This window comes from Camellia sinensis, chromosome 10 (genome assembly GCF_055761805.1).
Source record: "Camellia sinensis isolate YWXY chromosome 10, ASM5576180v1, whole genome shotgun sequence".
NCBI classification, from domain to species: domain Eukaryota; kingdom Viridiplantae; phylum Streptophyta; class Magnoliopsida; order Ericales; family Theaceae; genus Camellia; species Camellia sinensis.
The window spans coordinates 187,311,980-187,384,068 of record NC_138970.1 but is presented as its reverse complement, the minus strand read 5'-3'; positions in this window follow the sequence as shown (position 1 = coordinate 187,384,068).

Genomic DNA, 72,089 nt, shown 5'->3' with positions numbered 1-72,089 from the left:
AACCGTATGGCGCAAGAAATGGTAAGTGAACCCCGTATTTACATATCTGCCACTGTGCAGGAGAATCCGTATAGGTGTTCGAGTGTTCGAACCGTATTGCGCAAGAAATGATATGTAAACCGCGTATTTACATATCTGCCACTGTGCAGGAGAATCCGTATAGGTGTTCGAGTGTTCGAACCGTATTGCGCAAGAAATGGTATGTAAACCCCGTATTTACAAATCTGCCACTGTGCAGGAGAATCCGTATAGGTGTTCGAGAGTTCGAACCGTATTGCGCAAGAAATGGTACGTAAACCCCGTATTTACATATCTGCCACTGTGCAAGAGAGTCCGTATAGGTGTTCGAGTGTTCGAACCGTAATGCGCAAGAAATGATACGTAAACCCCGTATTTACATATCTGCCACTGCGCAGGAGAATCCGTATAGGTGTTCGAGTGTTCGAACCGTATTGCGCAAGAAATGGTACGGAAACCCCGTATTTACATATCTGCCAGTGTGCAGGACAATCCGTATAGGTGTCCGAGTGTTCGAACCGTATTGCGCAAGAAATGGTATGTAAACCCCGTATTTACATATCTGCCACTGTGCAGGAGAATCCGTATAGGTGTTCGAGTGTTCGAACCGTATGGCGCAAGAAATGGTATGTAAACCCCGTATTTACATATCTGCCACTGTGCAGGAGAATCCGTATAGGTGTTCGAGTGTTCGAACCGTATGGCGCAAGAAATGGTATGTAAACCCTGTATTTACATATCTGCCACTGTGCAGGAGAATCCGTATAGGTGTTCGAGTGTTCGAACCGTATTGCGCAAGAAATGGTATGTAAACCCCGTATTTACATATCTGCCACTGTGCAGTAGAATCCGTATAGGTGTTCGAGTGTTCGAACCGTAATGCGCAAGAAATGGTAAGTAAACCCCGTATTTACATATCTGCCACTGTGCAGGAGAATCCGTATAGGTGTTCGAGTGTTCGAACCGTATTGCGCAAGAAATGATATGTAAACCGCGTATTTACATATCTGCCACTGTGCAGGAGAATCCGTATAGGTGTTCGAGTGTTCGAACCGTATTGCGCAAGAAATGGTAGGTAAACCCCGTATTTACATATCTGCCACTGTGCAGGAGAATCCGTATAGGTGTTCGAGTGTTCGAACCGTATGGCGCAAGAAATGGTATGTAAACCCTGTATTTACATATCTGCCACTGTGCAGGAGAATCCGTATAGGTGTTCGAGTGTTCGAACCGTATTGCGCAAGAATTGGTATGTAAACCCCGTATTTACATATCTGCCACTGTGCAGTAGAATCCGTATAGGTGTTCGAGTGTTCGAACCGTAATGCGCAAGAAATGGTAAGTAAACCCCGTATTTACATATCTGCCACTGTGCAGGAGAATCCGTATAGGTGTTCGAGTGTTCGAACCGTATTGCGCAAGAAATGATATGTAAACCCCGTATTTACATATCTGCCACTGTGCAAGAGAATCCGTATAGGTGTTCGAGTGTTCGAACCGTATTGCGCAAGAAATGGTAGGTAAACCCCGTATTTACATATCCGCCACTGTGCAGGAGAATCCGTATAGGTGTTCGAGTGTTCGAACCGTATTGCGCAAGAAATGGTACGTAAACCCCGTATTTACATATCTGCCACTGTGCAAGAGAGTCCGTATAGGTGTTCGAGTGTTCGAACCGTAATGCGCAAGAAATGGTACGTAAACCCCGTATTTACATATCTGCCACTTTGCAGGAGAATCCGTATAGGTGTTCGAGTGTTCGAACCGTAATGCGCAAGAAATGGTACGTAAACCCCGTATTTACATATCTGCCACTGTGCAGGAAAATCCGTATAGGTGTTCGAGTGTTCGAACCGTATTGCGCAAGAAATGTTACGGAAACCCCGTATTTACATATCTGGCAGTGTGCAGGACAATCCGTATAGGTGTTCGAGTGTTCGAACCGTATTGCGCAAGAAATGGTATGTAAACCCCGTATTTACATATCTGCCACTGTGCAGGAGAATCCGTATAGGTGTTCGAGTGTTCGAACCGTATGGCGCAAGAAATGGTATGTAAACCCCGTATTTACATATCTGCCACTGTACAGGAGAATCCGTCTAGGTGTTCGAGTGTTCGAACCGTATGGCGCAAGAAATGGTATGTAAACCCCGTATTTACATATCTGCCACTGTGCAGGAGAATCCGTATAGGTGTTCGAGTGTTCGAACCGTAATGCGCAAGAAATGGTACGTAAACCCCGTATTTACATATCTGCCACTGTGCAGGAGAATCCGTATAGGTGTTCGAGTGTTCGAACCGTATTGCGCAAGAAATGGTACGTAAACCCCGTATTTACATATCTGCCACTGTGCAGGAGAATCCGTATAGGTGTTCGAGTGTTCGAACCGTATTGCGCAAGAAATGGTATGTAAACCCCGTATTTACATATCTGCCACTGTGCAGGAGAATCCGTATAGGTGTTCGAGTGTTCGAACCGTATGGCGCAAGAAATGGTATGTAAACCCCGTATTTATATATCTGCCACTGTGCAGGACAATCCGTATAGGTGTTCGAGTGTTCGAACCGTAATGCGCAAGAAATGGTACGTAAACCCCGTATTTACATATCTGCCACTGTGCAGGAGAATCCGTATAGGTGTTCGAGTGTTCGAACCGTATTGCGCAAGAAATGGTATGTAAACCCCGTATTTACATATCTGCCACTGTGCAGGAGAATCCGTATAGGTGTTCGAGGGTTCGAACCGTATTGCGCAAGAAATGGTATGTAAACCCCGTATTTACATATCTGCCACTGTGCAGGAGAATCCGTATCGGTGTTCGAGTGTTCGAACCGTATTGCGCAAGAAATGGTATGTAAACCCCGTATTTACATATCTGCCACTGCGCAGGAGAATCCGTATAGGTGTTCGAGTGTTCGAACCGTATTGCGCAAGAAATGGTACGTAAACCCCGTATTTACATATCTGCCTCTGTGCACGAGAATCCGTATAGGTGTTCAAGTGTTCAAATCGTTTTGCGAAAGAAATGGTAAGTAAACCCCGTATTTACATATCTGCCACTGTGCAGGAGAATCCGTATATGTGTTCGAGTGTTCGAACCGTATTGCGCAAGAAATGGTATAAAAACCCCGTATTTACATATCTGCCACTGTGCAGGAGAATCCCTATAGGTGTTCGAGTGTTCGAACCGTATTGCTCAAGAAATGGTATGTAAACCCCGTATTTACATATCTGCCACTGTGCAGGAGAATCCGTATAGGTGTTCGAGTGTTCGAACCGTAATGCGCAAGAAATGGTAAGTAAACCCCGTATTTACATATCTGCCACTGTGCAGGAGAATCCGTATAGGTGTTCGAGTGTTCGAACCGTATTGCGAAAGAAATGGTATGTAAACCCCGTATTTACATATCTGCCACTGTGCAAGAGAGTCCGTATAGGTGTTCGAGTGTTCGAACCGTAATGCGCAAGAAATGGTATGTAAACCCCGTATTTACATATCTGCCACTGTGCAGGAGAATCCGTATAGGTGTTCTAGTGTTCGAACCGTATTGCGCAAGAAATGGTACGTAAACCCCGTATTTACATATCTGCCACTGTGCAAGAGAGTCCGTATAGGTGTTCGAGTGTTCGAACCGTAATGCGCAAGAAATGGTACGTAAACCCCGTATTTACATATCTGCCACTTTGCAGGAGAATCCGTATAGGTGTTCGAGTATTCGAACCGTAATGCGCAAGAAATGGTATGTAAACCCCGTATTTACATATCTGCCACTGTGCAGGAGAATCCGTATAGGTGTTCGAGTGTTCGAACCGTATTGCGCAAGAAATGGTACGGAAACCCCGTATTTATATATCTGCCAGTGTGCAGGACAATCCGTATAGGTGTTCGAGTGTTCGAACCGTATTGCGCAAGAAATGGTATGTAAACCCCGTATTTACATATCTGCCACTGTGCAGGAGAATCCGTATAGGTGTTCGAGTGTTCGAACCGTATGGCGCAAGAAATGGTATGTAAACCCCGTATTTACATATCTGCCACTGTGCAGGAGAATCCGTATAGGTGTTCGAGTGTTCGAACCGTATGGCGCAAGAAATGGTAAGTAAACCCCGTATTTACATATCTGCCACTGTGCAGGAGAATCCGTATAGGTGTTCGAGTGTTCGAACCGTATTGCGCAAGAAATGATATGTAAACCGCGTATTTACATATCTGCCACTGTGCAGGAGAATCCGTATAGGTGTTCGAGTGTTCGAACCGTATTGCGCAAGAAATGGTATGTAAACCCCGTATTTACAAATCTGCCACTGTGCAGGAGAATCCGTATAGGTGTTCGAGAGTTCGAACCGTATTGCGCAAGAAATGGTACGTAAACCCCGTATTTACATATCTGCCACTGTGCAAGAGAGTCCGTATAGGTGTTCGAGTGTTCGAACCGTAATGCGCAAGAAATGATACGTAAACCCCGTATTTACATATCTGCCACTGCGCAGGAGAATCCGTATAGGTGTTCGAGTGTTCGAACCGTATTGCGCAAGAAATGGTATAAAAACCCCGTATTTACATATCTGCCACTGTGCAGGAGAATCCGTATAGGTGTTCGAGTGTTCGAACCGTAATGCGCAAGAAATGGTACGTAAACCCCGTATTTACATATCTGCCACTGTGCTGGAGAATCCGTATAGGTGTTCGAGTGTTCGAACCGTATTGCGCAAGAAATGGTATGTAAACCCCGTATTTACATATCTGCCACTGTGCAGGAGAATCCGTATAGGTGTTCGAGTGTTCGAACCGTATTGCGCAAGAAATGGTATGTAAACCCCGTATTTACATATCTGCCACTGTGCAAGAGAGTCCGTATAGGTGTTCGAGTGTTCGAACCGTAATGCGCAAGAAATGGTACGTAAACCCCGCATTTACATATCTGCCACTTTGCAGGAGAATCCGTATAGGTGTTCGAGTGTTCGAACCGTAATGCGCAAGAAATGGTATGTAAACCCCGTATTTACATATCTGCCACTGTGCAGGAGAATCCGTATAGGTGTTCGAGTGTTCGAACCGTATTGCGCAAGAAATGGTACGGAAACCCCGTATTTACATATCTGCCAGTGTGCAGGACAATCCGTATAGGTGTCCGAGTGTTCGAACCGTATTGCGCAAGAAATGGTATGTAAACCCCGTATTTACATATCTGCCACTGTGCAGGAGAATCCGTATAGGTGTTCGAGTGTTCGAACCGTATGGCGCAAGAAATGGTATGTAAACCCCGTATTTACATATCTGCCACTGTGCAGGAGAATCCGTATAGGTGTTCGAGTGTTCGAACCGTATGGCGCAAGAAATGGTATGTAAACCCCGTATTTACATATCTGCCACTGTGCAGGAGAATCCGTATAGGTGTTCGAGTGTTCGAACCGTATTGCGCAAGAAATGGTATGTAAACCCCGTATTTACATATCTGCCACTGTGCAGGAGAATCCGTATAGCTGTTCGAGTGTTCGAACCGTATTGCGCAAGAAATGGTATGTAAACCCCGTATTTACATATCTGCCACTGTGCAGTAGAATCCGTATAGGTGTTCGAGTGTTCGAACCGTAATGCGCAAGAAATGGTAAGTAAACCCCGTATTTACATATCTGCCACTGTGCAGGAGAATCCGTATAGGTGTTCGAGTGTTCGAACCGTATTGCGCAAGAAATGATATGTAAACCCCGTATTTACATATCTGCCACTGTGCAGGAGAATCCGTATAGGTGTTCGAGTGTTCGAACCGTATTGCGAAAGAAATGGTATGTAAACCCCGTATTTACATATCTGCCACTGTGCAGGAGAATCCGTATAGGTGTTCGAGTGTTCGAACCGTATTGCGCAAGAAATGGTACGTAAACCCCGTATTTACATATCTGCCACTGTGCATGAGAGTCCGTATAGGTGTTCGAGTGTTCGAACCGTAATGCGCAAGAAATGGTACGTAAACCTCGTATTTACATATCTGCCACTTTGCAGGAGAATCCGTATAGGTGTTCGAGTGTTCGAACCGTAATGCGCAAGAAATGGTATGTAAACCCCGTATTTACATATCTGCCACTGTGCAGGACAATCTGTATAGGTGTTCGGGTGTTCGAACCGTATTGCGCAAGAAATGGTACGGAAACCCCGTATTTACATAGCTGCCAGTGTGCAGGACAATCCGTATAGGTGTTCGAGTGTCCGAACCGTATTGCGCAAGAAATGGTATGTAAACCCCGTATTTACATATCTGCCACTGTGCAGGAGAATCCGTATAGGTGTTCGAGTGTTCGAACCGTATGGCGCAAGAAATGGTATGTAAACCCCGTATTTACATATCTGCCACTGTGCAGGAGAATCCGTATAGGTGTTCGAGTGTTCGAACCGTATGGTGCAAGAAATGGTATGTAAACCCCGTATTTACATATCTGCCACTGTGCAGGAGAATCCGTATAGGTGTTCGAGTGTTCGAACCGTAATGCGCAAGAAATGGTACGTAAACCCCGTATTTACATATCTGCCACTGTGCAGGAGAATCTGTATAGGTGTTCGAGTGTTCGAACCGTATTGCGCAAGAAATGGTATGTAAACCCCGTATTTACATATCTGCCACTGTGCAGGAGAATCCGTATAGGTGTTCGAGTGTTAAAACCGTAATGCGCAAGAAATGGTAAGTAAACCCCGTATTTTCATATCTGCCACTGTGCAGGAGAATCCGTATAGGTGTTCGAGTGTTCGAACCGTATTGCGCAAGAAATGATATGTAAACCCCGGATTTACATATCTGCCACTGTGCAGGAGAATCCGTATAGGTATTCGAGTGTTCGAACCGTATTACGCAAGAAATGGTATGTAAACCCCGTATTTACATATCTGCCACTGTGCAGGAGAATCCGTATAGGTGTTCGAGTGTTCGAACCGTATTGCGCAAGAAATGGTATGTAAACCCCGTATTTACATATCTGCCACTGTGCAAGAGAGTCCGTATATGTGTTCGAGTGTTCGAACCGTAATGCGCAAGAAATGGTACGTAAACCCCGTATTTACATATCTGCCACTTTGCAGGAGAATCCGTATAGGTGTTCGAGTGTTCGAACCGTAATGCGCAAGAAATGGTATGTAAACCCCGTATTTACATATCTGCCACTGTGCAGGAGAATCCGTATAGGTGTTCGAGTGTTTGAACCGTATTGCGCAAGAAATGGTATGTAAACCCCGTATTTACATATCTGCCACTGTGCAGGAGAATCCGTATAGGTGTTCGAGTGTTCGAACGGTATTGCGCAAGAAATGGTATGTAAACCCCGTATTTATATATCTGCCACTGTGCAGGAGAATCCGTATAGGTGTTCGAGTGTTCGAACCGTAATGCGCAAGAAATGGTAAGTAAACCCCGTATTTACATATCTGCCACTGTGCAGGAGAATCCGTATAGGTGTTCGAGTGTTCGAACCGTATTGCGCAAGAAATGATATGTAAACCGCGTATTTACATATCTGCCACTGTGCAGGAGAATCCGTATAGGTGTTCGAGTGTTCGAACCGTATTACGCAAGAAATGGTATGTAAACCCCGTATTTACAAATCTGCCACTGTGCAGGAGAATCCGTATAGGTGTTCGAGAGTTCGAACCGTATTGCGCAAGAAATGGTACGTAAACCCCGTATTTACATATCTGCCACTGTGCAAGAGAGTCCGTATAGGTGTTCGAGTGTTCGAACCGTAATGCGCAAGAAATGATACGTAAACCCCGTATTTACATATCTGCCACTGCGCAGGAGAATCCGTATAGGTGTTCGAGTGTTCGAACCGTATTGCGCAAGAAATGGTACGTAAACCCCGTATTTACATATCTGCCTCTGTGCACGAGAATCCGTATAGGTGTTCGAGTGTTCGAATCGTATTGCGAAAGAAATGGTAAGTAAACCCCGTATTTACATATCTGCCACTGTGCAGGAGAATCCGTATAGGTGTTCGAGTGTTCGAACCGTAATGCGCAAGAAATGGTACGTAAACCCCGTATTTACATATCTGCCACTGTGCTGGAGAATCCGTATAGGTGTTCGAGTGTTCGAACCGTATTGCGCAAGAAATGGTATGTAAACCCCGTATTTACATATCTGCCACTGTGCAGGAGAATCCGTATAGGTGTTCGAGTGTTCGAACCGTATTGCGCAAGAAATGGTATGTAAACCCCGTATTTACATATCTGCCACTGTGCAAGAGAGTCCGTATAGGTGTTCGAGTGTTCGAACCGTAATGCGCAAGAAATGGTACGTAAACCCCGCATTTACATATCTGCCACTTTGCAGGAGAATCCGTATAGGTGTTCGAGTGTTCGAACCGTAATGCGCAAGAAATGGTATGTAAACCCCGTATTTACATATCTGCCACTGTGCAGGAGAATCCGTATAGGTGTTCGAGTGTTCGAACCGTATTGCGCAAGAAATGGTACGGAAACCCCGTATTTACATATCTGCCAGTGTGCAGGACAATCCGTATAGGTGTCCGAGTGTTCGACCCGTATTGCGCAAGAAATGGTATGTAAACCCCGTATTTACATATCTGCCACTGTGCAGGAGAATCCGTATAGGTGTTCGAGTGTTCGAACCGTATGGCGCAAGAAATGGTATGTAAACCCCGTATTTACATATCTGCCACTGTGCAGGAGAATCCGTATAGGTGTTCGAGTGTTCGAACCGTATGGCGCAAGAAATGGTATGTAAACCCCGTATTTACATATCTGCCACTGTGCAGGAGAATCCGTATAGGTGTTCGAGTGTTCGAACCGTATTGCGCAAGAAATGGTATGTAAACCCCGTATTTACATATCTGCCACTGTGCAGGAGAATCCGTATAGGTGTTCGAGTGTTCGAACCGTATTGCGCAAGAAATGGTATGTAAACCCCGTATTTACATATCTGCCACTGTGCAGTAGAATCCGTATAGGTGTTCGAGTGTTCGAACCGTAATGCGCAAGAAATGGTAAGTAAACCCCGTATTTACATATCTGCCACTGTGCAGGAGAATCCGTATAGGTGTTCGAGTGTTCGAACCGTATTGCGCAAGAAATGATATGTAAACCCCGTATTTACATATCTGCCACTGTGCAGGAGAATCCGTATAGGTGTTCGAGTGTTCGAACCGTATTGCGCAAGAAATGGTATGTAAACCCCGTATTTACATATCTGCCACTGTGCAGGAGAATCCGTATAGGTGTTCGAGTGTTCGAACCGTATTGCGCAAGAAATGGTACGTAAACCCCGTATTTACATATCTGCCACTGGGCAAGAGAGTCCGTATAGGTGTTCGAGTGTTCGAACCGTAATGCGCAAGAAATGGTACGTAAACCCCGTATTTACATATCTGCCACTTTGCAGGAGAATCCGTATAGGTGTTCGAGTGTTCGAACCGTAATGTGCAAGAAATGGTACGTAAACCCCGTATTTACATATCTGTCACTGTGCAGGACAATCCGTATAGGTGTTCGAGTGTTCGAACCGTATTGCGCAAGAAATGTTACGGAAACCCCGTATTTACATATCTGCCACTTTGCAGGAGAATCCGTATAGGTGTTCGAGTGTTCGAACCGTAATGTGCAAGAAATGGTACGTAAACCCCGTATTTACATATCTGTCACTGTGCAGGACAATCCGTATAGGTGTTCGAGTGTTCGAACCGTATGGCGCAAGAAATGGTATGTAAACCCCGTATTTACATATCTGCCACTGTGCAGGAGAATCCGTATAGGTGTTCGAGTGTTCGAACCGTAATGCGCAAGAAATGGTACGTAAACCCCGTATTTACATATCTGCCACTGTGCAGGAGAATCCGTATAGGTGTTCGAGTGTTCGAACCGTATTGCGCAAGAAATGGTACGGAAACCCCGTATTTACATATCTGCCAGTGTGCAGGACAATCCGTATAGGTGTCCGAGTCATCGAACCGTATTGCGCAAGAAATGGTATGTAAACCCCGTATTTACATATCTGCCACTGTGCAGGAGAATCCGTATAGGTGTTCGAGTGTTCGAACCGTATGGCGCAAGAAATGGTATGTAAACCCCGTATTTACATATCTGCCACTGTGCAGGAGAATCCGTATAGGTGTTCGAGTGTTCGAACCGTATGGCGCAAGAAATGGTATGTAAACCCCGTATTTACATATCTGCCACTGTGCAGGAGAATCCGTATAGGTGTTCGAGTGTTCGAACCGTAATGCGCAAGAAATGGTACGTAAACCCCGTATTTACATATCTGCCACTGTGCTGGAGAATCCGTATAGGTGTTCGAGTGTTCGAACCGTATTGCGCAAGAAATGGTATGTAAACCCCGTATTTACATATCTGCCACTGTGCAGGAGAATCCGTATTGGTGTTCGAGTGTTCGAACCGTATTGCGCAAGAAATGGTATGTAAACCCCGTATTTATATATCTGCCACTGTGCAGGAGAATCCGTATAGGTGTTCGAGTGTTCGAACCGTAATGCGCAAGAAATGGTAAGTAAACCCCGTATTTACATATCTGCCACTGTGCAGGAGAATCCGTATAGGTGTTCGAGTGTTCGAACCGTATTGCGCAAGAAATGATATGTAAACCCCGTATTTACATATCTGCCACTGTGCAGGAGAATCCGTATAGGTGTTCGAGTGTTCGAACCGTATTGCGCAAGAAATGGTATGTAAACCCCGTATTTACATATCTGCCACTGTGCAGGAGAATCCGTATAGGTGTTCGAGTGTTCGAACCGTATTGCGCAAGAAATGGTACGTAAACCCCGTATTTACATATCTGCCACTGTGCAAGAGAGTCCGTATAGGTGTTCGAGTGTTCGAACCGTAATGCGCAAGAAATGGTACGTAAACCCCGTATTTACATATCTGCCACTTTGCAGGAGAATCCGTATAGGTGTTCGAGTATTCGAACCGTAATGCGCAAGAAATGGTATGTAAACCCCGTATTTACATATCTGCCACTGTGCAGGAGAATCCGTATAGGTGTTCGAGTGTTCGAACCGTATTGCGCAAGAAATGGTACGGAAACCCCGTATTTATATATCTGCCAGTGTGCAGGACAATCCGTATAGGTGTTCGAGTGTTCGAACCGTATTGCGCAAGAAATGGTATGTAAACCCCGTATTTACATATCTGCCACTGTGCAGGAGAATCCGTATAGGTGTTCGAGTGTTCGAACCGTAATGCGCAAGAAATGGTACGTAAACCCCGTATTTACATATCTGCCACTGTGCAGGAGAATCCGTATAGGTGTTCGAGTGTTCGAACCGTATTGCGCAAGAAATGGTACGGAAACCCCGTATTTACATATCTGCCAGTGTGCAGGACAATCCGTATAGGTGTCCGAGTCATCGAACCGTATTGCGCAAGAAATGGTATGTAAACCCCGTATTTACATATCTGCCACTGTGCAGGAGAATCCGTATAGGTGTTCGAGTGTTCGAACCGTATGGCGCAAGAAATGGTATGTAAACCCCGTATTTACATATCTGCCACTGTGCAGGAGAATCCGTATAGGTGTTCGAGTGTTCGAACCGTATGGCGCAAGAAATGGTATGTAAACCCCGTATTTACATATCTGCCACTGTGCAGGAGAATCCGTATAGGTGTTCGAGTGTTCGAACCGTAATGCGCAAGAAATGGTACGTAAACCCCGTATTTACATATCTGCCACTGTGCTGGAGAATCCGTATAGGTGTTCGAGTGTTCGAACCGTATTGCGCAAGAAATGGTATGTAAACCCCGTATTTACATATCTGCCACTGTGCAGGAGAATCCGTATTGGTGTTCGAGTGTTCGAACCGTATTGCGCAAGAAATGGTATGTAAACCCCGTATTTATATATCTGCCACTGTGCAGGAGAATCCGTATAGGTGTTCGAGTGTTCGAACCGTAATGCGCAAGAAATGGTAAGTAAACCCCGTATTTACATATCTGCCACTGTGCAGGAGAATCCGTATAGGTGTTCGAGTGTTCGAACCGTATTGCGCAAGAAATGATATGTAAACCCCGTATTTACATATCTGCCACTGTGCAGGAGAATCCGTATAGGTGTTCGAGTGTTCGAACCGTATTGCGCAAGAAATGGTATGTAAACCCCGTATTTACATATCTGCCACTGTGCAGGAGAATCCGTATAGGTGTTCGAGTGTTCGAACCGTATTGCGCAAGAAATGGTACGTAAACCCCGTATTTACATATCTGCCACTGTGCAAGAGAGTCCGTATAGGTGTTCGAGTGTTCGAACCGTAATGCGCAAGAAATGGTACGTAAACCCCGTATTTACATATCTGCCACTTTGCAGGAGAATCCGTATAGGTGTTCGAGTATTCGAACCGTAATGCGCAAGAAATGGTATGTAAACCCCGTATTTACATATCTGCCACTGTGCAGGAGAATCCGTATAGGTGTTCGAGTGTTCGAACCGTATTGCGCAAGAAATGGTACGGAAACCCCGTATTTATATATCTGCCAGTGTGCAGGACAATCCGTATAGGTGTTCGAGTGTTCGAACCGTATTGCGCAAGAAATGGTATGTAAACCCCGTATTTACATATCTGCCACTGTGCAGGAGAATCCGTATAGGTGTTCGAGTGTTCGAACCGTATGGCGCAAGAAATGGTATGTAAACCCCGTATTTACATATCAGCCACTGTGCAGGAGAATCCGTATAGGTGTTCGAGTGTTCGAACCGTATGGCGCAAGAAATGGTATGTAAACGCCGTATTTATATATCTGCCACTGTGCAGGAGAATCCGTATAGGTGTTCGAGTGTTCGAACCGTAATGCGCAAGAAATGGTACGTAAACCCCGTATTTACATATCTGCCACTGTGCAGGAGAATCCGTATAGGTGTTCGAGTGTTCGAACCGTATTGCGCAAGAAATGGTATGTAAACCCCGTATTTACATATCTGCCACTGTGCAGGAGAATCCGTATAGGTGTTCGAGTGTTCGAACCGTATTGCGCAAGAAATGGTATGTAAACCCCGTATTTACATATCTGCCACTGTGCAGGAGAATCCGTATCGGTGTTCGAGTGTTCGAACCGTATTGCGCAAGAAATGGTATGTAAACCCCGTATTTACATATCTGCCACTGCGCAGGAGAATCCGTATAGGTGTTCGAGTGTTCGAACCGTATTGCGCAAGAAATGGTACGTAAACAACGTATTTACATATCTGCCTCTGTGCACGAGAATCCGTATAGGTGTTCGACTGTTCGAATCGTATTGCGAAAGAAATGGTATGTAAACCCCGTATTTACATATCTGCCACTGTGCAGGAGAATCCGTATAGGTGTTCGAGTGTTCGAACCGTATTGCGCAAGAAATGGTATAAAAATCCCGTATTTACATATCTGCCACTGTGCAAGAGAATCCGTATAGGTGTTCGAGTGTTCGAACCGTATTGCGCAAGAAATGGTATGTAAACCCCGTATTTACATATCTGCCACTGTGCAGGAGAATCCGTATAGGTGTTCGAGTGTTCGAACCGTAATGCGCAAGAAATGGTAAGTAAACCCCGTATTTACATATCTGCCACTGTGCAGGAGAATCCGTATAGGTGTTCGAGTGGTCGAACCGTATTGCGAAAGAAATGGTATGTAAACCCCGTATTTACATATCTGCCACTGTGCAGGAGAATCCGTATAGGTGTTCGAGTGTTCGAACCGTATTGCGCAAGAAATGGTACGTAAACCCCGTATTTACATATCTGCCACTGTGCAAGAGAGTCCGTATAGGTGTTCGAGTGTTCGAACCGTAATGCGCAAGAAATGGTACGTAAACCTCGTATTTACATATCTGCCACTTTGCAGGAGAATCCGTATAGGTGTTCGAGTGTTCGAACCGTAATGCGCAAGAAATGGTATGTAAACCCCGTATTTACATATCTGCCACTGTGCAGGACAATCTGTATAGGTGTTCGGGTGTTCGAACCGTATTGCGCAAGAAATGGTACGGAAACCCCGTATTTACATATCTGCCAGTGTGCAGGACAATCCGTATAGGTGTTCGAGTGTTCGAACCGTATTGCGCAAGAAAAGGTATGTAAACCCCGTATTTACATATCTGCCACTGTGCAGGAGAATCCGTATAGGTGTTCGAGTGTTCGAACCGTATGGCGCAAGAAATGGTATGTAAACCCCGTATTTACATATCTGCCACTGTGCAGGAGAATCCGTATAGGTGTTCGAGTGTTCGAACCGTATGGTGCAAGAAATGGTATGTAAACCCCGTATTTACATATCTGCCACTGTGCAGGAGAATCCGTATAGGTGTTCGAGTGTTCGAACCGTAATGCGCAAGAAATGGTACGTAAACCCCATATTTACATATCTGCCACTGTGCAGGAGAATCTGTATAGGTGTTCGAGTGTTCGAGCCGTATTGCGTAAGAAATGGTATGTAAACCCCGTATTTACATATCTGCCACTGTGCAGGAGAATCCGTATAGGTGTTCGAGTGTTAAAACCGTAATGCGCAAGAAATGGTAAGTAAACCCCGTATTTTCATATCTGCCACTGTGCAGGAGAATCCGTATAGGTGTTCGAGTGTTCGAACCGTATTGCGCAAGAAATGATATGTAAACCCCGGATTTACATATCTGCCACTGTGCAGGAGAATCCGTATAGGTATTCGAGTGTTCGAACCGTATTACGCAAGAAATGGTATGTAAACCCCGTATTTACATATCTGCCACTGTGCAGGAGAATCCGTATAGGTGTTCGAGTGTTCGAACCGTATTGCGCAAGAAATGGTATGTAAACCCCGTATTTACATATCTGCCACTGTGCAAGAGAGTCCGTATATGTGTTCGAGTGTTCGAACCGTAATGCGCAAGAAATGGTACGTAAACCCCGTATTTACATATCTGCCACTTTGCAGGAGAATCCGTATAGGTGTTCGAGTGTTCGAACCGTAATGCGCAAGAAATGGTATGTAAACCCCGTATTTACATATCTGCCACTGTGCAGGAGAATCCGTATAGGTGTTCGAGTGTTCGAACCGTATTGCGCAAGAAATGGTACGGAAACCCCGTATTTACATATCTGCCAGTGTGCAGGACAATCCGTATAGGTGTCCGAGTCTTCGAACCGTATTGCGCAAGAAATGGTATGTAAACCCCGTATTTACATATCTGCCACTGTGCAGGAGAATCCGTATAGGTGTTCGAGTGTTCGAACCGTATGGCGCAAGAAATGGTATGTAAACCCCGTATTTACATATCTGCCACTGTGCAGGAGAATCCGTATAGGTGTTCGAGTGTTCGAACCGTATGGCGCAAGAAATGGTATGTAAACCCCGTATTTACATATCTGCCACTGTGCAGGAGAATCCGTATAGGTGTTCGAGTGTTCGAACCGTAATGCGCAAGAAATGGTACGGAAACCCCGTATTTATATATCTGCCAGTGTGCAGGACAATCCGTATAGGTGTTCGAGTGTTCGAACCGTATTGCGCAAGAAATGGTATGTAAACCCCGTATTTATATATCTGCCACTGTGCAGGAGAATCCGTATAGGTGTTCGAGTGTTCGAACCGTAATGCGCAAGAAATGGTAAGTAAACCCCGTATTTACATATCTGCCACTGTGCAGGAGAATCCGTATAGGTGTTCGAGTGTTCGAACCGTATTGCGCAAGAAATGATATGTAAACCCCGTATTTACATATCTGCCACTGTGCAGGAGAATCCGTATAGGTGTTCGAGTGTTCGAACCGTATTGCGCAAGAAATGGTATGTAAACCCCGTATTTACATATCTGCCACTGTGCAGGAGAATCCGTATAGGTGTTCGAGTGTTCGAACCGTATTGCGCAAGAAATGGTACGTAAACCCCGTATTTACATATCTGCCACTGTGCAAGAGAGTCCGTATAGGTGTTCGAGTGTTCGAACCGTAATGCGCAAGAAATGGTACGTAAACCCCGTATTTACATATCTGCCACTTTGCAGGAGAATCCGTATAGGTGTTCGAGTATTCGAACCGTAATGCGCAAGAAATGGTATGTAAACCCCGTATTTACATATCTGCCACTGTGCAGGAGAATCCGTATAGGTGTTCGAGTGTTCGAACCGTATTGCGCAAGAAATGGTACGGAAACCCCGTATTTATATATCTGCCAGTGTGCAGGACAATCCGTATAGGTGTTCGAGTGTTCGAACCGTATTGCGCAAGAAATGGTATGTAAACCCCGTATTTACAAATCTGCCACGGTGCAGGAGAATCCGTATAGGTGTTCGAGTGTTCGAACCGTATGGCGCAAGAAATGGTATGTAAACCCCGTATTTACATATCTGCCACTGTGCAGGAGAATCCGTATAGGTGTTCGAGTGTTCGAACCGTATGGTGCAAGAAATGGTATGTAAACCCCGTATTTACATATCTGCCACTGTGCAGGAGAATCCGTATAGGTGTTCGAGTGTTCGAACCGTAATGCGCAAGAAATGGTACGTAAACCCCATATTTACATATCTGCCACTGTGCAGGAGAATCTGTATAGGTGTTCGAGTGTTCGAGCCGTATTGCGTAAGAAATGGTATGTAAACCCCGTATTTACATATCTGCCACTGTGCAGGAGAATCCGTATAGGTGTTCGAGTGTTAAAACCGTAATGCGCAAGAAATGGTAAGTAAACCCCGTATTTTCATATCTGCCACTGTGCAGGAGAATCCGTATAGGTGTTCGAGTGTTCGAACCGTATTGCGCAAGAAATGATATGTAAACCCCGGATTTACATATCTGCCACTGTGCAGGAGAATCCGTATAGGTATTCGAGTGTTCGAACCGTATTACGCAAGAAATGGTATGTAAACCCCGTATTTACATATCTGCCACTGTGCAGGAGAATCCGTATAGGTGTTCGAGTGTTCGAACCGTATTGCGCAAGAAATGGTATGTAAACCCCGTATTTACATATCTGCCACTGTGCAAGAGAGTCCGTATATGTGTTCGAGTGTTCGAACCGTAATGCGCAAGAAATGGTACGTAAACCCCGTATTTACATATCTGCCACTTTGCAGGAGAATCCGTATAGGTGTTCGAGTGTTCGAACCGTAATGCGCAAGAAATGGTATGTAAACCCCGTATTTACATATCTGCCACTGTGCAGGAGAATCCGTATAGGTGTTCGAGTGTTCGAACCGTATTGCGCAAGAAATGGTACGGAAACCCCGTATTTACATATCTGCCAGTGTGCAGGACAATCCGTATAGGTGTCCGAGTCTTCGAACCGTATTGCGCAAGAAATGGTATGTAAACCCCGTATTTACATATCTGCCACTGTGCAGGAGAATCCGTATAGGTGTTCGAGTGTTCGAACCGTATGGCGCAAGAAATGGTATGTAAACCCCGTATTTACATATCTGCCACTGTGCAGGAGAATCCGTATAGGTGTTCGAGTGTTCGAACCGTATGGCGCAAGAAATGGTATGTAAACCCCGTATTTACATATCTGCCACTGTGCAGGAGAATCCGTATAGGTGTTCGAGTGTTCGAACCGTAATGCGCAAGAAATGGTACGGAAACCCCGTATTTATATATCTGCCAGTGTGCAGGACAATCCGTATAGGTGTTCGAGTGTTCGAACCGTATTGCGCAAGAAATGGTATGTAAACCCCGTATTTATATATCTGCCACTGTGCAGGAGAATCCGTATAGGTGTTCGAGTGTTCGAACCGTAATGCGCAAGAAATGGTAAGTAAACCCCGTATTTACATATCTGCCACTGTGCAGGAGAATCCGTATAGGTGTTCGAGTGTTCGAACCGTATTGCGCAAGAAATGATATGTAAACCCCGTATTTACATATCTGCCACTGTGCAGGAGAATCCGTATAGGTGTTCGAGTGTTCGAACCGTATTGCGCAAGAAATGGTATGTAAACCCCGTATTTACATATCTGCCACTGTGCAGGAGAATCCGTATAGGTGTTCGAGTGTTCGAACCGTATTGCGCAAGAAATGGTACGTAAACCCCGTATTTACATATCTGCCACTGTGCAAGAGAGTCCGTATAGGTGTTCGAGTGTTCGAACCGTAATGCGCAAGAAATGGTACGTAAACCCCGTATTTACATATCTGCCACTTTGCAGGAGAATCCGTATAGGTGTTCGAGTATTCGAACCGTAATGCGCAAGAAATGGTATGTAAACCCCGTATTTACATATCTGCCACTGTGCAGGAGAATCCGTATAGGTGTTCGAGTGTTCGAACCGTATTGCGCAAGAAATGGTACGGAAACCCCGTATTTATATATCTGCCAGTGTGCAGGACAATCCGTATAGGTGTTCGAGTGTTCGAACCGTATTGCGCAAGAAATGGTATGTAAACCCCGTATTTACAAATCTGCCACGGTGCAGGAGAATCCGTATAGGTGTTCGAGTGTTCGAACCGTATGGCGCAAGAAATGGTATGTAAACCCCGTATTTACATATCTGCCACTGTGCAGGAGAATCCGTATAGGTGTTCGAGTGTTCGAACCGTATGGCGCAAGAAATGGTATGTAAACGCCGTATTTATATATCTGCCACTGTGCAGGAGAATCCGTATAGGTGTTCGAGTGTTCGAACCGTAATGCGCAAGAAATGGTACGTAAACCCCGTATTTACATATCTGCCACTGTGCAGGAGAATCCGTATAAGTGTTCGAGTGTTCGAACCGTATTGCGCAAGAAATGGTATGTAAACCCCGTATTTACATATCTGCCACTGTGCAGGAGAATCCGTATAGGTGTTCGAGTGTTCGAACCGTATTGCGCAAGAAATGGTATAAAAACCCCGTATTTACATATCTGCCACTGTGCAGGAGAATCCGTATAGGTGTTCGAGTGTTCGAACCGTATTGCGCAAGAAATGGTACGTAAACCCCGTATTTATATATCTGCCACTGTGCAGGAGAATCCGTATAGGTGTTCGAGTGTTCGAACCGTATTGCGCAAGAAATGGTATGTAAACCCCGTATTTACATATCTGCCACTGTGCAGGAGAATCCGTATCGGTGTTCGAGTGTTCGAACCGTATTGCGCAAGAAATGGTATGTAAACCCCGTATTTACATATCTGCCACTGCGCAGGAGAATCCGTATAGGTGTTCGAGTGTTCGAACCGTATTGCGCAAGAAATGGTACGTAAACCCCGTATTTACATATCTGCCTCTGTGCACGAGAATCCGTATAGGTGTTCGAGTGTTCGAATCGTATTGCGAAAGAAATGGTATGTAAACCCCGTATTTACATATCTGCCACTGTGCAGGAGAATCCGTATAGGTGTTCGAGTGTTCGAACCGTATTGCGCAAGAAATGGTATAAAAACCCCGTATTTACATATCTGCCACTGTGCAGGAGAATCCGTATAGGTGTTCGTGTGTTCGAACCGTATTGCGCAAGAAATGGTATGTAAACCCCGTATTTACATATCTGCCACTGTGCAGGAGAATCCGTATAGGTGTTCGAGTGTTCGAACCGTAATGCGCAAGAAATGGTAAGTAAACCCCGTATTTACATATCTGCCACTGTGCAGGAGAATCCGTATAGGTGTTCGAGTGTTCGAACCGTATTGCGAAAGAAATGGTATGTAAACCCCGTATTTACATATCTGCCACTGTGCAGGAGAATCCGTATAGGTGTTCGAGTGTTCGAACCGTATTGCGCAAGAAATGGTACGTAAACCCCGTATTTACATATCTGCCACTGTGCAAGAGAGTCCGTATAGGTGTTCGAGTGTTCGAACCGTAATGCGCAAGAAATGGTACGTAAACCTCGTATTTACATATCTGCCACTTTGCAGGAGAATCCGTATAGGTGTTCGAGTGTTCGAACCGTAATGCGCAAGAAATGGTATGTAAACCCCGTATTTACATATCTGCCACTGTGCAGGACAATCTGTATAGGTGTTCGGGTGTTCGAACCGTATTGCGCAAGAAATGGTACGGAAACCCTGTATTTACATATCTGCCAGTGTGCAGGACAATCCGTATAGGTGTTCGAGTGTTCGAACCGTATTGCGCAAGAAATGGTAGGTAAACCCCGTATTTACATATCTGCCACTGTGCAGGAGAATCCGGATAGGTGTTCGAGTGTTCGAACCGTATTGCGCAAGAAATGGTACGGAAACCCCGTATTTACATATCTGCCAGTGTGCAGGACAGTCCGTATAGGTGTTCGAGTGTTCGAACCGTATTGCGCAAGAAATGGTATGTAAACCCCGTATTTACATATCTGCCACTGTGCAGGAGAATCCGTATAGGTGTTCGAGTGTTCGAACCGTATGGCGCAAGAAATGGTATGTAAACCCCGTATTTACATATCTGCCACTGTGCAGGAGAATCCGTATAGGTGTTCGAGTGTTCGAACCGTATGGTGCAAGAAATGGTATGTAAACCCCGTATTTACATATCTGCCACTGTGCAGGAGAATCCGTATAGGTGTTCGAGTGTTCGAACCGTAATGCGCAAGAAATGGTACGTAAACCCCGTATTTACATATCTGCCACTGTGCAGGAGAATCTGTATAGGTGTTCGAGTGTTCGAACCGTATTGCGCAAGAAATGGTATGTAAACCCCGTATTTACATATCTGCCACTGTGCAGGAGATTCCGTATAGGTGTTCGAGTGTTAAAACCGTAATGCGCAAGAAATGGTAAGTAAACCCCGTATTTTCATATCTGCCACTGTGCAGGAGAATCCGTATAGGTGTTCGAGTGTTTGAACCGTATTGCGCAAGAAATGATATGTAAACCCCGGATTTACATATCTGCCACTGTGCAGGAGAATCCGTAGAGGTATTCGAGTGTTCGAACCGTATTACGCAAGAAATGGTATGTAAACCCCGTATTTACATATCTGCCACTGTGTAGGAGAATCCGTATAGGTGTTCGAGTGTTCGAACCGTATTGCGCAAGAAATGGTATGTAAACCCCGTATTTACATATCTGCCACTGTGCAAGAGAGTCCGTATATGTGTTCGAGTGTTCGAACCGTAATGCGCAAGAAATGGTACGTAAACCCCGTATTTACATATCTGCCACTTTGCAGGAGAATCCGTATAGGTGTTCGAGTGTTCGAACCGTAATGCGCAAGAAATGGTATGTAAACCCCGTATTTACATATCTGCCACTGTGCAGGAGAATCCGTATAGGTGTTCGAGTGTTCGAACCGTATTGCGCAAGAAATGGTACGGAAACCCCGTATTTACATATCTGCCAGTGTGCAGGACAATCCGTATAGGTGTCCGAGTCTTCGAACCGTATTGCGCAAGAAATGGTATGTAAACCCCGTATTTACATATCTGCCACTGTGCAGGAGAATCCGTATAGGTGTTCGAGTGTTCGAACCGTATGGCGCAAGAAATGGTATGTAAACCCCGTATTTACATATCTGCCACTGTGCAGGAGAATCCGTATAGGTGTTCGAGTGTTCGAACCGTATGGCACAAGAAATGGTATGTAAACCCCGTATTTACATATCTGCCACTGTGCAGGAGAATCCGTATAGGTGTTCGAGTGTTCGAACCGTAATGCGCAAGAAATGGTACGTAAACCCCGTATTTACATATCTGCCACTGTGCTGGAGAATCCGTATAGGTGTTCGAGTGTTCGAACCGTATTGCGCAAGAAATGGTATGTAAACCCCGTATTTACATATCTGCCACTGTGCAGGAGAATCCGTATAGGTGTTCGAGTGTTCGAACCGTATTGCGCAAGAAATGGTATGTAAACCCCGTATTTACATATCTGCCACTGTGCAGGAGAATCCGTATAGGTGTTCGAGTGTTCGAACCGTATTGCGCAAGAAATGGTATGTAAACCCCGTATTTATATATCTGCCACTGTGCAGGAGAATCCGTATAGGTGTTCGAGTGTTCGAACCGTAATGCGCAAGAAATGGTAAGTAAACCCCGTATTTACATATCTGCCACTGTGCAGGAGAATCCGTATAGGTGTTCGAGTGTTCGAACCGTATTGCGCAAGAAATGATATGTAAACCCCGTATTTACATATCTGCCAGTGTGCAGGACAATCCGTATAGGTGTTCGAGTGTTCGAACCGTATTGCGCAAGAAATGGTATGTAAACCCCGTATTTACATATCTGCCACTGTGCAGGAGAATCCGTATAGGTGTTCGAGTGTTCGAACCGTATGGCGCAAGAAATGGTATGTAAACCCCGTATTTACATATCTGCCACTGTGCAGGAGAATCCGTATAGGTGTTCGAGTGTTCGAACCGTATGGTGCAAGAAATGGTATGTAAACCCCGTATTTACATATCTGCCACTGTGCAGGAGAATCCGTATAGGTGTTCGAGTGTTCGAACCGTAATGCGCAAGAAATGGTACGTAAACCCCGTATTTACATATCTGCCACTGTGCAGGAGAATCTGTATAGGTGTTCGAGTGTTCGAACCGTATTGCGAAAGAAATGGTATGTAAACCCCGTATTTACATATCTGCCACTGTGCAGGAGAATCCGTATAGGTGTTCGGGTGTTAAAACCGTAATGCGCAAGAAATGGTAAGTAAACCCCGTATTTTCATATCTGCCACTGTGCAGGAGAATCCGTATAGGTGTTCGAGTGTTCGAACCGTATTGCGCAAGAAATGATATGTAAACCCCGGATTTACATATCTGCCACTGTGCAGGAGAATCCGTATAGGTATTCGAGTGTTCGAACCGTATTACGCAAGAAATGGTATGTAAACCCCGTATTTACATATCTGCCACTGTGCAGGAGAATCCGTATAGGTGTTCGAGTGTTCGAACCGTATTGCGCAAGAAATGGTATGTAAACCCCGTATTTACATATCTGCCACTGTGCAAGAGAGTCCGTATATGTGTTCGAGTGTTCGAACCGTAATGCGCAAGAAATGGTACGTAAACCCCGTATTTACATATCTGCCACTTTGCAGGAGAATCCGTATAGGTGTTCGAGTGTTCGAACCGTAATGCGCAAGAAATGGTATGTAAACCCCGTATTTACATATCTGCCACTGTGCAGGAGAATCCGTATAGGTGTTCGAGTGTTCGAACCGTATTGCGCAAGAAATGGTACGGAAACCCCGTATTTACATATCTGCCAGTGTGCAGGACAATCCGTATAGGTGTCCGAGTCTTCGAACCGTATTGCGCAAGAAATGGTATGTAAACCCCGTATTTACATATCTGCCACTGTGCAGGAGAATCCGTATAGGTGTTCGAGTGTTCGAACCGTATGGCGCAAGAAATGGTATGTAAACCCCGTATTTACATATCTGCCACTGTGCAGGAGAATCCGTATAGGTGTTCGAGTGTTCGAACCGTATGGCGCAAGAAATGGTATGTAAACCCCGTATTTACATATCTGCCACTGTGCAGGAGAATCCGTATAGGTGTTCGAGTGTTCGAACCGTAATGCGCAAGAAATGGTACGTAAACCCCGTATTTACATATCTGCCACTGTGCTGGAGAATCCGTATAGGTGTTCGAGTGTTCGAACCGTATTGCGCAAGAAATGGTATGTAAACCCCGTATTTACATATCTGCCACTGTGCAGGAGAATCCGTATAGGTGTTCGAGTGTTCGAACCGTATTGCGCAAGAAATGGTATGTAAACCCCGTATTTATATATCTGCCACAGTGCAGGAGAATCCGTATAGGTGTTCGAGTGTTCGAACCGTAATGCGCAAGAAATGGTAAGTAAACGCCGTATTTACATATCTGCCACTGTGCAGGAGAATCCGTATAGGTGTTCGAGTGTTCGAACCGTATTGCGCAAGAAATGATATGTAAACCCCGTATTTACATATCTGCCACTGTGCAGGAGAATCCGTATAGGTGTTCGAGTGTTCGAACCGTATTGCGCAAGAAATGGTATGTAAACCCCGTATTTACATATCTGCCACTGTGCAGGAGAATCCGTATAGGTGTTCGAGTGTTCGAACCGTATTGCGCAAGAAATGGTACGTAAACCCCGTATTTACATATCTGCCACTGTGCAAGAGAGTCCGTATAGGTGTTCGAGTGTTCGAACCGTAATGCGCAACAAATGGTACGTAAACCCCGTATTTACATATCTGCCACTTTGCAGGAGAATCCGTATAGGTGTTCGAGTATTCGAACCGTAATGCGCAAGAAATGGTATGTAAACGCCGTATTTACATATCTGCCACTGTGTAGGAGAATCCGTATAGGTGTTCGAGTGTTCGAACCGTATTGCGCAAGAAATGATATGTAAACCCCGTATTTACATATCTGCCACTGTGCAGGAGAATCCGTATAGGTGTTCGAGTGTTCGAACCGTATTGCGCAAGAAATGGTATGTAAACCCCGTATTTACATATCTGCCACTGTGCAGGAGAATCCGTATAGGTGTTCGAGTGTTCGAACCGTATTGCGCAAGAAATGGTACGTAAACCCCGTATTTACATATCTGCCACTGTGCAAGAGAGTCCGTATAGGTGTTCGAGTGTTCGAACCGTAATGCGCAACAAATGGTACGTAAACCCCGTATTTACATATCTGCCACTTTGCAGGAGAATCCGTATAGGTGTTCGAGTATTCGAACCGTAATGCGCAAGAAATGGTATGTAAACCCCGTATTTACATATCTGCCACTGTGCAGGAGAATCCGTATAGGTGTTCCAGTGTTCGAACCGTATTGCGCAAGAAATGGTACGGAAACCCCGTATTTACATATCTGCCAGTGGGCAGGACAATCCGTATAGGTGTTCGAGTGTTCGAACCGTATTGCGCAAGAAATGGTATGTAAACCCCATATTTACATATCTGCCACTATGCAGGAGAATCCGTATTGGTGTTCGAGTGTTCGAACCGTATGGCGCAAGAAATGGTATGTAAACCCCGTATTTACATATCTGCCACTGTGTAGGAGAATCCGTATAGGTGTTCGAGTGTTCGAACCGTATGGCGCAAGAAATGGTATGTAAACCCCGTATTTATATATCTGCCACTGTGCAGGAGAATCCGTATAGGTGTTCGAGTGTTCGAACCGTATGGCGCAAGAAATGGTATGTAAACCCCGTATTTACATATCTGTCACTGTGCAGGAGAATCCGTATAGGTGCTCGAGTGTTCGAACCGTATGGCGCAAGAAATGGTATGTAAACCCCGTATTTACATATCTGCCACTGTGCAGGAGAATCCGTATAGGTGTTCGAGTGTTCGAACCGTAATGCGCAAGAAATGGTACGTAAACCCCGTATTTACATATCTGCCACTGTGCTGGAGAATCCGTATAGGTGTTCGAGTGTTCGAACCGTATTGCGCAAGAAATGGTATGTAAACCCCGTATTTACATATCTGCCACTGTGCAGGAGAATCCGTATAGGTGTTCGAGTGTTCGAACCGTATTGCGCAAGAAATGGTATGTAAACCCCGTATTTACATATCTGCCACTGTGCAGGAGAATCCGTATAGGTGTTCGAGTGTTCGAACCGTATTGCGCAAGAAATGGTATGTAAACCCCGTATTTATATATCTGCCACTGTGCAGGAGAATCCGTATAGGTGTTCGAGTGTTCGAACCGTAATGCGCAAGAAATGGTAAGTAAACCTCGTATTTACATATCTGCCACTGTGCAGGAGAATCCGTATAGGTGTTCAAGTGTTCGAACCGTATTGCGCAAGAAATGATATGTAAACCCCGTATTTACATATCTGCCACTGTGCAGGAGAATCCGTATAGGTGTTCGAGTGTTCGAACCGTATTGCGCAAGAAATGGTATGTAAACCCCGTATTTACATATCTGCCACTGTGCAGGAGAATCCGTATAGGTGTTCGAGTGTTCGAACCGTATTGCGCAAGAAATGGTACGTAAACCCCGTATTTACATATCTGCCACTGTGCAAGAGAGTCCGTATAGGTGTTCGAGTGTTCGAACCGTAATGCGCAAGAAATGGTACGTAAACCCCGTATTTACATATCTGCCACTTTGCAGGAGAATCCGTATAGGTGTTCGAGTATTCGAACCGTAATGCGCAAGAAATGGTATGTAAACCCCGTATTTACATATCTGCCACTGTGCAGGAGAATCCGTATAGGTGTTCGAGTGTTCGAACCGTATTGCGCAAGAAATGGTATGTAAACCCCGTATTTACATATCTGCCACTGTGCAAGAGAGTCCGTATATGTGTTCGAGTGTTCGAACCGTAATGCGCAAGAAATGGTACGTAAACCCCGTATTTACATATCTGCCACTTTGCAGGAGAATCCGTATAGGTGTTCGAGTGTTCGAACCGTAATGCGCAAGAAATGGTATGTAAACCCCGTATTTACATATCTGCCACTGTGCAGGAGAATCCGTATAGGTGTTCGAGTGTTCGAACCGTATTGCGCAAGAAATGGTACGGAAACCCCGTATTTACATATCTGCCAGTGTGCAGGACAATCCGTATAGGTGTCCGAGTCTTCGAACCGTATTGCGCAAGAAATGGTATGTAAACCCCGTATTTACATATCTGCCACTGTGCAGGAGAATCCGTATAGGTGTTCGAGTGTTCGAACCGTATGGCGCAAGAAATGGTATGTAAACCCCGTATTTACATATCTGCCACTGTGCAGGAGAATCCGTATAGGTGTTCGAGTGTTCGAACCGTATGGCGCAAGAAATGGTATGTAAACCCCGTATTTACATATCTGCCACTGTGCAGGAGAATCCGTATAGGTGTTCGAGTGTTCGAACCGTAATGCGCAAGAAATGGTACGTAAACCCCGTATTTACATATCTGCCACTGTGCTGGAGAATCCGTATAGGTGTTCGAGTGTTCGAACCGTATTGCGCAAGAAATGGTATGTAAACCCCGTATTTACATATCTGCCACTGTGCAGGAGAATCCGTATAGGTGTTCGAGTGTTCGAACCGTATTGCGCAAGAAATGGTATGTAAACCCCGTATTTATATATCTGCCACAGTGCAGGAGAATCCGTATAGGTGTTCGAGTGTTCGAACCGTAATGCGCAAGAAATGGTAAGTAAACGCCGTATTTACATATCTGCCACTGTGCAGGAGAATCCGTATAGGTGTTCGAGTGTTCGAACCGTATTGCGCAAGAAATGATATGTAAACCCCGTATTTACATATCTGCCACTGTGCAGGAGAATCCGTATAGGTGTTCGAGTGTTCGAACCGTATTGCGCAAGAAATGGTATGTAAACCCCGTATTTACATATCTGCCACTGTGCAGGAGAATCCGTATAGGTGTTCGAGTGTTCGAACCGTATTGCGCAAGAAATGGTACGTAAACCCCGTATTTACATATCTGCCACTGTGCAAGAGAGTCCGTATAGGTGTTCGAGTGTTCGAACCGTAATGCGCAACAAATGGTACGTAAACCCCGTATTTACATATCTGCCACTTTGCAGGAGAATCCGTATAGGTGTTCGAGTATTCGAACCGTAATGCGCAAGAAATGGTATGTAAACGCCGTATTTACATATCTGCCACTGTGTAGGAGAATCCGTATAGGTGTTCGAGTGTTCGAACCGTATTGCGCAAGAAATGATATGTAAACCCCGTATTTACATATCTGCCACTGTGCAGGAGAATCCGTATAGGTGTTCGAGTGTTCGAACCGTATTGCGCAAGAAATGGTATGTAAACCCCGTATTTACATATCTGCCACTGTGCAGGAGAATCCGTATAGGTGTTCGAGTGTTCGAACCGTATTGCGCAAGAAATGGTACGTAAACCCCGTATTTACATATCTGCCACTGTGCAAGAGAGTCCGTATAGGTGTTCGAGTGTTCGAACCGTAATGCGCAACAAATGGTACGTAAACCCCGTATTTACATATCTGCCACTTTGCAGGAGAATCCGTATAGGTGTTCGAGTATTCGAACCGTAATGCGCAAGAAATGGTATGTAAACCCCGTATTTACATATCTGCCACTGTGCAGGAGAATCCGTATAGGTGTTCCAGTGTTCGAACCGTATTGCGCAAGAAATGGTACGGAAACCCCGTATTTACATATCTGCCAGTGGGCAGGACAATCCGTATAGGTGTTCGAGTGTTCGAACCGTATTGCGCAAGAAATGGTATGTAAACCCCATATTTACATATCTGCCACTATGCAGGAGAATCCGTATTGGTGTTCGAGTGTTCGAACCGTATGGCGCAAGAAATGGTATGTAAACCCCGTATTTACATATCTGCCACTGTGTAGGAGAATCCGTATAGGTGTTCGAGTGTTCGAACCGTATGGCGCAAGAAATGGTATGTAAACCCCGTATTTATATATCTGCCACTGTGCAGGAGAATCCGTATAGGTGTTCGAGTGTTCGAACCGTATGGCGCAAGAAATGGTATGTAAACCCCGTATTTACATATCTGTCACTGTGCAGGAGAATCCGTATAGGTGCTCGAGTGTTCGAACCGTATGGCGCAAGAAATGGTATGTAAACCCCGTATTTACATATCTGCCACTGTGCAGGAGAATCCGTATAGGTGTTCGAGTGTTCGAACCGTAATGCGCAAGAAATGGTACGTAAACCCCGTATTTACATATCTGCCACTGTGCTGGAGAATCCGTATAGGTGTTCGAGTGTTCGAACCGTATTGCGCAAGAAATGGTATGTAAACCCCGTATTTACATATCTGCCACTGTGCAGGAGAATCCGTATAGGTGTTCGAGTGTTCGAACCGTATTGCGCAAGAAATGGTATGTAAACCCCGTATTTACATATCTGCCACTGTGCAGGAGAATCCGTATAGGTGTTCGAGTGTTCGAACCGTATTGCGCAAGAAATGGTATGTAAACCCCGTATTTATATATCTGCCACTGTGCAGGAGAATCCGTATAGGTGTTCGAGTGTTCGAACCGTAATGCGCAAGAAATGGTAAGTAAACCTCGTATTTACATATCTGCCACTGTGCAGGAGAATCCGTATAGGTGTTCAAGTGTTCGAACCGTATTGCGCAAGAAATGATATGTAAACCCCGTATTTACATATCTGCCACTGTGCAGGAGAATCCGTATAGGTGTTCGAGTGTTCGAACCGTATTGCGCAAGAAATGGTATGTAAACCCCGTATTTACATATCTGCCACTGTGCAGGAGAATCCGTATAGGTGTTCGAGTGTTCGAACCGTATTGCGCAAGAAATGGTACGTAAACCCCGTATTTACATATCTGCCACTGTGCAAGAGAGTCCGTATAGGTGTTCGAGTGTTCGAACCGTAATGCGCAAGAAATGGTACGTAAACCCCGTATTTACATATCTGCCACTTTGCAGGAGAATCCGTATAGGTGTTCGAGTATTCGAACCGTAATGCGCAAGAAATGGTATGTAAACCCCGTATTTACATATCTGCCACTGTGCAGGAGAATCCGTATAGGTGTTCGAGTGTTCGAACCGTATTGCGCAAGAAATGGTACGGAAACCCCGTATTTATATATCTGCCACTGTGCAAGAGAGTCCGTATAGGTGTTCGAGTGTTCGAACCGTAATGCGCAAGAAATGGTACGTAAACCCCGTATTTACATATCTGCCACTTTGCAGGAGAATCCGTATAGGTGTTCGAGTATTCGAACCGTAATGCGCAAGAAATGGTATGTAAACCCCGTATTTACATATCTGCCACTGTGCAGGAGAATCCGTATAGGTGTTCCAGTGTTCGAACCGTATTGCGCAAGAAATGGTACGGAAACCCCGTATTTACATATCTGCCAGTGGGCAGGACAATCCGTATAGGTGTTCGAGTGTTCGAACCGTATTGCGCAAGAAATGGTATGTAAACCCCGTATTTACATATCTGCCACTGTGCAGGAGAATCCGTATAGGTGTTCGAGTGTTCGAACCGTATGGCGCAAGAAATGGTACGTAAACCCCGTATTTACATATCTGCCACTGTGCAGGAGAATCCGTATAGGTGTTCGAGTGTTCGAACCGTATGGCGCAAGAAATGGTATGTAAACCCCGTATTTATATATCTGCCACTGTGCAGGAGAATCCGTATAGGTGTTCGAGTGTTCGAACTGTATGGCGCAAGAAATGGTATGTAAACCCCGTATTTACATATCTTTCACTGTGCAGGAGAATCCGTATAGGTGCTCGAGTGTTCGAACCGTATGGCGCAAGAAATGGTATGTAAACCCCGTATTTACATATCTGCCACTGTGCAGGAGAATCCGTATAGGTGTTCGAGTGTTCGAACCGTAATGCGCAAGAAATGGTACGTAAACCCCGTATTTACATATCTGCCACTGTGCAGGAGAATCCGTATAGGTGTTCGAGTGTTCGAACCGTATTGCGCAAGAAATGGTACGGAAACCCCGTATTTACATATCTGCCAGTGTGCAGGACAATCCGTATAGGTGTCCGAGTCTTCGAACCGTATTGCGCAAGAAATGGTATGTAAACCCCGTATTTACATATCTGCCACTGTGCAGGAGAATCCGTATAGGTGTTCGAGTGTTCGAACCGTATGGCGCAAGAAATGGTATGTAAACCCCGTATTTACATATCTGCCACTGTGCAGGAGAATCCGTATAGGTGTTCGAGTGTTCGAACCGTATTGCGCAAGAAATGGTATGTAAACCCCGTATTTATATATCTGCCACAGTGCAGGAGAATCCGTATAGGTGTTCGAGTGTTCGAACCGTAATGCGCAAGAAATGGTAAGTAAACGCCGTATTTACATATCTGCCACTGTGTAGGAGAATCCGTATAGGTGTTCGAGTGTTCGAACCGTATTGCGCAAGAAATGATATGTAAACCCCGTATTTACATATCTGCCACTGTGCAGGAGAATCCGTATAGGTGTTCGAGTGTTCGAACCGTATTGCGCAAGAAATGGTATGTAAACCCCGTATTTACATATCTGCCACTGTGCAGGAGAATCCGTATAGGTGTTCGAGTGTTCGAACCGTATTGCGCAAGAAATGGTACGTAAACCCCGTATTTACATATCTGCCACTGTGCAAGAGAGTCCGTATAGGTGTTCGAGTGTTCGAACCGTAATGCGCAACAAATGGTACGTAAACCCCGTATTTACATATCTGCCACTTTGCAGGAGAATCCGTATAGGTGTTCGAGTATTCGAACCGTAATGCGCAAGAAATGGTATGTAAACCCCGTATTTACATATCTGCCACTGTGCAGGAGAATCCGTATAGGTGTTCCAGTGTTCGAACCGTATTGCGCAAGAAATGGTACGGAAACCCCGTATTTACATATCTGCCAGTGGGCAGGACAATCCGTATAGGTGTTCGAGTGTTCGAACCGTATTGCGCAAGAAATGGTATGTAAACCCCATATTTACATATCTGCCACTATGCAGGAGAATCCGTATTGGTGTTCGAGTGTTCGAACCGTATGGCGCAAGAAATGGTATGTAAACCCCGTATTTACATATCTGCCACTGTGTAGGAGAATCCGTATAGGTGTTCGAGTGTTCGAACCGTATGGCGCAAGAAATGGTATGTAAACCCCGTATTTATATATCTGCCACTGTGCAGGAGAATCCGTATAGGTGTTCGAGTGTTCGAACCGTATGGCGCAAGAAATGGTATGTAAACCCCGTATTTACATATCTGTCACTGTGCAGGAGAATCCGTATAGGTGCTCGAGTGTTCGAACCGTATGGCGCAAGAAATGGTATGTAAACCCCGTATTTACATATCTGCCACTGTGCAGGAGAATCCGTATAGGTGTTCGAGTGTTCGAACCGTAATGCGCAAGAAATGGTACGTAAACCCCGTATTTACATATCTGCCACTGTGCTGGAGAATCCGTATAGGTGTTCGAGTGTTCGATCCGTATTGCGCAAGAAATGGTATGTAAACCCCGTATTTACATATCTGCCACTGTGCAGGAGAATCCGTATAGGTGTTCGAGTGTTCGAACCGTATTGCGCAAGAAATGGTATGTAAACCCCGTATTTACATATCTGCCACTGTGCAGGAGAATCCGTATAGGTGTTCGAGTGTTCGAACCGTATTGCGCAAGAAATGGTATGTAAACCCCGTATTTATATATCTGCCACTGTGCAGGAGAATCCGTATAGGTGTTCGAGTGTTCGAACCGTAATGCGCAAGAAATGGTAAGTAAACCTCGTATTTACATATCTGCCACTGTGCAGGAGAATCCGTATAGGTGTTCAAGTGTTCGAACCGTATTGCGCAAGAAATGATATGTAAACCCCGTATTTACATATCTGCCACTGTGCAGGAGAATCCGTATAGGTGTTCGAGTGTTCGAACCGTATTGCGCAAGAAATGGTATGTAAACCCCGTATTTACATATCTGCCACTGTGCAGGAGAATCCGTATAGGTGTTCGAGTGTTCGAACCGTATTGCGCAAGAAATGGTACGTAAACCCCGTATTTACATATCTGCCACTGTGCAAGAGAGTCCGTATAGGTGTTCGAGTGTTCGAACCGTAATGCGCAAGAAATGGTACGTAAACCCCGTATTTACATATCTGCCACTTTGCAGGAGAATCCGTATAGGTGTTCGAGTATTCGAACCGTAATGCGCAAGAAATGGTATGTAAACCCCGTATTTACATATTTGCCACTGTGCAGGAGAATCCGTATAGGTGTTCGAGTGTTCGAACCGTATTGCGCAAGAAATGGTACGGAAACCCCGTATTTATATATCTGCCACTGTGCAAGAGAGTCCGTATAGGTGTTCGAGTGTTCGAACCGTAATGCGCAAGAAATGGTACGTAAACCCCGTATTTACATATCTGCCACTTTGCAGGAGAATCCGTATAGGTGTTCGAGTATTCGAACCGTAATGCGCAAGAAATGGTATGTAAACCCCGTATTTACATATCTGCCACTGTGCAGGAGAATCCGTATAGGTGTTCCAGTGTTCGAACCGTATTGCGCAAGAAATGGTACGGAAACCCCGTATTTACATATCTGCCAGTGGGCAGGACAATCCGTATAGGTGTTCGAGTGTTCGAACCGTATTGCGCAAGAAATGGTATGTAAACCCCGTATTTACATATCTGCCACTGTGCAGGAGAATCCGTATAGGTGTTCGAGTGTTCGAACCGTATGGCGCAAGAAATGGTATGTAAACCCCGTATTTACATATCTGCCACTGTGCAGGAGAATCCGTATAGGTGTTCGAGTGTTCGAACCGTATGGCGCAAGAAATGGTATGTAAACCCCGTATTTATATATCTGCCACTGTGCAGGAGAATCCGTATAGGTGTTCGAGTGTTCGAACTGTATGGCGCAAGAAATGGTATGTAAACCCCGTATTTACATATCTTTCACTGTGCAGGAGAATCCGTATAGGTGCTCGAGTGTTCGAACCGTATGGCGCAAGAAATGGTATGTAAACCCCGTATTTACATATCTGCCACTGTGCAGGAGAATCCGTATAGGTGTTCGAGTGTTCGAACCGTAATGCGCAAGAAATGGTACGTAAACCCCGTATTTACATATCTGCCACTGTGCTGGAGAATCCGTATAGGTGTTCGAGTGTTCGAACCGTATTGCGCAAGAAATGATATGTAAACCCCGTATTTACATATCTGCCACTGTGCAGGAGAATCCGTATAGGTGTTCGAGTGTTCGAACCGTATTGCGCAAGAAATGGTATGTAAACCCCGTATTTACATATCTGCCACTGTGCAGGAGAATCCGTATAGGTGTTCGAGTGTTCGAACCGTATTGCGCAAGAAATGGTACGTAAACCCCGTATTTACATATCTGCCACTGTGCAAGAGAGTCCGTATAGGTGTTCGAATGTTCGAACCGTAATGCGCAACAAATGGTACGTAAACCCCGTATTTACATATCTGCCACTTTGCAGGAGAATCCGTATAGGTGTTCGAGTATTCGAACCGTAATGCGCAAGAAATGGTATGTAAACCCCGTATTTACATATCTGCCACTGTGCAGGAGAATCCGTATAGGTGTTCCAGTGTTCGAACCGTATTGCGCAAGAAATGGTACGGAAACCCCGTATTTACATATCTGCCAGTGGGCAGGACAATCCGTATAGGTGTTCGAGTGTTCGAACCGTATTGCGCAAGAAATGGTATGTAAACCCCATATTTACATATCTGCCACTATGCAGGAGAATCCGTATTGGTGTTCGAGTGTTCGAACCGTATGGCGCAAGAAATGGTATGTAAACCCCGTATTTACATATCTGCCACTGTGTAGGAGAATCCGTATAGGTGTTCGAGTGTTCGAACCGTATGGCGCAAGAAATGGTATGTAAACCCCGTATTTATATATCTGCCACTGTGCAGGAGAATCCGTATAGGTGTTCGAGTGTTCGAACCGTATGGCGCAAGAAATGGTATGTAAACCCCGTATTTACATATCTGTCACTGTGCAGGAGAATCCGTATAGGTGCTCGAGTGTTCGAACCGTATGGCGCAAGAAATGGTATGTAAACCCCGTATTTACATATCTGCCACTGTGCAGGAGAATCCGTATAGGTGTTCGAGTGTTCGAACCGTAATGCGCAAGAAATGGTACGTAAACCCCGTATTTACATATCTGCCACTGTGCTGGAGAATCCGTATAGGTGTTCGAGTGTTCGAACCGTATTGCGCAAGAAATGGTATGTAAACCCCGTATTTACATATCTGCCACTGTGCAGGAGAATCCGTATAGGTGTTCGAGTGTTCGAACCGTATTGCGCAAGAAATGGTATGTAAACCCCGTATTTACATATCTGCCACTGTGCAGGAGAATCCGTATAGGTGTTCGAGTGTTCGAACCGTATTGCGCAAGAAATGGTATGTAAACCCCGTATTTATATATCTGCCACTGTGCAGGAGAATCCGTATAGGTGTTCGAGTGTTCGAACCGTAATGCGCAAGAAATGGTAAGTAAACCTCGTATTTACATATCTGCCACTGTGCAGGAGAATCCGTATAGGTGTTCAAGTGTTCGAACCGTATTGCGCAAGAAATGATATGTAAACCCCGTATTTACATATCTGCCACTGTGCAGGAGAATCCGTATAGGTGTTCGAGTGTTCGAACCGTATTGCGCAAGAAATGGTATGTAAACCCCGTATTTACATATCTGCCACTGTGCAGGAGAATCCGTATAGGTGTTCGAGTGTTCGAACCGTATTGCGCAAGAAATGGTACGTAAACCCCGTATTTACATATCTGCCACTGTGCAAGAGAGTCCGTATAGGTGTTCGAGTGTTCGAACCGTAATGCGCAAGAAATGGTACGTAAACCCCGTATTTACATATCTGCCACTTTGCAGGAGAATCCGTATAGGTGTTCGAGTATTCGAACCGTAATGCGCAAGAAATGGTATGTAAACCCCGTATTTACATATCTGCCACTGTGCAGGAGAATCCGTATAGGTGTTCGAGTGTTCGAACCGTATTGCGCAAGAAATGGTACGGAAACCCCGTATTTATATATCTGCCACTGTGCAAGAGAGTCCGTATAGGTGTTCGAGTGTTCGAACCGTAATGCGCAAGAAATGGTACGTAAACCCCGTATTTACATATCTGCCACTTTGCAGGAGAATCCGTATAGGTGTTCGAGTATTCGAACCGTAATGCGCAAGAAATGGTATGTAAACCCCGTATTTACATATCTGCCACTGTGCAGGAGAATCCGTATAGGTGTTCCAGTGTTCGAACCGTATTGCGCAAGAAATGGTACGGAAACCCCGTATTTACATATCTGCCAGTGGGCAGGACAATCCGTATAGGTGTTCGAGTGTTCGAACCGTATTGCGCAAGAAATGGTATGTAAACCCCGTATTTACATATCTGCCACTGTGCAGGAGAATCCGTATAGGTGTTCGAGTGTTCGAACCGTATGGCGCAAGAAATGGTATGTAAACCCCGTATTTACATATCTGCCACTGTGCAGGAGAATCCGTATAGGTGTTCGAGTGTTCGAACCGTATGGCGCAAGAAATGGTATGTAAACCCCGTATTTATATATCTGCCACTGTGCAGGAGAATCCGTATAGGTGTTCGAGTGTTCGAACTGTATGGCGCAAGAAATGGTATGTAAACCCCGTATTTACATATCTTTCACTGTGCAGGAGAATCCGTATAGGTGCTCGAGTGTTCGAACCGTATGGCGCAAGAAATGGTATGTAAACCCCGTATTTACATATCTGCCACTGTGCAGGAGAATCCGTATAGGTGTTCGAGTGTTCGAACCGTAATGCGCAAGAAATGGTACGTAAACCCCGTATTTACATATCTGCCACTGTGCTGGAGAATCCGTATAGGTGTTCGAGTGTTCGAACCGTATTGCGCATGAAATGGTATGTAAACCCCGTATTTACATATCTGCCACTGTGCAGGAGAATCCGTATAGGTGTTCGAGTGTTCGAACCGTATTGCGCAAGAAATGGTATGTAAACCCCGTATTTACATATCTGCCACTGTGCAGGAGAATCCGTATAGGTGTTCGAGTGTTCGAACCGTATTGCGCAAGAAATGGTATGTAAACCCCGTATTTATATATCTGCCACTGTGCAGGAGAATCCGTATAGGTGTTCGAGTGTTCGAACCGTAATGCGCAAGAAATGGTAAGTAAACCCCGTATCTACATATCTGCCACTGTGCAGGAGAATCCGTATAGGTGTTCAAGTGTTCGAACCGTATTGCGCAAGAAATGATATGTAAACCCCGTATTTACATATCTGCCACTGTGCAGGTGAATCCGTATAGGTGTTCGAGTGTTCGAACCGTATTGCGCAAGAAATGGTATGTAAACCCCGTATTTACATATCTGCCACTGTGCAGGAGAATCCGTATAGGTGTTCGAGTGTTCGAACCGTATTGCGCAAGAAATGGTACGTAAACCCCGTATTTACATATCTGCCACTGTGCAAGAGAGTCCGTATAGGTGTTCGAGTGTTCGAACCGTAATGCGCAAGAAATGGTACGTAAACCCCGTATTTACATATCTGCCACTTTGCAGGAGAATCCGTATAGGTGTTCGAGTATTCGAACCGTAATGCGCAAGAAATGGTATGTAAACCCCGTATTTACATATCTGCCACTGTGCAGGAGAATCCGTATAGGTGTTCGAGTGTTCGAACCGTATTGCGCAAGAAATGGTTTGTAAACCCCGTATTTACATATCTGCCACTGTGCAGGAGAATCCATATAGGTGTTCGAGTGTTCGAACCGTATGGCGCAAGAAATGGTATGTAAACCCCGTATTTACATATCTGCCACTGTGCAGGAGAATCCGTATAGGTGTTCGAGTGTTCGAACCGTATGGCGCAAGAAATGGTATGTAAACCCCGTATTTATATATCTGCCACTGTGCAGGAGAATCCGTATAGGTCTTCGTGTGTTCGAACCGTAATGCGCAAGAAATGGTACGTAAACCCCGTATTTACATATCTGCCACTGTGCAGGAGAATCCGTATAGGTGTTCGAGTGTTCGAACCATATTGCGCAAGAAATGGTATGTAAACCCCGTATTTACATATCTGCCACTGTGCAGGAGAATCCGTATAGGTGTTCGAGGGTTCTAACCGTATTGCGCAAGAAATGGTATGTAAATCCCGTATTTACATATCTGCCACTGTGCAGGAGAATCCGTATAGGTGTTCGAGTGTTCGAACCGTATTGCGCAAGAAATGGTATGTAAACCCCGTATTTACATATCTGCCACTGTGCTGGAGAATCCGTATAGGTGTTCGAGTGTTCGAACCGTATTGCGCAAGAAATGGTATGTAAACCCCGTATTTACATATCTTCCACTGTGCAGGAGGATCCGTATAGGTGTTCGAGTGTTCGAACCGTATTGCGCAAGAAATGGTATGTAAACCCCGTATTTACATATCTGCCACTGTGCAGGAGAATCCGTATAGGTGTTCGAGTGTTCGAACCGTATTGCGCAAGAAATGGTATGTAAACCCCGTATTTATATATCTGCCACTGTGCAGGAGAATCCGTATAGGTGTTCGAGTGTTCGAACCGTAATGCGCAAGAAATGGTAAGTAAACCCCGCATCTACATATCTGCCACTGTGCAGGAGAATCCGTATAGGTGTTCAAGTGTTCGAACCGTATTGCGCAAGAAATGATATGTAAACCCCGTATTTACATATCTGCCACTGTGCAGGAGAATCCGTATAGGTGTTCGAGTGTTCGAACCGTATTGCGCAAGAAATGGTATGTAAACCCCGTATTTACATATCTGCCACTGTGCAGGAGAATCCGTATAGGTGTTCGAGTGTTCGAACCGTATTGCGCAAGAAATGGTACGTAAACCCCGTATTTACATATCTGCCACTGTGCAAGAGAGTCCGTATAGGTGTTCGAGTGTTCGAACCGTAATGCGCAAGAAATGGTACGTAAACCCCGTATTTACATATCTGCCACTTTGCAGGAGAATCCGTATAGGTGTTCGAGTATTCGAACCGTAATGCGCAAGAAATGGTATGTAAACCCCGTATTTACATATCTGCCACTGTGCAGGAGAATCCGTATAGGTGTTCGAGTGTTCGAACCGTATTGCGCAAGAAATGGTTTGTAAACCCTGTATTTACATATCTGCCACTGTGCAGGAGAATCCATATAGGTGTTCGAGTGTTCGAACCGTATGGTGCAAGAAATGGTATGTAAACCCCGTATTTACATATCTGCCACTGTGCAGGAGAATCCGTATAGGTGTTCGAGTGTTCGAACCGTATGGCGCAAGAAATGGTATGTAAACCCCGTATTTATATATCTGCCACTGTGCAGGAGAATCCGTATAGGTCTTCGTGTGTTCGAACCGTAATGCGCAAGAAATGGTACGTAAACCCCGTATTTACATATCTGCCACTGTGCAGGAGAATCCGTATAGGTGTTCGAGTGTTCGAACCGTATTGCGCAAGAAATGGTATGTAAACCCCGTATTTACATATCTGCCACTGTGCAGGAGAATCCGTATAGGTGTTCGAGGGTTCGAACCGTATTGCGCAAGAAATGGTATGTAAACCCCGTATTTACATATCTGCCACTGTGCAGGAGAATCCGTATCGGTGTTCGAGTGTTCGAACCGTATTGCGCAAGAAATGGTATGTAAACCCCGTATTTACATATCTGCCACTGCGCAGGAGAATCCGTATAGGTGTTCGAGTGTTCGAACCGTATTGCGCAAGAAATGGTACGTAAACCCCGTATTTACATATCTGCCTCTGTGCACGAGAATCCGTATAGGTGTTCGAGTGTTCGAATCGTATTGCGAAAGAAATGGTAAGTAAACCCCGTATTTACATATCTGCCACTGTGCAGGAGAATCCATATAGGTGTTCGAGTGTTCGAACCGTATTGCGCAAGAAATGGTATAAAAACCCCGTATTTACATATCTGCCACTGTGCAGGAGAATCCGTATAGGTGTTCGAGTGTTCGAACCGTATTGCGCAAGAAATGGTACGGAAACCCCGTATTTATATATCTGCCAGTGTGCAGGACAATCCGTATAGGTGTTCGAGTGTTCGAACCGTATTGCGCAAGAAATGGTATGTAAACCCCGTATTTACATATCTGCCACTGTGCAGGAGAATCCGTATAGGTGTTCGAGTGTTCGAACCGTATGGCGCAAGAAATGGTATGTAAACCCCGTATTTACATATCTGCCACTGTGCAGGAGAATCCGTATAGGTGTTCGAGTGTTCGAACCGTATGGCGCAAGAAATGATATGTAAACCCCGTGTTTATATATCTGCCACTGTGCAGGAGAATCCGTATAGGTGTTCGAGTGTTCGAACCGTAATGCGCAAGAAATGGTACGTAAACCCCGTATTTACATCTCTGCCACTGTGCAGGAGAATCCGTATAGGTGTTCGAGTGTTCGAACCGTATTGCGCAAGAAATGGTATGTAAACCCCGTATTTACATATCTGCCACTGTGCAGGAGAATCCGTATAGGTGTTCGAGGGTTCGAACCGTATTGCGCAAGAAATGGTATGTAAACCCCGTATTTACATATCTGCCACTGTGCAGGACAATCCGTATAGGTGTTCGAGTGTTCGAACCGTATTGCGCAAGAAATGGTATGTAAACCCCGTATTTACATATCTGCCACTGTGCAGGAGAATCCGTATAGGTGTTCGAGTGTTCGAACCGAATGGCGCAAGAAATGGTATGTAAACCCCGTATTTACATATCTGCCACTGTGCAGGAGAATCCGTATAGGTGTTCGAGTGTTCGAACCGTATGGCGCATGAAATGGTATGTAAACCCCGTATTTTCATATCTGCCACTGTGCAGGAGAATCCGTATAGGTGTTCGAGTGTTCGAACCGTAATGCGCAAGAAATGGTACGTAAACCCCGTATTTACATATCTGCCACTGTGAAGGAGAATCTGTATAGGTGTTCGAGTGTTCGAACCGTATTGCGCAAGAAATGGTATGTAAACCCCGTATTTACATATCTGCCACTGTGGAGGAGAATCCGTATAGGTGTTCGAGTGTTAAAACCGTAATGCGCAAGAAATGGTAAGTAAACCCCGTATTTTCATATCTGCCACTGTGCAGGAGAATCCGTATAGGTGTTCGAGTGTTCGAACCGTATTGCGCAAGAAATGATATGTAAACCCCGTATTTACATATCTGCCACTGTGCAGGAGAATCCATATAGGTGTTCGAGTGTTCGAACCGTATTGCGCAAGAAATGGTATGTAAACCCCGTATTTACATATCTGCCACTGTGCAGGAGAATCCGTATAGGTGTTCGAGTGTTCGAATCGTATTGCGCAAGAAATGGTATGTAAACCCCGTATTTACACACCTGCCACTGTGCAAGAGAGTCCGTATAGGTGTTCGAGTGTTCGAACCGTAATGCGCAAGAAATGGTACGTAAACCCCGTATTTACATATCTGCCACTTTGCAGGAGAATCCGTATAGGTGTTCGAGTGTTCGAACCGTAATGCGCAAGAAATGGTATGTAAACCCCGTATTTACATATTTGCCACTGTGCAGGAGAATCCGTATAGGTGTTCGAGTGTTCGAACCGTATTGCGCAAGAAATGGTACGGAAACCCCGTATTTACATATCTGCCAGTGTGCAGGACAATCCGTATAGGTGTCCGAGTCTTCGAACCGTATTGCGCAAGAAATGGTATGTAAACCCCGTATTTACATATCTGCCACTGTGCAGGAGAATCCGTATAGGTGTTCGAGTGTTCGAACCGTATGGCGCAAGAAATGGTATGTAAACCCCGTATTTACATATCTGCCACTGTGCAGGAGAATCCGTATAGGTGTTCGAGTGTTCGAACCGTATGGCGCAAGAAATGGTATGTAAACCCCGTATTTACATATCTGCCACTGTGCAGGAGAATCCGTATAGGTGTTCGAGTGTTCGAACCGTAATGCGCAAGAAATGGTACGTAAACCCCGTATTTACATATCTGCCACTGTGCAGGAGAATCCGTATAGGTGTTCGAGTGTTCGAACCGTATTGCGCAAGAAATGGTATGTAAACCCCGTATTTACATATCTGCCACTGTGCAGGAGAATCCGTATAGGTGTTCGAGGGTTCGAACCGTATTGCGCAAGAAATGGTATGTAAACCCCGTATTTACATATCTCCCACTGTGCAGGAGAATCCGTATCGGTGTTCGAGTGTTCGAACCGTATTGCGCAAGAAATGGTATGTAAACCCCGTATTTACATATCTGCCACTGCGCAGGAGAATCCGTATAGGTGTTCGAGTGTTCGAACCGTATTGCGCAAGAAATGGTACGTAAACCCCGTATTTACATATCTGCCTCTGTGCACGAGAATCCGTATAGGTGTTCGGTTGTTCGAATCGTATTGCGAAAGAAATGGTAAGTAAACCCCGTATTTACATATCTGCCACTGTGCAGGAGAATCCGTATAGGTGTTCGAGTGTTCGAACCGTATTGCGCAAGAAATGGTATAAAAACCCCATATTTACATATCTGCCACTGTGCAGGAGAATCCGTATAGGTGTTCGAGTGTTCGAACTGTATTGCGCAAGAAATGGTATGTAAACCCCGTATTTACATATCTGCCACTGTGCAGGAGAATCCGTATAGGTGTTCGAGTGTTCGAACCGTAATGCGCAAGAAATGGTAAGTAAACCCCGTATTTACATATCTGCCACTGTGCAGGAGAATCCGTATAGGTGTTCGAGTGTTCGAACCGTATTGCGAAAGAAATGGTATGTAAACCCCGTATTTACATATCTGCCACTGTGCAGGAGAATCCGTATAGGTGTTCGAGTGTTCGAACCGTATTGCGCAAGAAATGGTACGTAAACCCCGTATTTACATATCTGCCACTGTGCAAGAGAGTCCGTATAGGTGTTCGAGTGTTCGAACCGTAATGCGCAAGAAATGGTACGTAAACCCCGTATTTACATATCTGCCACTTTGCAGGAGAATCCGTATAGGTGTTCGAGTGTTCGAACCGTAATGCGCCAGAAATGGTATGTAAACCCCGTATTTACATATCTGCCACTGTGCAGGACAATCCGTATAGGTGTTCGAGTGTTCGAACCGTATTGCGCAAGAAATGGTACGGAAACCCCGTATTTACATATCTGCCAGTGTGCAGGACAATCCGTATAGGTGTTCGAGTGTTCGAACCGTATTGCGCAAAAATGGTATGTAAACCCCGTATTTACATATCTGCCACTGTGCAGGAGAATCCGTATAGGTGTTCGAGTGTTCGAACCGAATGGCGCAAGAAATGGTATGTAAACCCCGTATTTACATATCTGCCACTGTGCAGGAGAATCCGTATAGGTGTTCGAGTGTTCGAACCGTATGGCGCATGAAATGGTATGTAAACCCCGTATTTACATATCTGCCACTGTGCAGGAGAATCCGTATAGGTGTTCGAGTGTTCGAACCGTAATGCGCAAGAAATGGTACGTAAACCCCGTATTTACATATCAGCCACTGTGCAGGAGAATCTGTATAGGTGTTCGAGTGTTCGAACCGTATTGCGCAAGAAATGGTATGTAAACCCCGTATTTACATATCTGCCACTGTGCAGGAGAATCCGTATAGGTGTTCGAGTGTTCGAACCGTATGGCGCAAGAAATGATATGTAAACCCCGTGTTTATATATCTGCCACTGTGCAGGAGAATCCGTATAGGTGTTCGAGTGTTCGAACCGTAATGCGCAAGAAATGGTACGTAAACCCCGTATTTACATATCTGCCACTGTGCAGGAGAATCCGTATAGGTGTTCGAGTGTTCGAACCGTATTGCGCAAGAAATGGTATGTAAACCCCGTATTTACATATCTGCCACTGTGCAGGAGAATCCGTATAGGTGTTCGAGGGTTCGAACCGTATTGCGCAAGAAATGGTATGTAAACCCCGTATTTACATATCTCCCACTGTGCAGGAGAAACCGTATCGGTGTTCGAGTGTTCGAACCGTATTGCGCAAGAAATGGTATGTAAACCCCGTATTTACATATCTGCCACTGCGCAGGAGAATCCGTATAGGTGTTCGAGTGTTCGAACCGTATTGCGCAAGAAATGGTACGTAAACCCCGTATTTACATATCTGCCTCTGTGCACGAGAATCCGTATAGGTGTTCGATTGTTCGAATCGTATTGCGAAAGAAATGGTAAGTAAACCCCGTATTTACATATCTGCCACTGTGCAGGAGAATCCGTATAGGTGTTCGAGTGTTCGAACCGTATTGCGCAAGAAATGGTATAAAAACCCCGTATTTACATATCTGCCACTGTGCAGGAGAATCCGTATAGGTGTTCGAGTGTTCGAACCGTATTGCGCAAGAAATGGTATGTAAACCCCGTATTTACATATCTGCCACTGTGCAGGAGAATCCGTATAGGTGTTCGAGTGTTCGAACCGTAATGCGCAAGAAATGGTAAGTAAACCCCGTATTTACATATCTGCCACTGTGCAGGAGAATCCGTATAGGTGTTCGAGTGTTCGAACCGTATTGCGAAAGACATGGTATGTAAACCCCGTATTTACATATCTGCCACTGTGCAGGAGAATCCGTATAGGTGTTCGAGTGTTCGAACCGTATTGCGCAAGAAATGGTACGTAAACCCCGTATTTACATATCTGCCACTGTGCAAGAGAGTCCGTATAGGTGTTCGAGTGTTCGAACCGTAATGCGCAAGAAATGGTACGTAAACCCCGTATTTACATATCTGCCACTTTGCAGGAGAATCCGTATAGGTGTTCGAGTGTTCGAACCGTAATGCGCAAGAAATGGTATGTAAACCCCGTATTTACATATCTGCCACTGTGCAGGACAATCCGTATAGGTGTTCGAGTGTTCGAACCGTATTGCGCAAGAAATGGTACGGAAACCCCGTATTTACATATCTGCCAGTGTGCAGGACAATCCGTATAGGTGTTCGAGTGTTCGAACCGTATTGCGCAAGAAATGGTATGTAAACCCCGTATTTACATATCTGCCACTGTGCAGGAGAATCCGTATAGGTGTTCGAGTGTTCGAACCGAATGGCGCAAGAAATGGTATGTAAACCCCGTATTTACATATCTGCCACTGTGCAGGAGAATCCGTATAGGTGTTCGAGTGCTCGAACCGTATGGCGCATGAAATGGTATGTAAACCCCGTATTTTCATATCTGCCACTGTGCAGGAGAATCCGTATAGGTGTTCGAGTGTTCGAACCGTAATGCGCAAGAAATGGTACGTAAACCCCGTATTTACATATCTGCCACTGTGAAGGAGAATCTGTATAGGTGTTCGAGTGTTCGAACCGTATTGCGCAAGAAATGGTATGTAAACCCCGTATTTACATATCTGCCACTGTGGAGGAGAATCCGTATAGGTGTTCGAGTGTTAAAACCGTAATGCGCAAGAAATGGCAAGTAAACCCCGTATTTTCATATCTGCCACTGTGCAGGAGAATCCGTATAGGTGTTCGAGTGTTCGAACCGTATTGCGCAAGAAATAATATGTAAACCCCGTATTTACATATCTGCCACTGTGCAGGAGAATCCATATAGGTGTTCGAGTGTTCGAACCGTATTGCGCAAGAAATGGTATGTAAACCCCGTATTTACATATCTGCCACTGTGCAGGAGAATCCGTATAGGTGTTCGAGTGTTCGAACCGTATTGCGCAAGAAATGGTATGTAAACCCCGTATTTACACACCTGCCACTGTGCAAGAGAGTCCGTATAGGTGTTCGAGTGTTCGAACCGTAATGCGCAAGAAATGGTACGTAAACCCCGTATTTACATATCTGCCACTTTGCAGGAGAATCCGTATAGGTGTTCGAGTGTTCGAACCGTAATGCGCAAGAAATGGTATGTAAACCCCGTATTTACATATTTGCCACTGTGCAGGAGAATCCGTATAGGTGTTCGAGTGTTCGAACCGTATTGCGCAAGAAATGGTACGGAAACCCCGTATTTACATATCTGCCAGTGTGCAGGACAATCCGTATAGGTGTCCGAGTCTTCGAACCGTATTGCGCAAGAAATGGTATGTAAACCCCGTATTTACATATCTGCCACTGTGCAGGAGAATCCGTATAGGTGTTCGAGTGTTCGAACCGTATTGCGCAAGAAATGGTATGTAAACCCCGTATTTACATATCTCCCACTGTGGAGGAGAATCCGTATCGGTGTTCGAGTGTTCGAACCGTATTGCGCAAGAAATGGTATGTAAACCCCGTATTTACATATCTGCCACTGTGCAGGAGAATCCGTATAGGTGTTCGAGTGTTCGAACCGTAATGCGCAAGAAATGGTAAGTAAACCCCGTATTTACATATCTGCCACTTAGCAGGAGAATCCGTATAGGTGTTCGAGTGTTCGAACCGTATTGCGAAAGAAATGGTATGTAAACCCCGTATTTACATATCTGCCACTGTGCAGGAGAATCCGTATAGGTGTTCGAGTGTTCGAACCGTATTGCGCAAGAAATGGTACGTAAACCCCGTATTTACATATCTGCCACTGTGCAAGAGAGTCCGTATAGGTGTTCGAGTGTTCGAACCGTAATGCGCAAGAAATGGTACGTAAACCCCGTATTTACATATCTGCCACTGTGCAGGAGAATCCGTACAGGTGTTCGAGTGTTCGAACCGTATTGCGCAAGAAATGGTATGTAAACCCCGTATTTACATATCTGCCACTGTGCAGGAGAATCCGTATAGGTGTTCGAGGGTTCGAACCGTATTGCGCAAGAAATGGTATGTAAACCCCGTATTTACATATCTCCCACTGTGGAGGAGAATCCGTATCGGTGTTCGAGTGTTCGAACCGTATTGCGCAAGAAATGGTATGTAAACCCCGTATTTACATATCTGCCACTGCGCAGGAGAATCCGTATAGGTGTTCGAGTGTTCGAACCGTATTGCGCAAGAAATGGTACGTAAACCCCGTATTTACATATCTGCCTCTGTGCACGAGAATCCGTATAGGTGTTCGATTGTTCGAATCGTATTGCGAAAGAAATGGTAAGTAAACCCCGTATTTACATATCTGCCACTGTGCAGGAGAATCCGTATAGGTGTTCGAGTGTTCGAACCGTATTGCGCAAGAAATGGTATAAAAACCCCATATTTACATATCTGCCACTGTGCAGGAGAATCCGTATAGGTGTTCGAGTGTTCGAACTGTATTGCGCAAGAAATGGTATGTAAACCCCGTATTTACATATCTGCCACTGTGCAGGAGAATCCGTATAGGTGTTCGAGTGTTCGAACCGTAATGCGCAAGAAATGGTAAGTAAACCCCGTATTTACATATCTGCCACTGTGCAGGAGAATCCGTATAGGTGTTCGAGTGTTCGAACCGTATTGCGAAAGAAATGGTATGTAAACCCCGTATTTACATATCTGCCACTGTGCAGGAGAATCCGTATAGGTGTTCGAGTGTTCGAACCGTATTGCGCAAGAAATGGTACGTAAACCCCGTATTTACATATCTGCCACTGTGCAAGAGAGTCCGTATAGGTGTTCGAGTGTTCGAACCGTAATGCGCAAGAAATGGTACGTAAACCCCGTATTTACATATCTGCCACTTTGCAGGAGAATCCGTATAGGTGTTCGAGTGTTCGAACCGTAATGCGCCAGAAATGGTACGTAAACCCCGTATTTACATATCTGCCACTGTGCAGGACAATCCGTATAGGTGTTCGAGTGTTCGAACCGTATTGCGCAAGAAATGGTACGGAAACCCCGTATTTACATATCTGCCAGTGTGCAGGACAATCCGTATAGGTGTTCGAGTGTTCGAACCGTATTGCGCAAGAAATGGTATGTAAACCCCGTATTTACATATCTGCCACTGTGCAGGAGAATCCGTATAGGTGTTCGAGTGTTCGAACCGAATGGCGCAAGAAATGGTATGTAAACCCCGTATTTACATATCTGCCACTGTGCAGGAGAATCCGTATAGGTGTTCGAGTGTTCGAACCGTATGGCGCATGAAATGGTATGTAAACCCCGTATTTACATATCTGCCACTGTGCAGGAGAATCCGTATAGGTGTTCGAGTGTTCGAACCGTAATGCGCAAGAAATGGTACGTAAACCCCGTATTTACATATCAGCCACTGTGCAGGAGAATCTGTATAGGTGTTCGAGTGTTCGAACCGTATTGCGCAAGAAATGGTATGTAAACCCCGTATTTACATATCTGCCACTGTGGAGGAGAATCCGTATAGGTGTTCGAGTGTTAAAACCGTAATGCGCAAGAAATGGTAAGTAAACCCCGTATTTTCATATCTGCCACTGTGCAGGAGAATCCGTATAGGTGTTCGAGTGTTCGAACCGTATTGCGCAAGAAATGATATGTAAACCCCGTATTTACATATCTGCCACTGTGCAGGAGAATCCGTATAGTTGTTCGAGTGTTCGAACCGTATTGCGCAAGAAATGGTATGTAAACCCCGTATTTACATATCTGCCACTGTGCAGGAGAATCCGTATAGGTGTTCGAGTGTTCGAACCGTATTGCGCAAGAAATGGTATGTAAACCCCGTATTTACACACCTGCCACTGTGCAAGAGAGTCCGTATAGGTGTTCGAGTGTTCGAACCGTAATGCGCAAGAAATGGTACGTAAACCCCGTATTTACATATCTGCCACTTTGCAGGAGAATCCGTATCGGTGTTCGAGTGTTCGAACCGTAATGCGCAAGAAATGGTATGTAAACCCCGTATTTACATATTTGCCACTGTGCAGGAGAATCCGTATAGGTGTTCGAGTGTTCGAACCGTATTGCGCAAGAAATGGTACGGAAACCCCGTATTTACATATCTGCCAGTGTGCAGGACAATCCGTATAGGTGTCCGAGTCTTCGAACCGTATTGCGCAAGAAATGGTATGTAAACCCCGTATTTACATATCTGCCACTGTGCAGGAGAATCCGTATAGGTGTTCGAGTGTTCGAACCGTATGGCGCAAGAAATGGTATGTAAACCCCGTATTTACATATCTGCCACTGTGCAGGAGAATCCGTATAGGTGTTCGAGTGTTCGAACCGTATGGCGCAAGAAATGGTATGTAAACCCCGTATTTACATATCTGCCACTGTGCAGGAGAATCCGTATAGGTGTTCGAGTGTTCGAACCGTAATGCGCAAGAAATGGTACGTAAACCCCGTATTTACATATCTGCCACTGTGCTGGAGAATCCGTATAGGTGTTCGAGTGTTCGAACCGTATTGCGCAAGAAATGGTATGTAAACCCCGTATTTACATATCTGCCACTGTGCAGGAGAATCCGTATAGGTGTTCGAGTGTTCGAACCGTATTGCGCAAGAAATGGTATGTAAACCCCGTATTTACATATCTGCCACTGCGCAGGAGAATCCGTATAGGTGTTCGAGTGTTCGAACCGTATTGCGCAAGAAATGGTACGTAAACCCCGTATTTACACATCTGCCTCTGTGCACGAGAATCCGTATAGGTGTTCGAGTGTTCGAATCGTATTGCGAAAGAAATGGTAAGTAAACCCCGTATTTACGTATCTGCCACTGTGCAGGAGAATCCGTATAGGTGTTCGAGTGTTCGAACCGTATTGCGCAAGAAATGGTATAAAAACCCCGTATTTACATATCTGCCACTGTGCAGGAGAATCCGTATAGGTGTTCGAGTGTTCGAACCGTATTGCGCAAGAAATGGTATGTAAACCCCGTATTTACATATCTGCCACTGTGCAGGAGAATCCGTATAGGTGTTCGAGTGTTCGAACCGTATTGCGCAAGAAATGGTACGTAAACCCCGTATTTACATATCTGCCACTGTGCAAGAGAGTCCGTATAGGTGTTCGAGTGTTCGAACCGTAATGCGCAAGAAATGGTACGTAAACCCCGTATTTACATATCTGCCACTTTGCAGGAGAATCCGTATCGGTGTTCGAGTATTCGAACCGTAATGCGCAAGAAATGGTATGTAAACCCCGTATTTACATATCTGCCACTGTGCAGGAGAATCCGTATAGGTGTTCGAGTGTTCGAACCGTATTGCGCAAGAAATGGTACGGAAACCTCGTATTTACATATCTGCCAGTGTGCAGGACAATCCGTATAGGTGTTCGAGTGTTCGAACCGTATTGCGCAAGAAATGGTATGTAAACCCCGTATTTACATATCTGCCACTGTGCAGGAGAATCCGTATAGGTGTTCGAGTGTTCGAACCGTATGGCGCAAGAAATGGTATGTAAACCCCGTATTTACATATCTGCCACTGTGCAGGAGAATCCGTATAGGTGTTCGAGTGTTCGAACCGTATGGCGCAAGAAATGGTATGTAAACCCCGTATTTATATATCTGCCACTGTGCAGGAGAATCCGTATAGGTGTTCGAGTGTTCGAACCGTAATGCGCAAGAAATGGTACGTAAACCCCGTATTTACATATCTGCCACTGTGCAGGAGAATCCGTATAGGTGTTCGAGTGTTCGAACCGTATTGCGCAAGAAATGGTATGTAAACCCCGTATTTACATATCTGCCACTGTGCAGGAGAATCCGTATAGGTGTTCGAGGGTTCGAACCGTATCGCGCAAGAAATGGTATGTAAACCCCGTATTTACATATCTGCCACTGTGCAGGAGAACCCGTATAGGTGTTCGAGTGTTCGAACCGTATTGCGCAAGAAATGGTATGTAAACCCCGTATTTACATATCTGCCACTGCGCAGGAGAATCCGTATAGGTGTTCGAGTGTTCGAACCGTATTGCGCAAGAAATGGTACGTAAACCCCGTATTTACATATCTGCCTCTGTGCACGAGAATCCGTATAGGTGTTCGAGTGTTCGAATCGTATTGCGAAAGAAATGGTAAGTAAACCCCGTATTTACATATCTGCCACTGTGCAGGAGAATCCGTATAGGTGTTCGAGTGTTCGAACCGTATTGCGCAAGAAACGGTATAAAAACCCCGTATTTACATATCTGCCACTGTGCAGGAGAATCCGTATAGGTGTTCGAGTGTTCGAACCGTGTTGCGCAAGAAATAGTATGTAAACCCCGTATTTACATATCTGCCACTGTGCAGGAGAATCCGTATAGGTGTTCGAGTGTTCGAACCGTAATGCGCAAGAAATGGTAAGTAAACCCCGTATTTACATATCTGCCATTGTGCAGGAGAATCCGTATAGGTGTTCGAGTGTTCGAACCGTATTGCGAAAGAAATGGAATGTAAACCCCGTATTTACATATCTGCCACTGTGCAGGAGAATCCGTATAGGTGTTCGAGGGTTCGAACCGTAATGCGCAAGAAATGGTAAGTAAACCCCGTATTTTCATATCTACCACTGTGCAGGAGAATCCGTATAGGTGTTCGAGTGTTCGAACCGTATTGCGCATGAAATGATATGTAAACCCCGTATTTACATATCTGCCACTGTGCAGGAGAATCCGTATAGGTGTTCGAGTGTTCGAACCGTATTGCGCAAGAAATGGTATGTAAACCCCGTATTTACATATCTGCCACTGTGCAGGAGAATCCGTATAGGTGTTCGAGTGTTCGAACCGTATTGCGCAAGAAATGGTATGTAAACCCCGTATTTACATACCTGCCACTGTGCAAGAGAGTCCGTATAGGTGTTCGAGTGTTCGAACCGTAATGCGCAAGAAATGGTACGTAAACCCCGTATTTACATATCTGCCACTTTGCAGGAGAATCCGTATAGGTGTTTGAGTGTTCGAACCGTAATGCGCAAGAAATGGTATGTAAACCCCGTGTTTACATATTTGCCACTGTGCAGGAGAATCCGTATAGGTGTTCGAGTGTTCGAACCGTATTGCGCAAGAAATGGTACGGAAACCCCGTATTTACATATCTGCCAGTGTGCAGGACAATCCGTATAGGTGTCCGAGTCTTCGAACCGTATTGCGCAAGAAATGGTATGTAAACCCCGTATTTACATATCTGCCACTGTGCAGGAGAATCCGTATAGGTGTTCGAGTGTTCGAACCGTATGGCGCAAGAAATGGTATGTAAACCCCGTATTTACATATCTGCCACTGTGCAGGAGAATCCGTATAGGTGTTCGAGTGTTCGAACCGTATGGCGCAAGAAATGGTATGTAAACCCCGTATTTACATATCTGCCACTGTGCAGGAGAATCCGTATAGGTGTTCGAGTGTTCGAACCGTAATGCGCAAGAAATGGTACGTAAACCCCGTATTTACATATCTGCCACTGTGCTGGAGAATCCGTATAGGTGTTTGAGTGTTCGAACCGTATTGCGCAAGAAATGGTATGTAAACCCCGTATTTACATATCTGCCACTGTGCAGGAGAATCCGTATAGGTGTTCGAGTGTTCGAACCGTATTGCGCAAGAAATGGTATGTAAACCCCGTATTTACATATCTGCCACTGCGCGGGAGAATCCGTATAGGTGTTCGAGTGTTCGATCCGTATTGCGCAAGAAATGGTACGTAAACCCCGTATTTACACATCTGCCTCTGTGCACGAGAATCCGTATAGGTGTTCGAGTGTTCGAATCGTATTGCGAAAGAAATGGTAAGTAAACCCCGTATTTACATATCTGCCACTGTGCAGGAGAATCCGTATAGGTGTTCGAGTGTTCGAACCGTATTGCGCAAGAAACGGTATAAAAACCCCGTATTTACATATCTGCCACTGTGCAGGAGAATCCGTATAGGTGTTCGAGTGTTCGAACCGTATTGCGCAAGAAATGGTATGTAAACCCCGTATTTACATATCTGCCACTGTGCAGGAGAATCCGTATAGGTGTTCGAGTGTTCGAACCGTATTGCGCAAGAAATGGTACGTAAACCCCGTATTTACATATCTGCCACTGTGCAAGAGAGTCCGTGTAGTTGTTCGAGTGTTCGAACCGTAATGCGCAAGAAATGGTACGTAAACCCCGTATTTACATATCTGCCACTTTGCAGGAGAATCCGTATAGGTGTTCGAGTATTCGAACCGTAATGCGCAAGAAATGGTATGTAAACCCCGTATTTACATATCTGCCACTGTGCAGGAGAATCCGTATAGGTGTTCGAGTGTTCGAACCGTATTGCGCAAGAAATGGTACGGAAACCCCGTATTTACATATCTGCCAGTGTGCAGGACAATCCGTATAGGTGTTCGAGTGTTCGAACCGTATTGCGCAAGAAATGGTATGTAAACCCCGTATTTACATATCTGCCACTGTGCAGGAGAATCCGTATAGGTGTTCGAGTGTTCGAACCGTACGGCGCAAGAAATGGTATGTAAACCCCGTATTTACATATCTGCCACTGTGCAGGAGAATCCGTATAGGTGTTCGAGTGTTCGAACCGTATGGCGCAAGAAATGGTATGTAAACCCCGTATTTATATATATGCCACTGTGCAGGAGAATCCGTATAGGTGTTCGAGTGTTCGAACCGTAATGCGCAAGAAATGGTACGTAAACCCCGTATTTACATATCTGCCACTGTGCAGGAGAATCCGTATAGGTGTTCGAGTGTTCGAACCGTATTGCGCAAGAAATGGTATGTAAACCCCGTATTTACATATCTGCCACTGTGCAGGAGAATCCGTATAGGTGTTCGAGGGTTCGAACCGTATTGCGCAAGAAATGGTATGTAAACCCCGTATTTACATATCTGCCACTGTGCAGGAGAATCCGTATAGGTGTTCGAGTGTTCGAACCGTATTGCGCAAGAAATGGTAGGTAAACCCCGTATTTACATATCTGCCACTGCGCAGGAGAATCCGTATAGGTGTTCGAGTGTTCGAACCGTATTGCGCAAGAAATGGTACGTAAACCCCGTATTTACATATCTGCCTCTGTGCACGAGAATCCGTATAGGTGTTCGAGTGTTCGAATCGTATTGTGAAAGAAATGGTAAGTAAACCCCGTATTTACATATCTGCCACTGTGCAGGAGAATCCGTATAGGTGTTCGAGTGTTCGAACCGTATTGCGCAAGAAACGGTATAAAAACCCCGTATTTACATATCTGCCACTGTGCAGGAGAATCCGTATAGGTGTTCGAGTGTTCGAACCGTATTGCGCAAGAAATGGTATGTAAACCCCGTATTTACATATCTGCCACTGTGCAGGAGAATCCGTATAGGTGTTCGAGTGTTCGAACCGTAATGCGCAAGAAATGGTAAGTAAACCCCGTATTTACATATCTGCCATTGTGCAGGAGAATCCGTATAGGTGTTCGAGTGTTCGAACCGTATTGCGAAAGAAATGGTATGTAAACCCCGTATTTACATATCTGCCACTGTGCAGGAGAATCCGTATAGGTGTTCGAGGGTTCGAACCGTAATGCGCAAGAAATGGTAAGTAAACCCCGTATTTTCATATCTACCACTGTGCAGGAGAATCCGTATAGGTGTTCGAGTGTTCGAACCGTATTGCGCAAGAAATGATATGTAAACCCCGTATTTACATATCTGCCACTGTGCAGGAGAATCCGTATAGGTGTTCGAGTGTTCGAACCGTATTGCGCAAGAAATGGTATGTAAAACCCGTATTTACATATCTGCCACTGTGCAGGAGAATCCGTATAGGTGTTCGAGTGTTCGAACCGTATTGCGCAAGAAATGGTATGTAAACCCTGTATTTACATATCTGCCACTGTGCAAGAGAGTCCGTATAGGTGTTCGAGTGTTCGAACCGTAATGCGCAGGAAATGGTATGTAAACCCCGTATTTACATATCTGCCACTGTGCAGGAGAATCCGTATAGGTGTTCGAGTGTTCGAACCGTATTGCGCAAGAAATGGTACGGAAGCCCCGTATTTACATATCTGCCAGTGTGCAGGACAATCCGTATAGGTGTCCGAGTGTTCGAACCGTATTGCGCAAGAAATGGTATGTAAACCCCGTATTTACATATCTGCCACTGTGCAGGAGAATCCGTATAGGTGTTCGAGTGTTCGAACCGTATGGCGCAAGAAATGGTATGTAAACCCCGTATTTACATATCTGCCACTGTGCAGGAGAATCCGTATAGGTGTTCGAGTGTTCGAACCGTATTGCGCAAGAAATGGTATGTAAACCCCGTATTTAAATATCTGCCACTGTGCAGGAGAATCCGTATAGGTGTTCGAGTGTTCGAACCGTATTGCGCTAGAAATGGTACGGAAACCCCGTATTTACATATCTGCCAGTGTGCAGGACAATCCGTATAGGTGTCCGAGTGTTCGAACCGTATTGCACAAGAAATGGTATGTAAACCCCGTATTTAAATATCTGCCACTGTGCAGGAGAATCCGTATAGGTGTTCGAGTGTTCGAAACGTAATGCGCAAGAAATGGTACGTAAACCCCGTATTTACATATCTGCCACTGCGCAGGAGAATCCGTATAGGTGTTCGAGTGTTCGAACCATATTGCGCAAGAAATGGTACGTAAACCCCGTATTTACATATCTGCCACTGTGTAGGAGAATCCGTATAGGTGTTCGAGTGTTCGAACCGTATTGCGCAAGAAATGGTATGTAAACCCCGTATTTACATATCTGCCACTGTGCAGGAGAATCCGTATAGGTGTTCGAGTGTTCGAACCGTATTGCGCAAGAAATGGTATGTAAACCCCGTATTTACATATCTGCCACTGTGCAAGAGAGTCCGTATAGGTGTTCGAGTGTTCGAACCGTAATGCGCAAGAAATGGTAAGTAAACCCCGTATTTACATATCTGCCACTTTGCAGGAGAGTCCGTATAGGTGTTCGAGTGTTCGAACCGTAATGCGCAAGAAAAGGTATGTAAACCTCGTATTTACATATCTGCCACCGTGCAGGACAATCCGTATAGGTGTTCGAGTGTTCGAACCGTATTGCGCAAGAAATGGTACGGAAACCCCGTATTTACATATCTGCCAGTGTGCAGGACAATCCGTATAGGTGTTCGAGTGTTCGAACCGTATTGCGCAAGAAATGGTATGTAAACCCCGTATTTACATATCTACCACTGTGCAGGAGAATCCGTATAGGTGTTCGAGTGTTCGAACCGTATTGCGCAAGAAATGATATGTAAACCCCGTATTTACATATCTGCCACTGTGCAGGAGAATCCGTATATGTGTTCGAGTGTTCGAACCGTATTGCGCAAGAAATGGTATGTAAACCCCGTATTTACATATCTGCCACTGTGCAGGAGAATCCGTATAGGTGTTCGAGTGTTCGAACCGTATTGCGCAAGAAATGGTATGTAAACCCTGTATTTACATATCTGCCACTGTGCAAGAGAGTCCGTATAGGTGTTCGAGTGTTCGAACCGTAATGCGCAGGAAATGGTATGTAAACCCCGTATTTACATATCTGCCACTGTGCCGGAGAATCCGTATAGGTGTTCGAGTGTTCGAACCGTATTGCGCAAGAAATGGTACGGAAGCCCCGTATTTACATATCTGCCAGTGTGCAGGACAATCCGTATAGGTGTCCGAGTGTTCGAACCGTATTGCGCAAGAAATGGTATGTAAACCCCGTATTTACATATCTGCCACTGTGCAGGAGAATCCGTATAGGTGTTCGAGTGTTCGAACCGTATGGCGCAAGAAATGGTATGTAAACCCCGTATTTACATATCTGCCACTGTGCAGGAGAATCCGTATAGGTGTTCGAGTGTTCGAACCGTATGGCGCAAGAAATGGTATGTAAACCCCGTATTTAAATATCTGCCACTGTGCAGGAGAATCCGTATAGGTGTTCGAGTGTTCGAACCGTATTGCGCAAGAAATGGTACGGAAACCCCGTATTTACATATCTGCCAGTGTGCAGGACAATCCGTATAGGTGTCCGAGTGTTCGAACCGTATTGCGCAAGAAATGGTATGTAAACCCCGTATTTACATATCTGCCACTGTGCAGGAGAATCCGTATAGGTGTTCGAGTGTTCGAACCGTATGGCGCAAGAAATGGTATGTAAACCCCGTATTTACATATCTGCCACTGTGCAGGAGAATCCGTATAGGTGTTCGAGTGTTCGAACCGTAATGCGCAAGAAATGGTAAGTAAACCCCGTATTTAAATATCTGCCACTGTGCAGGAGAATCCGTATAGGTGTTCGAGTGTTCGAACCGTATTGCGCAAGAAATGGTATGTAAACCCCGTATTTACATATCTGCCACTGTGCAGGAGAATCCGTATAGGTGTTCGAGTGTTCGAACCGTATTGCGCAAGAAATGGTATGTAAACCCCGTATTTACATATCTGCCACTGTGCAAGAGAGTCCGTATAGGTGTTCGAGTGTTCGAACCGTAATGCGCAAGAAATGGTAAGTAAACCCCGTATTTACATATCTGCCACTTTGCAGGAGAGTCCGTATAGGTGTTCGAGTGTTCGAACCGTAATGCGCAAGAAATGGTATGTAAACCTCGTATTTACATATCTTCCACCGTGCAGGACAATCCGTATAGGTGTTCGAGTGTTCGAACCGTATTGCGCAAGAAATGGTACGGAAACCCCGTATTTACATATCTGCCAGTGTGCAGGACAATCCGTATAGGTGTTCGAGTGTTCGAACCGTATTGCGCAAGAAATGGTATGTAAACCCCGTATTTACATATCTACCACTGTGCAGGAGAATCCGTATATGTGTTCGAGTGTTCGAACCGTATTGCGCAAGAAATGATATGTAAACCCCGTATTTACATATCTGCCACTGTGCAGGAGAATCCGTATATGTGTTCGAGTGTTCGAACCGTATTGCGCAAGAAATGGTATGTAAACCCCGTATTTACATATCTGCCACTGTGCAGGAGAATCCGTATAGGTGTTCGAGGGTTCGAACCGTATTGCGCAAGAAATGGTATGTAAACCCCGTATTTACATATCTGCCACTGTGCAGGAGAATCCGTATAGGTGTTCGAGTGTTCGAACCGTATTGCGCAAGAAATGGTAGGTAAACCCCGTATTTACATATCTGCCACTGCGCAGGAGAATCCGTATAGGTGTTCGAGTGTTCGAACCGTATTGCGCAAGAAATGGTACGTAAACCCCGTATTTACATATCTGCCTCTGTGCACGAGAATCCGTATAGGTGTTCGAGTGTTCGAATTGTATTGTGAAAGAAATGGTAAGTAAACCCCGTATTTACATATCTGCCACTGTGCAGGAGAATCCGTATAGGTGTTCGAGTGTTCGAACCGTATTGCGCAAGAAATGGTAGGTAAACCCCGTATTTACATATCTGCCACTGCGCAGGAGAATCCGTATAGGTGTTCGAGTGTTCGAACCGTATTGCGCAAGAAATGGTACGTAAACCCCGTATTTACATATCTGCCTCTGTGCACGAGAATCCGTATAGGTGTTCGAGTGTTCGAATCGTATTGTGAAAGAAATGGTAAGTAAACCCCGTATTTACATATCTGCCACTGTGCAGGAGAATCCGTATAGGTGTTCGAGTGTTCGAACCGTATTGCGCAAGAAACGGTATAAAAACCCCGTATTTACATATCTGCCACTGTGCAGGAGAATCCGTATAGGTGTTCGAGTGTTCGAACCGTATTGCGCAAGAAATGGTATGTAAACCCCGTATTTACATATCTGCCACTGTGCAGGAGAATCCGTATAGGCGTTCGAGTGTTCGAACCGTATTGCGCAAGAAATGATATGTAAACCCCGTATTTACATATCTGCCACTGTGCAGGAGAATCCGTATAGGTGTTCGAGTGTTCGAACCGTATTGCGCAAGAAATGGTATGTAAACCCCGTATTTACATATCTGCCACTGTGCAGGAGAATCCGTATAGGTGTTCGAGTGTTCGAACCGTATTGCGCAAGAAATGGTATGTAAACCCTGTATTTACATATCTGCCACTGTGCAAGAGAGTCCGTATAGGTGTTCGAGTGTTCGAACCGTAATGCGCAGGAAATGGTATGTAAACCCCGTATTTACATATCTGCCACTGTGCAGGAGAATCCGTATAGGTGTTCGAGTGTTCGAACCGTATTGCGCAAGAAATGGTACGGAAGCCCCGTATTTACATATCTGCCAGTGTGCAGGACAATCCGTATAGGTGTCCGAGTGTTCGAACCGTATTGCGCAAGAAATGGTATGTAAACCCCGTATTTACATATCTGCCACTGTGCAGGAGAATCCGTATAGGTGTTCGAGTGTTCGAACCGTATGGCGCAAGAAATGGTATGTAAACCCCGTATTTACATATCTGCCACTGTGCAGGAGAATCCGTATAGGTGTTCGAGTGTTCGAACCGTATTGCGCAAGAAATGGTATGTAAACCCCGTATTTAAATATCTGCCACTGTGCAGGCGAATCCGTATAGGTGTTCGAGTGTTCGAACCGTATTGCGCTAGAAATGGTACGGAAACCCCGTATTTACATATCTGCCAGTGTGCAGGACAATCCGTATAGGTGTCCGAGTGTTCGAACCGTATTGCACAAGAAATGGTATGTAAACCCCGTATTTAAATATCTGCCACTGTGCAGGAGAATCCGTATAGGTGTTCGAGTGTTCGAAACGTAATGCGCAAGAAATGGTACGTAAACCCCGTATTTACATATCTGCCACTGCGCAGGAGAATCCGTATAGGTGTTCGAGTGTTCGAACCATATTGCGCAAGAAATGGTACGTAAACCCCGTATTTACATATCTGCCACTGTGTAGGAGAATCCGTATAGGTGTTCGAGTGTTCGAACCGTATTGCGCAAGAAATGGTATGTAAACCCCGTATTTACATATCTGCCACTGTGCAGGAGAATCCGTATAGGTGTTCGAGTGTTCGAACCGTATTGCGCAAGAAATGGTATGTAAACCCCGTATTTATATATCTGCCACTGTGCAAGAGAGTCCGTATAGGTGTTCGAGTGTTCGAACCGTAATGCGCAAGAAATGGTAAGTAAACCCCGTATTTACATATCTGCCACTTTGCAGGAGAGTCCGTATAGGTGTTCGAGTGTTCGAACCGTAATGCGCAAGAAATGGTATGTAAACCTCGTATTTACATATCTGCCACCGTGCAGGACAATCCGTATAGGTGTTCGAGTGTTCGAACCGTATTGCGCAAGAAATGGTACGGAAACCCCGTATTTACATATCTGCCAGTGTGCAGGACAATCCGTATAGGTGTTCGAGTGTTCGAACCGTATTGCGCAAGAAATGGTATGTAAACCCCGTATTTACATATCTACCACTGTGCAGGAGAATCCGTATAGGTGTTCGAGTGTTCGAACCGTATTGCGCAAGAAATGATATGTAAACCCCGTATTTACATATCTGCCACTGTGCAAGAGAGTCCGTATAGGTGTTCGAGTGTTCGAACCGTAATGCGCAGGAAATGGTATGTAAACCCCGTATTTACATATCTGCCACTGTGCCGGAGAATCCGTATAGGTGTTCGAGTGTTCGAACCGTATTGCGCAAGAAATGGTACGGAAGCCCCGTATTTACATATCTGCCAGTGTGCAGGACAATCCGTATAGGTGTCCGAGTGTTCGAACCGTATTGCGCAAGAAGTGGTATGTAAACCCCGTATTTACATATCTGCCACTGTGCAGGAGAATCCGTATAGGTGTTCGAGTGTTCGAACCGTATGGCGCAAGAAATGGTATGTAAACCCCGTATTTACATATCTGCCACTGTGCAGGAGAATCCGTATAGGTGTTCGAGTGTTCGAACCGTATGGCGCAAGAAATGGTATGTAAACCCCGTATTTAAATATCTGCCACTGTGCAGGAGAATCCGTATAGGTGTTCGAGTGTTCGAACCGTATTGCGCAAGAAATGGTACGGAAACCCCGTATTTACATATCTGCCAGTGTGCAGGACAATCCGTATAGGTGTCCGAGTGTTCGAACCGTATTGCGCAAGAAATGGTATGTAAACCCCGTATTTACATATCTGCCACTGTGCAGGAGAATCCGTATAGGTGTTCGAGTGTTCGAACCGTATGGCGCAAGAAATGGTATGTAAACCCCGTATTTACATATCTGCCACTGTGCAGGAGAATCCGTATAGGTGTTCGAGTGTTCGAACCGTAATGCGCAAGAAATGGTAAGTAAACCCCGTATTTAAATATCTGCCACTGTGCAGGAGAATCCGTATAGGTGTTCGAGTGTTCGAACCGTATTGCGCAAGAAATGGTATGTAAACCCCGTATTTACATATCTGCCACTGTGCAGGAGAATCCGTATAGGTGTTCGAGTGTTCGAACCGTATGGCGCAAGAAATGGTATGTAAACCCCGTATTTACATATCTACCACTGTGCAGGAGAATCCGTATAGGTGTTCGAGTGTTCGAACCGTAATGCGCAAGAAATGGTACGTAAACCCCGTATTTACATATCTGCCACTGTGCAGGAGAATCCGTATAGGTGTTCGAGTGTTCGAACCGTATTGCGCAAGAAATGGTACGTAAACCCCGTATTTACATATCTGCCACTGTGTAGGAGAATCCGTATAGGTGTTCGAGTGTTTGAACCGTCTTGCGCAAGAAATGGTATGTAAACCCCGTATTTACATATCTGCCACTGTGCAGGAGAATCCGTATAGGTGTTCGAGTGTTCGAACCGTATTGCGCAAGAAATGGTACGTAAACCCCGTATTTACATATCTGCCACTGTGCAAGAGAGTCCGTATAGGTGTTCGAGTGTTCGAACCGTAATGCGCAAGAAATGGTAAGTAAACCCCGTATTTACATATCTGCCACTTTGCAGGAGAATCCGTATAGGTGTTCGAGTGTTCGAACCGTAATGCGCAAGAAATGGTATGTAAACCCCGTATTTACATATCTGCCACTGTGGAGGACAATCCGTATAGGTGTTCGAGTGTTCGAACCGTATTGCGCAAGAAATGGTACGGAAACCCCGTATTTACATATCTGCCAGTGTGCAGGACAATCCGTATAGGTGTTCGAGTGTTCGAACCGTATTGCGCAAGAAATGGTATGTAAACCCCGTATTTACATATCTACCACTGTGCAGGAGAATCCGTATAGGTGTTCGAGTGTTCGAACCGTAATGCGCAAGAAATGGTATGTAAACCTCGTATTTACATATCTGCCACCGTGCAGGACAATCCGTATAGGTGTTCGAGTGTTCGAACCGTATTGCGCAAGAAATGGTACGGAAACCCCGTATTTACATATCTGCCAGTGTGCAGGACAATCCGTATAGGTGTTCGAGTGTTCGAACCGTATTGCGCAAGAAATGGTATGTAAACCCCGTATTTACATATCTACCACTGTGCAGGAGAATCCGTATAGGTGTTCGAGTGTTCGAACCGTATTGCGCAAGAAATGATATGTAAACCCCGTATTTACATATCTGCCACTGTGCAGGAGAATCCGTATATGTGTTCGAGTGTTCGAACCGTATTGCGCAAGAAATGGTATGTAAACCCCGTATTTACATATCTGCCACTGTGCAGGAGAATCCGTATGGGTGTTCGAGTGTTCGAACCGTATTGCGCAAGAAATGGTATGTAAACCCTGTATTTACATATCTGCCACTGTGCAAGAGAGTCCGTATAGGTGTTCGAGTGTTCGAACTGTAATGCGCAGGAAATGGTATGTAAACCCCGTATTTACATATCTGCCACTGTGCCGGAGAATCCGTATAGGTGTTCGAGTGTTCGAACCGTATTGCGCAAGAAATGGTACGGAAGCCCCGTATTTACATATCTGCCAGTGTGCAGGACAATCCGTATAGGTGTCCGAGTGTTCGAACCGTATTGCGCAAGAAATGGTATGTAAACCCCGTATTTACATATCTGCCACTGTGCAGGAGAATCCGTATAGGTGTTCGAGTGTTCGAACCGTATGGCGCAAGAAATGGTATGTAAACCCCGTATTTACATATCTGCCACTGTGCAGGAGAATCCGTATAGGTGTTCGAGTGTTCGAACCGTATGGCGCAAGAAATGGTATGTAAACCCCGTATTTAAATATCTGCCACTGTGCAGGAGAATCCGTATAGATGTTCGAGTGTTCGAACCGTATTGCGCAAGAAATGGTACGGAAACCCCGTATTTACATATCTGCCAGTGTGCAGGACAATCCGTATAGGTGTCCGAGTGTTCGAACCGTATTGCGCAAGAAATGGTATGTAAACCCCGTATTTACATATCTGCCACTGTGCAGGAGAATCCGTATAGGTGTTCGAGTGTTCGAACCGTATGGCGCAAGAAATGGTATGTAAACCCCGTATTTACATATCTGCCACTGTGCAGGAGAATCCGTATAGGTGTTCGAGTGTTCGAACCGTAATGCGCAAGAAATGGTAAGTAAACCCCGTATTTAAATATCTGCCACTGTGCAGGAAAATCCGTATAGGTGTTCGAGTGTTCGAACCGTATTGCGCAAGAAATGGTATGTAAACCCCGTATTTACATATCTGCCACTGTGCAGGAGAATCCGTATAGGTGTTCGATTGTTCGAACCGTATGGCGCAAGAAATGGTATGTAAACCCCGTATTTACATATCTACCACTGTGCAGGAGAATCCGTATAGGTGTTCGAGTGTTCGAACCGTAATGCGCAAGAAATGGTACGTAAACCCCGTATTTACATATCTGCCACTGTGCAGGAGAATCCGTATAGGTGTTCGAGTGTTCGAACCGTATGGCGCAAGAAATGGTATGTAAACCCCGTATTTAAATATCTGCCACTGTGCAGGAGAATCCGTATAGGTGTTCGAGTGTTCGAACCGTATTGCGCAAGAAATGGTACGGAAACCCCGTATTTACATATCTGCCAGTGTGCAGGACAATCCGTATAGGTGTCCGAGTGTTCGAACCGTATTGCGCAAAAAATGGTATGTAAACCCCGTATTTACATATCTGCCACTGTGCAGGAGAATCCGTATAGGTGTTCGAGTGTTCGAACCGTATGGCGCAAGAAATGGTATGTAAACCCCGTATTTACATATCTGCCACTGTGCAGGAGAATCCGTATAGGTGTTCGAGTGTTCGAACCGTAATGCGCAAGAAATGGTACGTAAACCCCGTATTTACATATCTGCCACTGTGCAGGAGAATCCGTATAGGTGTTCGAGTGTTCGAACCGTATTGCGCAAGAAATGGTACGTAAACCCCGTATTTACATATCTGCCACTGTGTAGGAGAATCCGTATAGGTGTTCGAGTGTTCGAACCGTCTTGCGCAAGAAATGGTATGTAAACCCCGTATTTACATATCTGCCACTGTGCAGGAGAATCCGTATAGGTGTTCGAGTGTTCGAACCGTATTGCGCAAGAAATGGTACGTAAACCCCGTATTTACATATCTGCCACTGTGCAAGAGAGTCCGTATAGGTGTTCGAGTGTTCGAACCGTAATGCGCAAGAAATGGTAAGTAAACCCCGTATTTACATATCTGCCACTTTGCAGGAGAATCCGTATAGGTGTTCGAGTGTTCGAACCGTAATGCGCAAGAAATGGTATGTAAACCCCGTATTTACATATCTGCCACTGTGCAGGACAATCCGTATAGGTGTTCGAGTGTTCGGACCGTATTGCGCAAGAAATGGTACGGAAACCCCGTATTTACATATCTGCCAGTGTGCAGGACAATCCGTATAGGTGTTCGAGTGTTCGAACCGTATTGCGCAAGAAATGGTATGTAAACCCCGTATTTACATATCTACCATTGTGCAGGAGAATCCGTATAGGTGTTCGAGTGTTCGAACCGTATGGCGCAAGAAATGGTATGTAAACCCCGTATTTACATATCTGCCACTGTGCAGGAGAATCCGTATAGGTGTTCGGGTGTTCGAACCGTATGGCGCAAGAAATGGTATGTAAACCCCGTATTTACATATCTGCCACTGTGCAGGAGAATCTGTATAGGTGTTCGAGTGTTCGAACCGTAATGCGCAAGAAATGGTACGTAAACCCCGTATTTACATATCTGCCACTGTGCAGGAGAATCTGTATAGGTGTTCGAGTGTTCGAACCGTATTGCGCAAGAAATTGTATGTAAACCCCGTATTTACATATCTGCCACTGTGCAGGAGAATCCGTATAGGTGTTCGAGTGTTCGAACCGTAATGCGCAAGAAATGGTAAGTAAACCCCGTATTTTCATATCTGCCACTGTGCAGGAGAATCCGTATAGGTGTTCGAGTGTTCGAACCGTATTGCGCAAGAAATGATATGTAAACCCCGTATTTACATATCTGCCACTGTGCAGGAGAATCCGTATAGGTGTTCGAGTGTTCGAACCGTATTGCGCAAGAAATGGTATGTAAACCCCGTATTTACATATCTGCCACTGTGCAGGAGAATCCGTATAGGTGTTCGAGTGTTCGAACCTTATTGCGCAAGAAATGGTATGTAAACCCCGTATTTACATATCTGCCACTGTGCAAGAGAGTCCGTATAGGTGTTCGAGTGTTCGAACCGTAATGCGCAAGAAATGGTACGTAAACCCCGTATTTACATATCTGCCACTTTGCAGGAGAATCCGTATAGGTGTTCGAGTGTTCGAACCGTAATGCGCAAGAAATGGTATGTAAACCCCGTATTTACATATCTGCCACTGTGCAGGAGAATCCGTATAGGTGTTCGAGTGTTCGAACCGTATTGCGCAAGAAATGGTACGGAAACCCCGTATTTACATATCTGCCAGTGTGCAGGACAATCCGTATAGGTGTCCGAGTGTTCGAACCGTATTGCGCAAGAAATGGTATGTAAACCCCGTATTTGCATATCTGCCACTGTGCAGGAGAATCCGTATAGGTGTTCGAGTGTTCGAACCGTATGGCGCAAGAAATGGTATGTAAACCCCGTATTTACATATCTGCCACTGTGTAGGAGAATCCGTATAGGTGTTCGAGTGTTCGAACCGTATGGCGCAAGAAATGGTATGTAAACCCCGTATTTACATATCTTCCACTGTGCAGGAGAATCCGTATAGGTGTTCGTGTGTTCGAACCGTAATGCGCAAGAAATGGTACGTAAATCCCGTATTTACATATCTGCCACTGTGCAGGAGAATCCGTATAGGTGTTCGAGTGTTCGAACCGTATTGCGCAAGAAATGGTACGTAAACCCCGTATTTACATATCTGCCACTGTGTAGGAGAATCCATATAGGTGTTCGAGTGTTCGAACCGTATTGCGCAAGAAATGGTATGTCAACCCCGTATTTACATATCTGCCACTGTGCAGGAGAATCCGTATAGGTGTTCGAGTGTTCGAACCGTATTGCGCAAGAAATGGTACGTAAACCCCGTATTTACATATCTGCCACTGTGCAAGAGAGTCCGTATAGGTGTTCGAGTGTTCGAACCGTAATGCGCAAGAAATGGTAAGTAAACCCCGTATTTACATATCTGCCACTTTGCAGGAGAATCCGTATAGGTGTTCGAGTGTTCGAACCGTAATGCGCAAGAAATGGTATGTAAACCCCGTATTTACATATCTGCCACTGTGCAGGACAATCCGTATAGGTGTTCGAGTGTTCGAACCGTATTGCGCAAGAAATGGTACGGAAACCCCGTATTTACATATCTGCCAGTGTGCAGGACAATCCGTATAGGTGTTCGAGTGTTCGAACCGTATTGCGCAAGAAATGGTATGTAAACCCCGTATTTACATATCTACCACTGTGCAGGAGAATCCGTATAGGTGTTCGAGTGTTCGAACCGTATGGCGCAAGAAATGGTATGTAAACCCCGTATTTACATATCTGCCACTGTGCAGGAGAATCCGTATAGGTGTTCGGGTGTTCGAACCGTATGGCGCAAGAAATGGTATGTAAACCCCGTATTTACATATCTGCCACTGTGCAGGAGAATCCGTATAGGTGTTCGAGTGTTCGAACCGTAATGCGCTAGAAATGGTACGTAAACCCCGTATTTACATATCTGCCACTCTGCAGGAGAATCTGTATAGGTGTTCGAGTGTTCGAACCGTATTGCGCAAGAAATGGTATGTAAACCCCGTATTTACATATCTGCCACTGTGCAGGAGAATCCGTATAGGTGTTCGAGTGTTCGAACCGTATGGCGCAAGAAATGGTATGTAAACCCCGTATTTACATATCTGCCACTGTGCAGGAGAATCCGTATAGGTGTTCGAGTGTTCGAACCGTATGGCGCAAGAAATGGTGTGTAAACCCCGTATTTACATATCTGCCACTGTGCAGGAGAATCCGTATAGGTGTTCGAGTGTTCGAACCGTATTGCGCAAGAAATGGTACGGAAACCCCGTATTTACATATCTGCCAGTGTGCAGGACAATCCGTATAGGTGTCCGAGTGTTCGAACCGTATTGCGCAAGAAATGGTATGTAAACCCCGTATTTACATATCTGCCACTGTGCAGGAGAATCCGTATAGGTGTTCGAGTGTTCGAACCGTATGGCGCAAGAAATGGTATGTAAACCCCGTATTTACATATCTGCCACTGTGCAGGAGAATCCGTATAGGTGTTCGAGTGTTCGAACCGTATGGCGCAAGAAATGGTATGTAAACCCCGTATTTACATATCTGCCACTGTGCAGGAGAATCCGTATAGGTGTTCGTGTGTTCGAACCGTAATGCGCAAGAAATGGTACGTAAACCCCGTATTTACATATCTGCCACTGTGCAGGAGAATCCGTATAGGTGTTCGAGTGTTCGAACCGTATTGCGCAAGAAATGGTACGTAAACCCCGTATTTACATATCTGCCACTGTGTAGGAGAATCCATATAGGTGTTCGAGTGTTCGAACCGTATTGCGCAAGAAATGGTATGTCAACCCCGTATTTACATATCTGCCACTGTGCAGGAGAATCCGTATAGGTGTTCGAGTGTTCGAACCGTATTGCGCAAGAAATGGTACGTAAACCCCGTATTTACATATCTGCCACTGTGCAAGAGAGTCCGTATAGGTGTTCGAGTGTTCGAACCGTAATGCGCAAGAAATGGTAAGTAAACCCCGTATTTACATATCTGCCACTTTGCAGGAGAATCCGTATAGGTGTTCGAGTGTTCGAACCGTAATGCGCAAGAAATGGTATGTAAACCCCGTATTTACATATCTGCCACTGTGCAGGACAATCCGTATAGGTGTTCGAGTGTTCGAACCGTATTGCGCAAGAAATGGTACGGAAACCCCGTATTTACATATCTGCCAGTGTGCAGGACAATCCGTATAGGTGTTCGAGTGTTCGAACCGTATTGCGCAAGAAATGGTATGTAAACCCCGTATTTACATATCTACCACTGTGCAGGAGAATCCGTATAGGTGTTCGAGTGTTCGAACCGTATGGCGCAAGAAATGGTATGTAAACCCCGTATTTACATATCTGCCACTGTGCAGGAGAATCCGTATAGGTGTTCGGGTGTTCGAACCGTATGGCGCAAGAAATGGTATGTAAACCCCGTATTTACATATCTGCCACTGTGCAGGAGAATCCGTATAGGTGTTCGAGTGTTCGAACCGTAATGCGCAAGAAATGGTACGTAAACCCCGTATTTACATATCTGCCACTCTGCAGGAGAATCTGTATAGGTGTTCGAGTGTTCGAACCGTATTGCGCAAGAAATGGTATGTAAACCCCGAATTTACATATCTGCCACTGTGCAGGAGAATCCGTATAGGTGTTCGAGTGTTCGAACCGTATGGCGCAAGAAATGGTATGTAAACCCCGTATTTACATATCTGCCACTGTGCAGGAGAATCCGTATAGGTGTTCGAGTGTTCGAACCGTATGGCGCAAGAAATGGTATGTAAACCCCGTATTTACATATCTGCCACTGTGCAGGAGAATCCGTATAGGTGTTCGAGTGTTCGAACCGTAATGCGCAAGAAATGGTAAGTAAACCCCGTATTTAAATATCTGCCACTGTGCAGGAGAATCCGTATAGGTGTTCGAGTGTTCGAACCGTATTGCGCAAGAAATGGTATGTAAACCCCGTATTTACATATCTGCCACTGTGCAGGAGAATCCGTATAGGTGTTCGAGTGTTCGAACCGTATGGCGCAAGAAATGGTATGTAAACCCCGTATTTACATATCTACCACTGTGCAGGAGAATCCGTATAGGTGTTCGAGTGTTCGAACCGTAATGCGCAAGAAATGGTACGTAAACCCCGTATTTACATATCTGCCACTGTGCAGGAGAATCCGTATAGGTGTTCGAGTGTTCGAACCGTATTGCGCAAGAAATGGTACGTAAACCCCGTATTTACATATCTGCCACTGTGTAGGAGAATCCGTATAGGTGTTCGAGTGTTCGAACCGTCTTGCGCAAGAAATGGTATGTAAACCCCGTATTTACATATCTGCCACTGTGCAGGAGAATCCGTATAGGTGTTCGAGTGTTCGAACCGTATTGCGCAAGAAATGGTACGTAAACCCCGTATTTACATATCTGCCACTGTGCAAGAGAGTCCGTATAGGTGTTCGAGTGTTCGAACCGTAATGCGCAAGAAATGGTAAGTAAACCCCGTATTTACATATCTGCCACTTTGCAGGAGAATCCGTATAGGTGTTCGAGTGTTCGAACCGTAATGCGCAAGAAATGGTATGTAAACCCCGTATTTACATATCTGCCACTGTGCAGGACAATCCGTATAGGTGTTCGAGTGTTCGAACCGTATTGCGCAAGAAATGGTACGGAAACCCCGTATTTACATATCTGCCAGTGTGCAGGACAATCCGTATAGGTGTTCGAGTGTTCGAACCGTATTGCGCAAGAAATGGTATGTAAACCCCGTATTTACATATCTACCACTGTGCAGGAGAATCCGTATAGGTGTTCGAGTGTTCGAACCGTATGGCGCAAGAAATGGTATGTAAACCCCGTATTTACATATCTGCCACTGTGCAGGAGAATCCGTATAGGTGTTCGGGTGTTCGAACCGTATGGCGCAAGAAATGGTATGTAAACCCCGTATTTACATATCTGCCACTGTGCAGGAGAATCTGTATAGGTGTTCGAGTGTTCGAACCGTAATGCGCAAGAAATGGTACGTAAACCCCGTATTTACATATCTGCCACTGTGCAGGAGAATCTGTATAGGTGTTCGAGTGTTCGAACCGTATTGCGCAAGAAATTGTATGTAAACCCCGTATTTACATATCTGCCACTGTGCAGGAGAATCCGTATAGGTGTTCGAGTGTTCGAACCGTAATGCGCAAGAAATGGTAAGTAAACCCCGTATTTTCATATCTGCCACTGTGCAGGAGAATCCGTATAGGTGTTCGAGTGTTCGAACCGTATTGCGCAAGAAATGATATGTAAACCCCGTATTTACATATCTGCCACTGTGCAGGAGAATCCGTATAGGTGTTCGAGTGTTCGAACCGTATTGCGCAAGAAATGGTATGTAAACCCCGTATTTACATATCTGCCACTGTGCAGGAGAATCCGTATAGGTGTTCGAGTGTTCGAACCGTATTGCGCAAGAAATGGTATGTAAACCCCGTATTTACATATCTGCCACTGTGCAAGAGAGTCCGTATAGGTGTTCGAGTGTTCGAACCGTAATGCGCAAGAAATGGTACGTAAACCCCGTATTTACATATCTGCCACTTTGCAGGAGAATCCGTATAGGTGTTCGAGTGTTCGAACCGTAATGCGCAAGAAATGGTATGTAAACCCCGTATTTACATATCTGCCACTTTGCAGGAGAATCCGTATAGGTGTTCGAGTGTTCGAACCGTATTGCGCAAGAAATGGTACGGAAACCCCGTATTTACATATCTGCCAGTGTGCAGGACAATCCGTATAGGTGTCCGAGTGTTCGAACCGTATTGCGCAAGAAATGGTATGTAAACCCCGTATTTACATATCTGCCACTGTGCAGGAGAATCCGTATAGGTGTTCGAGTGTTCGAACCGTATTGCGCAAGAAATGGTACGTAAACCCCGTATTTACATATCTGCCACTGTGCAGGAGAATCCGTATAGGTGTTCGTGTGTTCGAACCGTAATGCGCAAGAAATGGTACGTAAACCCCGTATTTACATATCTGCCACTGTGCAGGAGAATCCGTATAGGTGTTCGAGTGTTCGAACCGTATTGCGCAAGAAATGGTACGTAAACCCCGTATTTACATATCTGCCACTGTGTAGGAGAATCCATATAGGTGTTCGAGTGTTCGAACCGTATTGCGCAAGAAATGGTATGTCAACCCCGTATTTACATATCTGCCACTGTGCAGGAGAATCCGTATAGGTGTTCGAGTGTTCGAACCGTATTGCGCAAGAAATGGTACATAAACCCCGTATTTACATATCTGCCACTGTGCAAGAGAGTCCGTATAGGTGTTCGAGTGTTCGAACCGTAATGCGCAAGAAATGGTAAGTAAACCCCGTATTTACATATCTGCCACTTTGCAGGAGAATCCGTATAGGTGTTCGAGTGTTCGAACCGTAATGCGCAAGAAATGGTATGTAAACCCCGTATTTACATATCTGCCACTGTGCAGGACAATCCGTATAGGTGTTCGAGTGTTCGAACCGTATTGCGCAAGAAATGGTACGGAAACCCCGTATTTACATATCTGCCAGTGTGCAGGACAATCCGTATAGGTGTTCGAGTGTTCGAACCGTATTGCGCAAAAAATGGTATGTAAACCCCGTATTTACATATCTACCACTGTGCAGGAGAATCCGTATAGGTGTTCGAGTGTTCGAACCGTATGGCGCAAGAAATGGTATGTAAACCCCGTATTTACATATCTGCCACTGTGCAGGAGAATCCGTATAGGTGTTCGGGTGTTCGAACCGTATGGCGCAAGAAATGGTATGTAAACCCCGTATTTACATATCTGCCACTGTGCAGGAGAATCCGTATAGGTGTTCGAGTGTTCGAACCGTAATGCGCAAGAAATGGTACGTAAACCCCGTATTTACATATCTGCCACTCTGCAGGAGAATCTGTATAGGTGTTCGAGTGTTCGAACCGTATTGCCCAAGAAATGGTATGTAAACCCCGTATTTACATATCTGCCACTGTGCAGGAGAATCCGTATAGGTGTTCGAGTGTTCGAACCGTAATGCGCAAGAAATGGTAAGTAAACCCCGTATTTTCATATCTGCCACTGTGCAGGAGAATCCGTATAGGTGTTCGAGTGTTCGAACCGTATTGCGCAAGAAATGATATGTAAACCCCGTTTTTACATATCTGCCACTGTGCAGGAGAATCCGTATAGGTGTTCGAGTGTTCGAACCGTATTGCGCAAGAAATGGTATGTAAACCCCGTATTTACATATCTGCCACTGTGCAGGAGAATCCGTATAGGTGTTCGAGTGTTCGAACCGTATTGCGCAAGAAATGGTATGTAAACCCCGTATTTACATATCTGCCACTGTGCAAGAGAGTCCGTATAGGTGTTCGAGTGTTCGAACCGTAATGCGCAAGAAATGGTACGTAAACGCCGTATTTACATATCAGCCACTTTGCAGGAGAATCCGTATAGGTGTTCGAGTGTTCGAACCGTAATGCGCAAGAAATGGTATGTAAACCCCGTATTTACATATCTGCCACTGTGCAGGAGAATCCGTATAGGTGTTCGAGTGTTCGAACCGTATTGCGCAAGAAATGGTATGGAAACCCCGTATTTACATATCTGCCAGTGTGCAGGACAATCCGTATAGGTGTCCGAGTGTTCGAACCGTATTGCGCAAGAAATGGTATGTAAACCCCGTATTTACATATCTGCCACTGTGCAGGAGAATCCGTATAGGTGTTCGAGTGTTCGAACCGTATGGCGCAAGAAATGGTATGTAAACCCCGTATTTACATATCTGCCACTGTGCTGGAGAATCCGTATAGGTGTTCGAGTGTTCG